Source organism: Neodiprion virginianus, chromosome 3 (assembly GCF_021901495.1).
Source record: "Neodiprion virginianus isolate iyNeoVirg1 chromosome 3, iyNeoVirg1.1, whole genome shotgun sequence".
NCBI classification, from domain to species: Eukaryota; Metazoa; Arthropoda; class Insecta; order Hymenoptera; family Diprionidae; genus Neodiprion; species Neodiprion virginianus.
The window spans coordinates 15,171,358-15,243,446 of NC_060879.1; the positions used below are offsets into that span (position 1 = coordinate 15,171,358).

Here is a 72,089-nt window from a genome sequence, read left to right on the forward strand (position 1 = left end):
CCAGGCTCTGCCTTTGCTTGCTCTTATGAGCTTGCGAAGTGCCCGTCGCTCCTCCCTGAGCTTGTCCTCCTGATCTTCGGGGACCTGTTCCCCCATACGTGCCCTTCTCTTACGTTCCCTTTGCAGGGACCTTCTTATTTTCATACATCTTTGTCTGCCTGCCGCGATCTCCTCGTTCCACCAATAGACGGTCTTCCTTCCGCCGCCGTGACGCCGCCTTGGCATGACCCTGTCACATAATCCTTGTATGGACCTTGTAAGCTCCTCCGCCATGTCCTCGGGGTCTCCCTTGCGTGGCGTTTTCACTTCTTTCGCACACCGCTTCAGCTTGGCCTCATTGAGTTTCTTGAGGATCCATTTACGGCTGCCATCCTCCTGTATTGCTGGCCTTTGCCCTGTCGCTTCATCCCTGCCCTGAAGTCGGAAGCCTATTGCCCTGTGATCACTAAGGGTTTCAACCTCTAGGACCGTCCAACCTGATATCCGGCTTGCCACGTCCGGAGTTGCTATAGTGACGTCTAACACCGCGGACCATCCCCTTCGCTCGAAGGTATGCTCTCCGTTCAAGTTCAGACACACCATGTCCAGCGCATCTATTAGCTCTTCAATCCTCCTGCCTCGCCGGTCGGTCCTGTCAGTCCATACCCTTGATTTGGAGTTCAGGTCTCCAGCCAGGATGACCCCACGTCTCTTTCTATTTGTCGGACCCTCGTGGAGTATGGCTCGCAGTGTGTCTTCTATTTCGGCCACCTGTCTCCCGTAATCCCTCCATTTTTCATTTGGTGCGAGGTAACAGCTTACAATTACTATTCTGTCTACTTCGACCACCACATATGCCCTGCCCGCCACCAGCTTTTTTGCGGACAGGTTTTTATTTATAATAACGACGCTGGCTTTCCCGTCATTACTACTGTACCACCTGCCCAAGCCTCTGCCTGTTTTAGCAGGTTCGCTAATTATGACTAGGTCTGTCCGCTGGTCTGTGGTAGTCTGTGCCAGTAGATCGGCCGCAGCCCTCGAATTGTTGAGATTGATTTGTAGGCAGTTAAGACTCACCGCCATTTTCTGTTCCGGGTTGTTGTTGTTGCAGCCCGGTGCCGGTTGGGGACACCTCGTTCCTGGTACTATTCGACACTGGGGTGGTCCCCTGCTCTACCAGGCTGTTAAACTCCGCGACCTCTTGGCACGTCCCCCGCGGGGAAATTCCCTGTGGGATCCTATTGCGCTCTGACCCTTTTGCCAGGTTTCCGCGCTGTCCCTGCCCTCCAGGGCCACGGCCCACCTCCTCCCTGTGCCCGTATCTATTGCAGTTACGGCATCGTACCCCTTGCGGGCCTACGATGATTCTGGCCATGGTCCAGCCTATTCTCATGTTGGCTCTCCCATTCAAGGCCTGTAAGGTGTGCCGACTGATTTTCACGATGGCGGCTTTCTCCTTCCACGGGTAGGTGATAATCCTTACAACTTCTATTTGGTCGCTGTCGTCCTTTTCCGTGGGTATCTCATTGATGAATGCGGTTCGGATGTCTTCCGCCTGCACTAGTGCGTCCAGCCCGCGAATCTTAATTATCGCCCTGTCGCCCAGTATCTTGACGTCGGCCCCCTCCCCTAGCTTTGTGGCCACCAAGTCCGCCATTTTCTTGGCCGTTGGCATCTCCTCGCATACCATCAGGAGGGACCCGTCCCTACTCCTCCTAATGCTCCGCAGGCCCCCGCCTTCCGGTGGTGGAACGTCCCTTTTGATTCTCTCCAGGGTTCTTTCGTACCCCTCCCCCTCGACCCTGACCATTACCGCGAATCCCCTTCGCTGTCCCTTCTTATTTCCTTCTTGCTCGGGGATTTGCCCTACCGCTTGTGTTTTGGTTCTCCTTCTTCCTCCGTTGGCCGTCGCAGCAGCGGTGGGCACGGGTGTGGCATGCGACGGCGGGGTTCTCGTCTGTACATCAGCCTTGGCCGCCTCTGCGTAGCTCAAGGCTCCTTGTCTAGGGTGGCCGATGGTCTTGGCCCTATAAGCAGGTGTGGCCCTTTCGTCCTGTATCGTCGTTTGGACCCCGCACGATCTGAAGGTGCGCGTTCCCCGCCGGATTCTTTCTTCCGCGCTTATATGTTTCACTGTCCTCTCTCCTGTTGTGGTCGCTGTCGGGGGAGTGGCAGCCTTTGACCCCTTGCTCTCAGCGGGTTGCCGTTCGCACTCTTTCTCTAGGTGCCCTGGTTGTTTGCACCTGAAGCACACCTTGTCTGCCACCTTACACGACCCTGCCGTGTGCCCGACCGTCCCGCACCTGAAGCACCTCTTATCTTCTTTATATTCTCTCGTGCTGGCTCTTGTCCAGCCGATTCTCACATGCCGCAGCCTGATCAGGGCGTCAATTGTTTTCACCGGGGCTCTGATACACGCCGTGAGGGTGCCCCGTAGTGTCTTCTTAAGGAAGACTACTTCTGTTTGGCCTTCTGTTGCTATATCCACCGCCTGAGTGATCTCTGCCTCCGTCGTGTTCGCCTCAATGTTCTGGATTATGGCCCTTCTCATACGCTCGCCCATAATTTCGGCGGCGATCCCTTCGTTATGGAGCCTGAGCACAAGTTGTGCAGCATCCGACTGGCCAACGACCGTTACCAGCGCGTCCTCGTTCCTCCTTGCCTGTCTCACGCCATTGACCTTAATGTCGTCGGTCCGAATAGTCCGCTTCAGGTTTCGGATCAGATCAAGGTAGATCCTACCCTCAGCCTGTATGCGCACTGTCTTTCTTTCCTTCCCTTCATTTGCTCTTCGAAATCCCTCCTCCTCTGCTTCGGACTCCGTCGGAGCGGACGTTGCCGTGTGGGTGGCGGTTTCCCTGATGGCCGTTATTGTCGGCTGTCTGGGTGTATCCACTATGCGGTGACCCTCTTCTTCCCGTGGTTTGGGTTCGGGTGGTGGTGGTGGTGGGGGCTGGGGCTGTGAGCCCCTCCCGTTCTCCGCTGCATCACAAGTCTTTTTGTGTCTGCGACCGCCCGAGCTCTCCTGTGCCTCTTCTCGGCTGCCGTCGCTTTCTGTGTCCTTCTTACGTTTAGGCCGCCTGTCCTTTGGAGCTGTCCAGGATATTCTCATTTCATGTATTTCCTCCCCCGTCAGATCTAGTGGGGCATTCTCGCTCCATCTGTTGATCACCCACTGGCCTTGATCCCTCAGTTTTTCCATCTCACTTATTATGGTACCGCTGAACCGCCTGGATTCGGAGACCCTGAACATCACGGCCCCGATTTTACTAGGCCAGCTCATAATGAGGGACTGCACTCTATCTATTTCTTCTTCAGACTCCTGGCAATTGATTGCGTCCATGAGCTCCGATTTGATTCGTGTGAGCTGATTGTCAGCCTCAGTCCGCGCCTCCCTCTTCAAGTTGAGGCTTCGCCCATAGGCTTTGCCTATCTTCGCTCCGATGTCAAGCAGCTGTTCGATAACCGCATTGGCCCTCTTGATCACATTTCCTAGGTGTTCCATGGAGGCTTCCTCCTCATCCTCCTGTTGTCTCAGGGGTGTTCTGAGATCCGGACTCAGGATGGTCTCATTTTCTAGTGTGTAGTAAATGTCCGGGCTTCCTAGCCCGGGCGTTCCGCTCGTCCTCCTGTTGTGTGTGTAAGTGTGTATATGATTGCAGTCGTATGATGACGACGGGGTGTGGCCTGCTCTGTCACCAACGTTCCCCGCCGGCACTAGGGCTCCGATCCCTTGCGCCGTAACTGTTTTTCTCCTATGACTCTCCATCTTGGGTTTTTTGTCAGGGTCCCTCCCTCAGGTCGCCGTTAGTCACCCTCCACTCCCTGTGAACCTTACCGGCAAGGTAGGACCTGCTGGGGCCCGGAGGCCCCGCCGGCATCGCTCCAGCAGTTCATCGCGGAAAGCATCAAGCCCCCCACACCACGTCAAGGTGGCGACCCTGTGGGGGGAACCTAATGTAACCTATCCTAATCCAAGACTGCCCAACCTAACCTAAATTGATAAAATACTGTTACAAAGGGTGAAATCACCCGTTTTGCCCCCTCTTTAATGATCTAGTAGTCAGCATAGATAAAAGACGTTTATAAACCTCTTATGTCTTCAAAAAGAATAAGGTTGCTGCGCCAACCGACATTATTGTAAAAACAGTCTTGTTTCAGACTTTAAACGAGAAACACATATCTTGCATTAAAAGCATTTTTCACGATATTTTATTCACGCTCTTAATTTCTTTTGATTTGATAATAAGTAAACTCGCGGATCCATATTTTATTAACGTAACGTCAAAGTACGTTACATTTGGTGTCAGAAGCGGGATCTTGAGTTCTTATTAATCGAGTCGATTCAGTGCGTGAAATAAACTATGAGTAGCAGTCGTTTGACACGCTCTCGTCGTCGGGAAAGTGGCGGAGAAGAACATTCCATCACCGAAAATCCGCGGGTTCCCGAGACAATTTGTGCACCTTCAGTGGACTCTTTACCTGTCCCTACGATGGTCTCAGTCTCACAAATCGACCTACTAAGGATTATGAGCCAACAACAAGAAGCCGCCGAAAGATATCAACGGCAGCTTCTGGATACGGCTAGTCAACAACAACAACAACTTGTCCAGTTGCTTCAAGAGCAACGAGAACAGCGAGAAAGGAAGCTTGCCTCTCAGTTGGAGCAGCGGAGGCTAGATAGAGAAGCTCAAGAGCGTTCCGAGACTAGTCTTCATGAACTACTCCGGACAACTGTGGCAGCTCTTCAGGCTGTTCATCAGGTGGATGGCTCAGGAGAACCGGCTGTCACCCCTCGAGGTTCCAGAGTTGTTACTCCGCTTCCCTCTCCTGTTCCCTCTCCTGTACCCGTTCCTACCGTTCAGGAGGTCCAACATCCAGGACGATCCCAGGATGTTCCTGAATCAAGGTCTGTGCCTTTTATTAGGGGGGTAGATGAATCTCCAATTAGTAGAACAAGAGTAAATAATGAGGTTGGCTTTTCCGAGCCTCTGTCTCAGGTTCAGCCTCGATATTCTCATTTAAATCAATTAAATAATTCGAGATTTCCTGGGGTTGCTTCTTAGATTAACGAGAAACCTCTTTATCCTTTAAAACCGCCAATTTTTGACGGAAAAATTCCATGGGCAGATTATGAACGTCAGTTTAATACGATTGCTAAACATAACCAGTGGGACTCCGCCATGAGGGCCCACAGTCTTGCCTCTTGTCTTCGAACGCCGGCTTTGAATGTTTTAACGGCATTGTCTGAGGAAGAAATTTCCGATTATGAGAAACTTAGTTCTGCACTCAAATTGAGATATGGAAATGACCACTTGACGAAACTGTACACGGCTCAATTACAGACAAGAAGACAAGGACGAGACGAAGACCTCGCGTCTCTTAGTCAAGATATTGAACGGCTTTCTCGTATAGCTTTGCCAGATCACGAGCCGTCTCGTAATTTATTAGCAACACAAGCTTTCTTAAATGCAATCAATGATCCGGAAATCAAAATGGCCTTTGGAACATCGGGCCTCACTTCTCTGAGGGAGGCAACGGCCAAAGCCCTTGAGGTGGAGGCAATGAGGAAACAATATTTTGGGCTGAACAAGCTTCGTCGGATTGAGGTGTCCGAAAACACCTCAGAAAGACGAAGTTTTGAACACTCGGAGGAATCAAAACCTCAAGATTATAGAAATAAAAATAACAATACTAATTTTAAACTAAGAAATCGAGGTTCTTTTCAAAACCAGCAAAACAAGCGTGTAAATAAGAACGCGGTCATGACGAGTCAAACCGGCTTGACCTGTATATTTTGTAAAAAAACAGGCCACGACGCCAATCATTGTTTTCTAATTAAAAAAATTAGTGGAAAACCGATGCAAGGCTCGAATCCAAACTCTTATAATTGGCGTAAGAAAAATATAGGAATAAGGGAAGCAAATCCTCAATCGAGTTCTTCAACAGGAACTCACCCAAAAAACTAATTTCAGATGATTTGTCAGGGCGAAAATCATCGCAGATTGTTGGAAGTGAAAGCCCTCTTAGAGAACAGTTTTTAATTAGAAGTCTACGACAGTCTGGTCTTTACGCGCGTGGTACTGTTAATGGCGTCGATTGTCTATGGGTAATAGACACGGGCGCGGAAGTAACCGTATTTCGATCGGATCTCTTTAAATCCGATGACCAGATTGTTCCCTCTTTTTCTCTGCGAACAGCCACTGGAGAGACGACCCCGGTTTTGAGACAGGCTACTGTCCAAATTAACCTTTTTGGGTGTATCGACTCTCCACATAAGGTTTTTATAGCAGATATAGAGGATGAAGGTATTTTGGGAATAGACTTTCTTACAGCTCATAACTGTGTTATCTCGACTAAGAGAAATTCACTAGCTTCAAACAATCGCGAAATAACTCTTTGTACAAATGGAAATGGAATTTACTGGACTCCTCCTAGAATTCGGGAAATAGAACTTTCAAAGGATGATTTGCAACAACGTTTCCCTTCACATTTACAGAGCCTTGTTGAGAAATCTTCGATTTCGTTAAATTCAGCTCAGGTAGAATCGTTTAAATCTCTTTTGCTAGAATTTATAGATTCTTTCGCCAAAGATAGTGGTGATAAGGGCCGATGTACTTCTGTCAAGCACAAGATCGACGTCGGAGAGAGTTCGCCAATAAAACAAGCTCCACGAAGACTTGCTCTCAACGCCCGAGAAGAGGTGAAGAAGCTTGTGGAAGACATGCTAAAGAACGATGTGATTGAACCATCGTCTAGTCCCTGGGCCTCACCAATCGTCCTTGTTAACAAAAAGGACGGATCCAAACGATTTTGTATCGATTACAGGAAGTTGAACGATATAACGAAGAAAGATTCTTATCCTCTACCCAGAATCGACGAGACACTCGACCTGATAGCTGGTGCAACTTAGTTCAGCACCATAGATCTTCAGAGCGGATACTGGCAGGTCGAAATGGATCCTCTAGATAAAGAAAAAACAGCTTTTGTTACGGGTTTAGGAGGATTATGGCAGTTCAAGGTTATGCCGTTTGGTTTGAGTAATGCCCCGGCTACCTTTGAACGAATGATGGAAGCTGTTCTCCATGGGCTCACTGGCAAAATATGCCTCGTTTATTTAGACGATATAATCGTTTTTGGCAAGAACTTTGAAGAAGAAGTTCGAAATCTCAGACAAGTTTTCGCTAGGCTGAAGCAAGCAGGTCTGAAAATGAGCCCGAAAAAATGCCATCTGTTCCAGAAAGAAGTGAGCTTCCTCGGACATATCGTTTCAGCACAAGGTGTGAAGACCGACCCATCCAAAATAGAGAAGGTTTCTCCTTGGCCGACACCTAAGAATAAAGAACAAATTCAAAGCTTTTTAGGCCTTTGTACGTATTACAGAAGATTTGTAAAAGGTTTCGCTAGTATAGCTAAACCTCTCCATCATTTGACCGGAATCAAGATTCCTTTTGACTGGACCCCGGAATGCGAAGAGGCTTTCAAGAAATTAAAAGAAAATCTTATTTCTTCGCCGATTTCAGCTTATCCTGAGGTCGAAATTCCTTTTATTTTAGATACGGATGCCTCTCTTTCAGGAATAGGCGGGGTTCTGTCACAAATTCAGGGAGGTCAGGAGAGAGTGATAAGCTATTTCAGCAGAGTTTTGAGTAAAACCGAGAGGAATTATTGTGTCACTCGTAGAGAGCTTTTAGCTGTCGTTAAGACCGTCGTACATTTTCACCATTATCTGTACGGTAGGAAATTTTTGATACGTATAGATCATGCTTCTCTCAGGTGGCTACTTTCGTTTAAATCTCCCGAAGGTCAGGTAGCTAGATGGTAAGAAAGGCTCGGTCAGTACGATTTTGATATTCGTCATCGAGCAGGAATTCATTATGGAAACGCCGACGCTCTCTCTCGTAGACTCTGCGAGGAAATGCCAGAGTGTAAACAGTGTGCACGATTAGAGAAAAATCGTGACCCCTCTCTTATAATACGAAAGATTTATTTCGAAAATAACCAGGAGGAATGGAGAAAATCACAACAAGAGGACGACACTTTGAATCAAGTGAAGTCTTGGAAAGAAGCAGAAACTCGCCCGGATTGGCAGGATATATCCTTAGCCGAGCCAGATTTGAAAATTTATTGGGCTCAATGGGACTCTATTCTTTTAATTGATGGAATTTTATACCGAAAATGGGAATCTGCAGACTTGAAAGAAATCAGGTGGCAACTTTTGGTTCCCAGGTCACGAGTTCCAGAGATTCTTGCTCTTTATCATGATTCTCCTGCAGGCGGACACTTCGCGTCAAATAAAACTCTGGGCAGAATTCGCAACTTCCACTTTTGGCCCCGTTGCCGGATGGACGTTGAAGATTGGTGTCGAAGATGTCGAATCTGCACGGCAAAGAAAGGACCTCGAGCGAAGGGACAAAGCTCTCTTCAAATTTACAACGTGGGAGCTCCATTTGAAAGAATAGCGATGGACATTCTCGGACCTCTTCCGATAACCCATTCTGGAAATAAATATGCTTTGGTTATCGCTGATTATTTTACTAAGTGGCCTGAAGTGGTTCCTCTCGCTGATCAAGAAGCCTCTACTGTAGCACAGGCATTCGTTAAAGAGTTTATTTGTAGACACGGAGTTCCTCTAGAACTTCATACTGATCAAGGCCGAAATTTTGAGTCAACCTTAATGAAAGAGGTTACTCAGATTTTAGGGGTTAGAAAAACTCGTACAACTCCTTTGGATCCGCAATCTGACGGCATGATAGAGCGTCTGAATCGGACTTTGCTACAATATTTGTCGTCCTTCGTAGAACAGAATCAGAGAGACTGGGACTCCTGGATCCCTTTCTTCCTCTTATCTTACAGATCTGCGATTCATGAGACGACGAAGCAGACGCCAGCCCTCATGCTTACTGGAAGAAATCTTCGACTTCCATCAGATTTAGAGAAAGGCCCTGTTCCTGTGCAAAGACAGCATCAGACAGATTATGCCTTTTTATTACAACAACGTTTAGAAGAAATTCATCACTTTGCTAGGAATAGAATTTCTATGGCTTCAGATAAATTAAAAACTCGTTATGATATTCGAGCCAGAGATTTGTAATTTAATCCTGGAGATTCTGTTTGGCTCTTTCAACCTCGAAGACAGAAAGGACGATGTCCAAAGCTACAAAGAAATTGGGAAGGCCCTTACTTAGTGGTTAACCGGATAAATGATGTTGTTTATAGAATCCGAAGATCTCCTCATTCGCGTCAGAAAGTGGTTCACTTGGATCGTCTTGCTCCTTTTGAAGAGGATCAACCTAGAACAGTCTCTCCAAGACCAGGAACATCCTTCGAGGTTAGATCTTCAAACGAACACCCTCTTCGACTGTAATCGATTTGGCCTTCTTTACAGTCGGTCATCGATTGGGAGAAGAATTTACCTTATGGAATTCGTTTGAGTAAAACTCGACCGCTTACGATTATTATAGAAGGAAATATCGGATGCGGAAAAACAACTTTCACCAAGAGGATCTTAGCAGATCGCCAGGTCTGTACACTTTTCGATCCTCTTGAGGAATATCGAGATGTAGGTGGAATTAATCTTCTAGATTTGATGTATCAGAACCCAGATCGTTATTGCTATTATTTTCAGCATTTCGCTCAAATGGTTATGTTAGATAGACATCTGCAGACGACTTCATTACCTGTAAAGGTGATGGAAAGATCGATATACAGTAGCAATTGTTTTGTAGAAGCTCGTCGAAGGTTAGGTAATTTTCGCGCCTTCGAATCTCATTTATTGACAAAAAATTTTGATCTTCTCATTCGCTCGTCTGAGCTCAGAGTAGATTTGATTGTTTATTTGCGAGTTTCCCCAGAAACTTCTTTTGCTCGAGTTAGTTCCCGTTCTCGTGAGAAAGAATCGAGTATTTCTTTAGAGCTACTCAGAACTATTCATGAGGTTCATGAAGATTGGCTAGTGAAACAAACCTTTTCTTCTTCTCCGACTCTTTTCCTCGGGGGGGAGTAGTGTCACAAAGGGTGAAATCACCCGTTTTGCCCCCTCTTTAATGATCTAGTAGTCAGCATAGATAAAAGACGTTTATCAACCTCTTATGTCTTTAAAAAGAATAAGGTTGCTGCGCCAACCGACATCATTGTAAAAACAGTCTTGTTTCAGACTTTGAACGAGAAACACATATCTTGCATTAAAAGCATTTTTCACGATATTTTATTCACGCTCTTAATTTCATTTGATTTGATAATAAGTAAACTCGCGGATCCATATTTCATTAACGTAACGTCAAAGTACGTTACAATACTTTCTGAAATGATTTATTCGATCAAGCATGATCGCTAGGTTCGATAGTTCAATGATTCTTGAGCAATTCGCGGTCGGCGCGACGGCCTCGAGGTTTCTACAACCTGACCTACGTCAGGGCTACTCCAACTTCACATAACCTAACTTGACCCAAGACACTACAACCCAACTCAATATAACCTATCCCAACTCGTGACTGTACAACCTAGCTAACCTAATATAACTAAATCTTTTGCAGGTTTCCCGGTAACATGAAAGGACTTCCGTTTTCTCAATAGACGGGGAAGCTCTTGGTAACATTCGCTCATTTTACTTGTTCTGTCGTCTACTGGTTCTCATTTTGTTACACGTACTACTTCTCATGCAATATAGGTAATGTAACCGGGTCTATTCATGTTTGAAAATACGAATTCAGTAGATTCTAGCGGAGCTGTCGAGAGTGCGGTATGCATCACATTTTCCAATTCGCATGGTTGTAGTACGATGATATTATGTGAAGCAGTAATTTGATTTCAGATATGTCTTTCAGGACAGATTGATTCAGAATTAACGTACGTGAAAATACTCATATTCCTGGCCGTTATAAACATTGACACGATTCACAATTCCATCAGTTTTACACAATTCATCAACTCTATTCGATATGCAATTTTTATGAAAATTCCTAGTATCAACTTTTACCCATAAAATTACGCAGCTGCCAGTAAATAAGGAAAATTACATCGCATTAACGAATCGGTTGATAGAACAATAATGTGCTAGAGATTCATTGATGTGTTTTGATTTTGATGGCTAGCAGCATCCTTTCCATTAACTTTCCACAGATTTGGATGATGCAGATAAACATACAACGCGTGAATTCTGCAATAACCAGACTCAGTTGAGTTTGATGACTGGCAACGACGTTTTTCACATGAATACGTTGATTGCTGGTAGAAGCTCAATGAAACTCCGCTACCTGCAAATAAGCATTCCTACTCACACCTATGTAATGCAAATATTTCGAACGAGGATTACAAGCATGCTGAAAATGTTTGGGAAGAATTGCATTTAGAGCCAATGGAGAACTATAGAGATTGATAAATGCAAAACGGTGATCTGACCAGATGTCTCAGAACATATGATTTAGATCCGTTGCACTACTGCACAGTGCCGGGACATGCTTCCGACGCTATGCTCAAATACACGGGAGTAAATTTACAATATTCTGATCGACACGCTCGGGCAATAACAGGTTTGTGGGGAAAGATTTTGATCCTTGTAACGTGGAATCGTATCTCATGTATTTTGACGTAATCAATCCATACGGTTCGTTCGAGTGGTGGCATAATCTCATCGATATATCAACTCACTCGGACGATCCACTGATCGGTTACATTCTGAACCGATGGATATCCGAATATCCTATAAAGCTTCACAAGAATCATGAAGATTTTAATTTTTCTGTCTCGAGCATTTCGCACCTCGGGTTCTGATGAAGGATGGGAACAATGGAAAAATCATGACCGAATTCATCGGGGATTCACGTGAAACTGAGCACATTCACCATCAAAGTGAGCAAACGTGTCAAGGAATCCGAAAGTGCAACGTTGAAAACCGTCACGTTTAACGATTATGAGCACCGCATGGGGAGGCTTACAGAGAGTTGGTCCATACCACAATGCCTAATACGTAGTAAAAAACATGAAGTGAGTCCCATTGTACTGAAAAATTGACGTTGAGTGTGCAAGACTGTAATATGCAACTGGTACCTGGACGAACAGGCGCAATACCTCTAGGGGTTCAACACCACTCCTACAATGAACTGTCCATAGGATAAAACTGAGGGCATAGAACCGCTGTAAGGACAACCCATCATCAAACAGAGATAGTTCTTCAACAACACGATAGATCCGTGTGAAACTATACACATTCACCACCACGGTTGAAGACGAAACGATACATATCAACGTTATCAAAGTGAGCAAACGTGTCAAGGATGCAAAAACTGCAACGATAAATAACATCACTTTCAATGATTATAAGAACCTTTCGAGGGGCTTACCAAGAGTTGATCCACCCCACAGTGTTCAACACGTAGTAAAAAACGCGAGGTTAGCCCCAATATACTGAAAAATTGATCATGAGTTGACATGACGGTAATATGCAGCCGATACTTGGGCAAACAGGCACCAGAACTTGGAGGGTGTGCTGCAACCCCGCAATAAACTAGCCGTAGGCTGGAACTGAGGGCATAGAACCGTTGCAAATATATGCGTTTGAAACCCAGGGCGATACTTCATGAAGCAGAGACGTTTTGCCAGCAATACGATATTGAGCAGATCAAAGTTTTAAAATTCGAATACCATGTAAATTCATGTATTTATCAATCATTTATTTATTTAATAATAACGTGTAGAACAATTATTTGTATTTATTTGTTTACCACAAGTAAAGTTACCAGAAAATGGAAAAAAGTTTCCAGAAAACGAAAAAAAGTTTTCAGAAAATGAAAAAAAGTTCCCAGAAAACGAAAATATATTTCCGAAAATGAAAGAAAGTTCACCAAAAAATAAAATGAGCAATAATCGTGTTAAAAAATCATAGATCATTATGACTATTATTATTATTATTATTTTTATCATCATGATCATTATTTTCCATTCTAGGCAGCCTAGTGCAATTAAAGCTTCATTATTTCCAGTTTGTTATTATTGACAATTCACGTTAAGAGACCACACATATAGTTCTATTATTATTCTCAAATTGTTTTTTTTTTTCCTCATTAGTAATTACGATTTTCAATCATTCTTTCAACTATTGTTCTTATTGTATGCACTGTATTTTTTTTGCATCTTCTTGAGGCCGTCAGATGATTTCAATCCTACGGCCTGTCTAATAAATTACATTACGTTACATTAACATTGTTACGCCCCGACGTACCGCCTTGGCGTACCTTTTTCTAAATTCCATTTCATTTCATTACTTTAATTTCTTCAATGCACAGATATCATTTCATCAAAATCTCATATTCTAATAACGGCGAGTTCCACCCCTCCTGGCAAAAGTCACGTAGAGACCAACGATGATCCCTAGTATAAGGTTCAACTTTATTCTATTTATCTGGTACCGAGAACTGAGATGAGAGACTGCTGAGCTAGTATCAGTAGCGCTCAGCCTGGAAATATCCCTCTTTTTAAATTAAAATTATAATCAATAACTAGGATAAACCACTACCTTCAGAACCATCAAATTAAAATAGATTACTCATTGGAATGTATGAATGAATGTGTGAACATTGCATGCGAATATCTTTTGTTCATATTTTTAATGTGTCACCGACGAGATTGAGAATCGTCGGAACACCGTTGGACAGCGTGAAGTGACGCTGACCATGTGGATTTGGGCACCAGGAGGTCGCCCTCGCACCTCATTGGCTAATTACCGTTGTAACTAATTACAACTGCAGCTCCTTGGACCCTCGGGCCCAAGAAGCCGCGTCTTTCGTCTGTCAAGTCGCGAAGTGCGTGGACGTAAACCCGGATTAGCCCTCTCGAGCAAGAGTAGCGTTTGGAAAATCTTAATTGTGACCGGCCTAAAGTCTCGCGCTAATTCGTTAAATTCGAGCTTCAGTTATCCTGTTAGCTGCAAAAGACTCACTATCTTCTACATTTCCATCTTTGCTGTTCTTTACTAAATCTCGTTATTTCGCGAATAGACATTTTTATGCAGTTCCATTTTCCTTAATTAAACCAAGTTCGGCCCTGATTCAAACCGAATCAGGTAATCTTAAGTAATAATAATAATAATTACACTTTCATTTTCAATAAATTAATCGTTCCAATTAATTGATCATACGTTAAAAATCAGAAAAACGGACACTTTCGATTATAACTCTCGGTAACAAAATATCAATCTAAATTCACAAAGACTAAGTGACCAACGTGCAACATCATTCGATTCATCAACTATTCCAAATTTGAGGTGAGGCCCCTGGTCCAACATTCTACTGACGCAGACCGACACGATCCGACGGCTCTCAATCTCGCCGACCGATTCACCCAAAAGCTAAGTCAATCCGAGTGTAAATCTTCTAAATTAGACGAATTCTTGTTCACCTTGATAATCAAAATTTCTTCAGTAAATTCACAAAAACCAAGCATAGAATTGGTGGCTAGCTTCACTACCCCCAATTAAATTCCATTTATTGTTTCCAAGAATTTACAAATAAGACTAAATGATTAAATATATATATTAAATATATATATATATAGTATTAAACGATTTAAGATAATCTAAAAAGAGAGATACAATACAATACAATATTCACGACCAGCTAGTTATAACCATCGTTCAGAATAGATGTTCCTGGTACCAAATAATAATATCCATTAGAATCAAACAACACACGATTTGTATAAACTTGAATATTTCATAAATTGTTATTTTTGGCTCATATATATTTTTATCACCATCGATTGTTACCAGATATTTCGATAACTAAATTGAACCAGAATATACTACATCTTTTACCAGTTAAATCTTTTTAAACATTTATTTTGAGCGACCTTCTTCCCATTTTCTTTATTATAAAATAGCCTCAACTATTTAAACAAACCTCACAGACCTGTACAGGTCTATAGCAACACGATCCTACAAATTACCGGCGTACCGAAAGGTAGGTCTTTCTCTTAGTTTTAATTATTATTCATTGTCGTTACGTGGGAGCTAGATTATTCAATTAATCACTAACTACCACCGCTCAGTACACCCTCACCCCCACGTAACAACATCTTCATAATCATAATCATAATCATCATCATTATTATTATCATCATTCTTGTTAATGTTCTTGTCATTGTCATCGTCATTGTCATTGTCATTGTTATTTCTATTATTATTGTTAATATTGTTATCATTTTCATCGTTGGTTTGACGTCGTTGTCGTCGTCGTCGTCGTCGTCGTCGTCGTCGTCGTTCGACGACTTCCGCCTGCAGCTTTGGGGGCGACACAGCCACCCGTAGAGCCAACCGAAGCTCCGCGCCACGGCGTCGAACGCGTACTACAATCATGTAGACTCTAAATCCAGGGGGAATTACTACGCGAGCAAGGACAGCTCCTGCGACGACCTTGGAAGAGGCGAGGATCGTGGTCACCCTCGACTGCGGTAGAAAGGGGATGCAGGCGGCCTTATTGTCGATAATGCTGAACCCTGGTAGCAAGAGGCACCTCCACCATCGCCTGCCGTGTCCACAGGCCTTCAAATTATAATAATAATAATGATAATGAGGACGACGACGACGACGACGACAACGACAACAACAGCAACAACAACAATAATAATGATAATGGATACGAAGATGACCTTCTGGCCTCACATACAACGAGCAACTCAGAAGGCGGCTGAAAGGATAGCATCCCTAAGCCGCCTGATGGCAACCACAAACGGACTAAGACTGGGGAAACGGAGACTTTTGATATCGACAGTAAACTCGATCCTCCTCTGCGGTGCGGAGATCTGGGCAGACTCCCTACAGACTGAGAAGTACTGTCACGCAATGACGACGGTACAGAGACGAAGTGCGTTGAGGATCGCTTATTCCTATCGGACGGTCTCAGCACAGGCCGTTCTGGTGGTGGCGGGCGTGATTCCCGTGGACCTCCTCGCGTTCGAGCGCAAAAGGGTCCACGGGAGAGACGCAGACGTGACCCGACGGACTTTTTTTCATTTTCGCAAAATTTTTTTCGGATTCTGGAAACTTTTTTTCATTCCCTTGTTACGTCCTCCAGACTTCATATTCCTTTCCCACGCTCTTAGTTACCTTACGCTCTGTAGTCTACTCTTATCGTTCGCGAGTCAGCAGGTTCTCCTGTAACTCGCGGCTAGCTTGCCTGCTACATCCCGCAAAACCAGGCAGATCCATCCCAGCGCTCAAGCAAGACACCTATCCCTCCAAACCAAGACCATACCTTTTTCCCTTGACCGACTCCGTTGCATTGACCACTAATAAACAACTATATACTTTAAATCATTTACCTTCCCTTAATACCGATCCCTTTCTATTCCATTCACTTCCTGCATTGGGAGTAGTAGCACGCGAGTGCATAGTCGACGTGAATGGACCCTACAATAGACAAATAACACCTTGGCTGGGCGTGGAGTAAGCTCCGATTACCGCTCATCGGAGCCTACGCAATCTACCCCGTAACATTCTGAAAACTTTTTTTCGTTTTCAGGAAACTTTTTTTTCATTTTCAGAAAACTTTTTTTCGTTTTCTGGAAACTTTTCCCGTGCTAAACGAATGACTATAAATAATTGCTCAATATAATAATGATACATGAATAAATAATTGATGAATACATGAATTTACATAGTATTCGAAATTTGAAACTTCGATCTGCTCAATATCGTATTGCTGGCGAAACGTCCTTGCTTCATGAAGGATCGCCCTGGGTCCCAAACGCATATATCTACAACGGTTCTATGCCTACGGCTAGTTCATTACATACCCGCACAGCACTCAATATTGTAGCAACCTGGCAGCAATGTAACATGCAACATTAGTAATATTGCGGGCAACGTTGCGGACATATTGTAGCATTGTTGCAATGTCCTCCTATTTCATTGCAATGCAATATTTCTACAATCTTTCAATATAACATTTCAGTAATATTTCGATGTTATATTGCTGAATTTTTTTCAATAGAATAATGCACACAGTTCAACTTGCACGTTATTTTATATTTATCACTTCACATGATAATACTGTACATATATGTATACTTTTAGAAAACACAACAGTTTTTCACTTGGATATGCTTGAAATATAGATATGAGATTACGGTCTACTTAAGATCGACCTTTACTTAAAAACCAAAAACATAACATTTTACTTAAAAACCAAAAACATAACATTTTACTTAAAAACCAAAAATATAACATTTTACTTAAAAACCAAAAACATAACATTTTTCTTTCACTCTTCATCTTTACATATTATGCTCAAAATTATAGGTACACATTGACAGTGGAAAGATCAAAGGCCTTAAGCCACACTATTTGCGAAATGTGATTTAATGCATTAACAAATGCTCTGTATCGTGCATGGCACACACGACAACGTTCGAAACTATTATTATTATTATTATTATTATTATTATTATCTACGGCAATAAAATTTGAGTTAAGTATTACTTTGATTTTAGTCTGGAATTCTTTTTCTGGTCAACAACTTCAATTCACTATAAAAGAATGGCTAGCTTCACAAGTGACTTGTTTATTACTACTCGTAGAAAAAAAACGCAATCTTCAAAAATTTTCTATTTCCTGAACACTAAATAAGAATAGATAAAAAAAATCACTTGTAAAATGTGACTTTGGTTGTTTCAGGAATAAGTGATTCATATTTGCAAGAATAATTTCAAACAATCTCTTCTGCTAGTGTGACCTTTCCACTGTGACATTCTGATGAGATCACGGTCCACTTAGTGACCTTTAAAACAAACAAAAAACATTGTTATACTTCTTCATCACTGTAATATGTATACGCTTAAACTATTCTCGTTGTATAGTAGACTAAAATAAGAAAGGTACTTAGAAAAATAGAGCTTGAATAATGGCAAGTGAATACATTCTTCATATGAGAGTCAAATAATAATTCAAGCATATATTTCTCAAATCAAGTATAATTCTTTAGATAAATTCTTGATTCAAAAAAATATTTGATGAATTATATTTGAAATAAATGGAGAGAAGAAAGAGAAAGAAGAAAAAAAGAAAAGAAAAGAAAAATAAATGAATTAATTTTATATCTCACATTAAGAATGTATTAATTTGGCACTATTCAAGCTCCATTTTTGCTGGAATCAAGTAATTCTGCTTGAATTTTTTTTCTCTCGGTATAATGGGATTATGGAAGATCAAAAATTAAACGGTATTACTCAGAATTTGTGGCTGTATCTTCTTCAGAACTTACAGCCTCCTCAGTACGGTTTTCTGCAGTAGCAGCTACCTTAGTACGGTTCTCAGCGCTTGCAGTTTCCTTAAGACGGTTTTCACCGTTTGCAGCTTCCTTAGTACGGTTTACAGCTTTTGTTGCAGCAGATTTATTCTGTTTTGTAGTTTTGGCTACATCCCTCATATTTCTCAGTTTCGCTTGAGCAAGCCACTTACTTATTATCTCCGCGAATATTACATCTGATGCTCCTGGCACTCTTACCCGTACTGTTTCTAAAAAATAGTGCGTATAGTCATTTACCACAAAGCAGTATTTTCAGAGTTTGGAAATTTATTAATTATTTTAAATCAATTTAGTGCATACTCATCACAAGCCGGACCAATCGTAACTCTTTGAAAATTTTTTTCCCTTTAAATCCAGCCCAACTGTATTGCTGAGCTAGTGGGTTTGACATCAATTTTCCAAGCATTTTGGACGTACTTGCATTGGCATCCGTCCCACCGAATCTTTTCAACCATTGAATCTGAAATAAATGACATGACATGTATTTCAATCAAAATATCACACTCCGCATCGATCGCTGAAATTGCGTAACACAACGAGCTTTTATTTTACAGCATACACTCAGTTTCTACATTTTATTTCCATCTTGGACAAAAGGTCGTATTAATTTCAAAAATCAGCTGTAAATCATGAAATACAGAGAGAATTGACTAAACTTTTATGGAATTGCACATTTAAGGGAAGACCCTAGTGAAAAAAGTCGATTTTTGTACAGTAAGGTTTTGTATAGTATATAAGGTTCGATCCTTGAAAGCATGTTCCATTTCTTAGACTTTGGTAGTACAGGGCTAGATATAAACTTTCAACACCCTGCGATGAAAACTAAAATGCAAGGAGCCTTTCGCAGACCCTGTACGCAGGAATTTTAAGAGGTGCTCCGAAAGGCTCCTTTTGCGTCTCAATTTTCATCGCTGGGTGTTGAAAGTTTATATCTAGCCTTGTACTACCAAATTCTAAGAAATGGAACACGTTTTCATGAATCCAACCTCTTGTACTATAACTTCGCCCCTTTTATACTTCACTCTACAAAATAATGCTCATTAAAATGCAGCATATTGTAAAACATAATACCATCTTAGCACAGAACGTCGCATTTTTCAGTTTTTCATCGAATCTGGTAAGTTCGGCAACGTCTCGTAACGGCAGACCAAGGTCCTCCTCATCTTCTGAATCGAATTCCGCAAGGTGTAAATTATGGCTACGCTCATCCAACACAACCAGTTTTTCATCTAACTCTTTCACATAGTGTAGCAGTTTGTTGAGTTTCGACAACATTAGTTTCATGAAGCCTACATGTGAACATGAGACATGGTATTGAGATTTTGCACAATAGTATTACAATGCAATCTATATGATAACTATATATAAATACCTTCAGTTGTAAAAACGTCATTTGGATCATCTCGCGTCTTGTGTAGTCCTTTATGCGTCGTTAGTTCAGTAACATCATCTTCTGGAATTTTTGTCTTTGAAGTATGTGACGGGGGCAAAGGTTGTGACGACTTACGTTGGTTTGTACCATGATTTGCTGTATTGAAACGTATGGATAATGGTAATTTTTGTAATGCTATCTCATTGTTTGTTGAATTGTGCTGCGGATTTGGGTCGAAAAATCAATTACAAAATGTACCTGATTTTGTCAAAGAGTCATTAAGCTCTGTGAAACTCCGTTCGAGCTCGTTGAAGGCACGATTCTCTTTCTGTAAAGATAAAGTTCCACGATTGGAGTCATGTCTTCCTTCAGAGCTGCTGATTTCGTAACCCCTCCTCAGCGGAGGTTCGCCTAAACCTGTAATACTTCGTTCAAGTTCGGTTGAAGCGCGATTATCTTTCTGTGAAGATGAAGACCCATGATTGGCGTGGTGTTTTCTTTCAGTGCTGCCAGTTTTGCTCCGACTTTCGTAAAACTGTGGGACTGGGGGAAATGGTTGTAGTTTGCTCTGTCTTTGTTCTTCGCAGATCTCTGAATCTGACGAACTGAAATGCTTTTTAGCCTTTTCTCGCCTTCTTTTCTTTGCTTGAATAGCTTCGGCTTCATCGTTCGACGAAGCGGTTTCCTCCATATTTGAGGTCTCTTCAGCTAAGCACAACTTCTCCATCCCTTTCTCGTAGCTATCTACAGTAGGATATCAATTTCGTAAAATATTAGAGAATATCAATTGTAATTCTACAACGAAAAAACTCAGGTAATGTTAATGCACTACTGACTTTATATTCAATATGAAATTATACCTGCAGTGCTAAATATTCTTTTGACGTTGAAATACTCCCAGTCTTTGCCACCATCGTTGGGTATAATTGAACGAATAACAGCCTTATTCACATCATATTGATTTCGGAAATGACTTGGCCAGCAGCATGAGGTTTTGTCTTTGTTCAACCACAGTGTTGGCACTAAGTGTAGGCCATCCTCAAACTCTACTACGGAGTAATTTGCCATCTTTCTTTTTTTTCTAAAGTATAATATTACAATCTTCCAGCCCTCTGCAAAAGTATTTTAACCATACGCATACAGTATCATACGCCACTACCATACGCAATGCATCAACATATCACAAGGAGAAAAAAAATTGCATGACGTATTGTTTTGATTATTTAGTGAAAATTACTATGATATACTGTGGATTACTGGCACTACAACGTAATTACGTTTATAAGGCATTTTCCATAGTTTGCACTTAAGTTGGTTAACGGGCCAAAAATGTAACGCTGAGTTACTCGCTGATACAATTTTGATGTCAAATCTGCTAGACTCGCAAGGTACTGAATAAAGATTATCTACATACTTTAATTCTTTTCCAACTACGTACATTTCGGTATCACTTCTTTGAATAATATTTTTAACCACTATGCACTTGCCATTTTTTAACATACAACAGTTGTTACGATGACTGTCACAGTTTATATTGAATAGGTGACTCGAAATTACTTTGTATTGCAACTTTACGTTAGAACAGCCAGCTAATGGTCCGTCAGAGTGCAGATTCGTGAAGCACAGCTTTGAAGTAGACAAATGATCCCTTGCTTGATAACCTGACCTAGTTACTTGAATCTCGTGATATCTTTTCGCCAACTGTTCCAAAGGTTTTTCGCTTTTCCTTAGAAGTTTTTTAATTGAGGATAAGAAGTTTTCGAAACGAAATGCACTGAATGCATCTAATGGTCCGTATTTTCTTGCGTCAGAGGTCAGGTGAAGCAAATTATGTATATTGTGAGAAACGTGTTCTTCACCATATAGAGTTGCAAATGAAGCAACAAAATGTTTCAGCAAATTCTCGGCATAATCAAGGTGCTCATTGTTTTGACACAAAATTGGATTCACCAAAATTGTAATAGCAATGTGTAAAGTAATGAAATGTTTGTACACATCCTCCTTGACAATGTCTTTTAATACTACAGGACCAGTATATAAGAGAAAATTCCGAAATTCAGTGGCTTTCCAGCGATGAACATCACGCAAAGCCCGTGGTCTTCTAGCAAAGTCATTCGGTGTTGTATCACGCAGCGACAGCAGCAAGTCTGAAATTCTATTGACCGATTCCGCCGGTATTCTTACCGATACAGGACCGTTTTCCACCCCAAGCAAAATTACTTTTTTAGTGGCACCATGACATACCAGATGCAAATAATCCCGGGGTACTCCGGATACTGGTCCAAAATACGGCACAGTATTTAATACCGTATAACCAGTTTGATAGTCTTCATAAATTCTCATTGCAAAATCTTGATCTGTCCTCAATCGCGTATTTGCCGTTAGATTTGAAAAACACATTCGGTTTCGTTTCCAGGATCCTGCAATTGTACATGTAGTACAACTGTAATATCCTGTATGTGGTTTTACATTTAAAACAAAAGATTTTGCTGGGGTGTCACAAATGAGCGCATGCAATCTAATCTCTAGCCGTTTCTCATTGACACGAAATCCATTATTTATCATGGTAATCAGTTCATTTACAAATGGCCGTAGATATTCGTTAGAATCATTTGGTTTATTATACCCATAATAAGCCCCTACAATATAAACTTTTTTACTTATATCGTTCGAGCACAGTATCGGCCACAACTCAGCCTTCGATGATTTAAATAATGGCAATCCATCTATATTCACTAATAAATTAATATTCTGCACATCTTCGTTGCTATCAAGTACCATTTGTTGAATGACAATGCATAAACCAAAGTGACAATAACTTCCATTAGCCAAGGGTTGCACATTCGTTGTTCTAGGAGTTCTTAGTAACGTTCTTATATCTTTCGGAAAACTGTAATTTGTGTATTTTCGTAAAAGACTCAACATTAAATTACATGTATTTTGAGGGACATTTTGTTCAATGGCCCAAAACGCCACATCCTTTTTAAATTTCTTGCATAAGTCATTGTCACTTTCAGAATCATCGAAGGAATCAATTTCAGACTGGCTGTGTACTTCTTCATTAAATGATGCATCGTCATTTGATGAAGTGTGGCTATCACTGTTTGATAATGTGTCAGTACTATCATCATTATCAAAATCGTGAATAACATATCTCCCCTCACCCTCGTTAAAAGTACTGTCTAACTCGTTTTCAGTATTCGATGTTACCGAAGACTCTTCAACTGGGCTTTCTACTACCTGCGCAATTATATCCACATTCTCTAAATCTGCCTCTGTTACCTTTCGAATAATTCGTCTAACATGTCTTACTGTGTAGCTTCTTTTCATTCTGAGAATTTTTGACACGTATTCAACACGAAACTCTTATGAAAGTTTCGAAAGTACCTGTAGCATTGAGCTGAAAGTAGATACTTTTGAAAGAAGGTTGAGGGGCAAGTCTGGAAAGAGTGAAAATAAATATTGTTAAAATACAGATGTGGAGGGAACAAAACAAAATGATTAAGCACAGCAGACTTCTTTAAAATTGTAAATATTCAGCATCATTGTTGCTGTTCTTTTTTCTTTGAATTTCCTATCTAATTATGCATATAGCAATTATAGGCAGTACTAAATGAATTTGTTTCAAGTTTGTTTAGGACATGTAATTGCAGTAGAGTTCAAAGATTTTCTTCGATACCTCCGCAACGAGAGACAGTTACCATTAATTATTCAACTATAAGTTTAAAAACTGGGGAGTCGCGGTGGCTCGTGGGCAAGAGCCCAGACTGGCATACGGCAGAGCCTGGGTTCGCGCCCCTCCCGGTACCACTGAGATTTTTCAAAGTAAAAATACTCATGTACCTCATCCGCGCCTCCCGGTGGTTCGGAACCCACCTAAAATTGTAGGGCCACAGTTGAGATGACGAAAAGGAAAAAAAAGGGGAAGGAAAAAAATGGGGCAGACGCCGGGAGGCTTGCTGACATAATAACCTAACCTAACCTAAGTTTAAAAACTGTATGTAAATACAACTCATCGACGAGCAATTAATTTTCGGTAATGAATTATTTATTTCTTTACTTATTCTCGTTTTTCATTTTGTTTTTATTGGATTCTGTCGCTTCCCTTTTTTATAGCTCCTTTAATTTACGAGCGGTTTGAAAACGTTCTAATCTAGTGTTATTTAAGGAACATGTTCTGGTACTGACCTTTGATTACTACGAACAGCTTTTGTAGAGTAATAATACCTGCAAACATAAAAATTACGCTATATCTTACGTTGAATTTCACTACAGAGGAGGGAAATATATACACATTATTCGACATAACCTCGCCATCGGTATGTACATACCGCGCAAGACGACGCATTCATAAAATTGAAACAATTAACACTGATTTAATGTATATCAAAGACCACAAATTGGGAACAAAGTGAATGCGTATGAATTCAGACGTTTCAGAGGGATAAAAGCGTATTTATACATAAATATAGAAATATTCAAATACTTACCAAACTCTCGACCACGCGGTCTTCATCCCAACGCTCGGCCATGCAACTTTATGGCTGCAAATTATTTAGGTCAAGATGGATGCGCGCGGGCGTAACGTCGGGGCGGGCACGAATTGGCGCGAAAACACAACTACGCCACGCGTGAGGTTTTAAGAGCAGACACAAAGTGCGAATGGCGGTAATTTCGAAACCAATTAATTGCCGGCAAGAAAATGAGCATTTGTAATATCTCTTTAATCAATAGTTTGTTATGATACGTACCAAAATAATAGTGAATAAGAAAATAGAGTATATTTTTTTTTGGGGCGTCAATTTTGTGGATAGGTATAAATAAATTACTTGAATGACTTTCTTACGACTATATTTTGAATGGATTTTTGTTAGACATACTGAACATTTTGAGATCCGCCACAAAATTGATTTGCCCCGTCTCACACCACCCTATGCAGCCCCCCTACTTTCGAATACTGCGGTCACCTAGGCTATGCATAATTGAACATTAACTTTCGGAAAGCACATATGTATATATCAGTTTGATGTTGCTGCAATCTTGCTGCAATTATGACGGGCAAGTTGTGTGAATTGCAATATTGCAGCAATCCATCTGCAATGTTTCATATGGAAGCTGTCACTTGTAATATTGCTACAATGTGTCTGCAACGTGGCAACCGCAACTGCAATATTTCAATATTGCTGCAATGTTGGTGCAATATTGTGTGCCGTGCGGGTAGTTGCAGCACACCCTACAAGTTCTGGTGCGTGTTTGCCCAGGTATCGGTTGCAAATTACCGTCTTGTCAACTCATGATCAATTTTTCAGTACATTAGGGCTAACCTTGCGTTCTTCAATACGTATTCAACACTGTGAGGTAAATCAACTCTTAGTGAGCCCCTTAGACGGTTCCTATAATCATTGAACGTGACGTTATCTATCGTTGCAGTTTTCGTATCCTTGACACGGTTGCTCACTTTGATAATGTTGATATGTATCGTGTCGTCTTCAACCGTGGTGGTGAATGTGTAGAGTTTCGCACGGATCTATCTTATCGTTGAAGAACTATCTCTGTTTGATGATGGGTTGTCCTTACAGCAGTTCTATGCCCTCAGTTCTATCCTATGGTCAGTTTATTGTGGGGGTGGTGGTAATCCCCTCAAGGTATTGCGTCTGTTTGTCCAGGTACCAGTTGCGTATTACAGTCTTGCTTACTCAACGTCAATTCTTTAGTACAATGGATCTCACTTCATGTTTTTTACTGCGTATTAGGCATTGTGGTATGGACCAACTCTCTGTAAGCCTCCCTATGCGGTGCTCATAATCGTTAAACGTGACGGTTTTCAACGTTGCACTTTCGGATTCCTTGACACGTATGCGCACTTTGATGGTAAAGGTGCTCAATTTTACTGGAATATCCGATGAATTCGGTAATAATTTTTTTCTTTATCAGAACCCGAGGTGTGAAATGCTCGAGACAAAAGAGTGAAGCTCTATAGGATATTCGGATATCCATCGGTTCAGGATGTGACTAATCAATGAATCGTCCGGGTAAGTTGATACATCGATAGGATTATGCCACCAGTCGAACGAACCGTATAGATTGTTCACGTCAAAATACATGAGATACGATTTCACGTTACTAGGATCAAAATCTTATTTCATGAACCTGTTATTGACCAAAGCGTGTCGATCAGAACATTGTAAATTTACTCCCGTGTATTTGAGCATAGCGTCGAAAGCAAGTCCCGGCACTGTGTAGTAGTGCAACGGATCTGAATCAAATGTTTCGAGGCATCTGGTCAGATCACCGTTTTTCATGTATCAATCTCTATAGTTCTCCATTGGCTATAAATAAAATTCTTCCCAATCATTTTTAGCATGCTTGGAATCGTCGTTTGGAATATTTGCATTACATACGTGTAAGTGGAAATGCTTCTTTGCAGGTGGCTGAGTTTCATCGAGCTTCTCCCAGCAATGAACGTTTTCATGGGAAAAACGTCGTTGCCAGTCATCAAACTGAACTGAGTTTGGTTATCGCAAAATTCACGCGTTGTATGTTTATCTGCATCATTCTAATATGTGAAAAGTTTATGGAAAGGATGCTGCTAGCCATAAAAATCAAAACGAATCAATGAATCTCGAGCACATTATTGTTCCATCAACCCATTCGTTAATGAGAAGATTCTTTCTTATTTATTGGCAGCAGCGTAATTTTATGGGGAAAAGTCGATGCTAGGGATTTTAATGAAAATTGCGTATCAAATAGGGTTGATGAATTGTGTAAAACAGATGGAATTGTGAATCGTGTTAATGTTTATAACGGCCAGGAATATGAATATTTGTACATACGTTAATTGTGAATAAATACGTCCTGAAAGACATCTAAAATCAAATTATTGCTTCACATAATGTCATCGTACTACAACATTGCGGATTGGAAAATGTTGTGATGCATACCGCACTCTCGACAGCTCCGTTAGAATCTTCTAAATTCGTATTTTCGAATATGAATAAGCCCCGTTACATTACTTATATTGCATGAGAAGTAGTAAGTGTAACAAAATGAGAACCAGTAGACGACAGAACAGGTAAAAGCAGCAAATGTGACCAAGAGCTTCCCCGTCTATAGAAAAAACGGAAGTCCTTCCATGTTACCGGGAAACCTGCAAAACATTAAGTTATATTAGGTTGGCTAGGTTGTACAGTCTCAAGTTGGGATAGGTTATATTAAGTTGGGTTGTAGTGTCTAGGGTCAAGTTAGGTTATGTTAAGTTGGAGTAGCCTTGACGTAGGTCAGGTTGTAGAAACCACGAGGCCGTCGCGCCGACCGCGAATTGCTTCAGAATCATTGAACTATCGAAGCTAGCGATCAAGCTTGATTAAATGAATCATTTCAGAAAGTATTTCATCAATTAAGATTAGGTTGGGTAGTCTCGGATTAGGATAGGTTATATTAGGTTGGGTTGTAGTGTCTTGGGTCAAGTGAGGTTACGTTGGGTCAAGTCCTACCGTCTTAGGTCAGGTTAGCTTTTACTCTGTTGGGTTAGGTCGGGATGGAGCTACAGAAAGTGTCCGAAAAGCCGAGGCAAAGAAATTGAGATCGCGTCGCTGCGTGCGAAATTGTATCCATTTTTCAAACTTCACTGAGTTGACGAGTTATAAAAGTACATTGTTGGATAAGAAAAAAAAAATGATTCTCGAATTAGAGAAGATTTCTGTAAGTACCAAGTTTCATCATCTTGCTCATTATAAATGTTTTCATCGAAATATGTTTGAGAGTTTTTGAATCGTTCAATTATTTGTGTTCATACGTGCAAAGAAAAAGTATTCAAGTTTCGGGAATTCTTCATTTTGATTTATTGTTAATTGTTTATGATAGTGTTCTGCGGCACACGGTTTCCGCTTTTTTCATTCGAAGTGTTTGTGTAGCATTTTTATCAAAATATGGTTGTTTATCCTTGTTTACAGTATCTGCTGTGGACTTCGGAGTCCCTAGGGTGGGTCTGTATAAAGGATTTTGAGAAACGCCGCCAAGGCGGGGCGGAAATTCGAAGCAAAATTTCATATTTTCCAGGGCTAGCTGACGACCGCCAATGGCAGGGTGACGATTTCATAGACTTTTTCGGCATCAGATGCTTGATAGATGGGTGGTGGGGGGCAACGCTGCCCCTTCAAGGATTGGGATCACCCAGTGTGGTACGCGCCGAAGGCAATATGGGCGGTTTACCACACGAATTACTAAACATCTCCCCCAATGCCTCTTCTTTGAAATGTTTTATAACGCAAACAACGGGTTATATATCGACCCTTGATGTATCATATTTGATTGTGTCCATGAATCAAAACTCATTTCCTCTCCAAATAACTTGTAAGTTAGTTATAGATTATTTTAAGGTTCAGCTGTGAATTTTTTCAAGTAGAGCGTCGTATATCTTGGTTACATAACGTTGGTAAAATTTGGTTCGATGTTGTGTCGTGATCTTCTTGTTTGGGGATTCTTCCGAGAAATTTTCAATGGTATTTTGATTTACTAAAACGTTTGTGCTATTCGGAATACCGTTTTTTGTTAGCATTTCCGCGTTTTGATTTTTATTTTGTGCTCATCTAGTATCGCTTGATTGACTCGGTATTTTTGCCAGATCGTTATCTATGCATGTACGGAGATTTAATTATTGCCGTTGTTGTTGTTGTTATTGTTATTATTATTATTATTATGATTGTTATTATTATTATAATTGATGATGATATGTTACACCTGTATGCATAAGGGAAGAGAATCTGGAGATATTTTGTATAGTTGAATATTTTATTGTAATTCTTGGACGATTCACAGTTTCCGTGTGCAAAATATGGATGCATCGGGTTGCAAGCCGGTGTGTTTACTGATCCAGGATTGTGAGTGGGGAGAGGTTGTGAAATTGATCAATATGGCTGTTCATGTGGCTAAGCAAAAATCAAAAACCCGCACACCCTCAACCACCGTTGGGTCATGTGATGGAGAAAAAAATCGGTCAACGAAAAGCAGCTAGTGGGCAGCGCGCAGTGGTGACTGGGTGGAGGGTTGCAGTAGTGGACCACCGCAGCCATCAAAGAATGAAAAAATCTTATGACATACAAGTCTGAGCCTGCACACCCCAACCCTAATCAGCTTGCGGCATATGATGGGAAAAATCGGTCAACGAAAAGCAGGTAGCGAGCAGTGTTTGGCGTGAGAAAAATCTTGTCTTGTCGACTCTTGACCGTATGCTTTGTGCACATACAGTTTTGGGGTTTATGACTCTTCATAGCGAACAAGTCCGAGCCTGCACACTCCCAATCATATGAGCGTGGAGCATGTGATGGGAAAAAATTGATCATCAAAAAAGCAGGTAGCGATCTCTTGAGAAAATTTTTCCAGCTCATACTGTTGTCGCGTTACATTTTTGCCTGTATGTCACGAGTCGTACACCCCATGAACGATTGGCTGATGGGTTTTTGCTCGGTGGAGGGTGAGCGTGTCTCCTTTCATACAAATCCGAATGGCTGTTTGAAACTTCTCCAGCATATTGAAAAATCTTTGGTGCAGAAACAAGTGTTTGACAAAGTGAGTGGTGAAAAAAGGTGTTCATTCGCAAACCCGAAGACTTCAACGAGTTTCTACATTTGTGCGTATTTTACAGAATATATATAGTGCTACACCAATCCTCTTACGATACTGCGAATGTCGATTGAATTTCCGTAATGATTATCACATTTGATTAGTACGATAACGAAGTTTTACGATTTGTTTCAATTATTCAATACTCAGCATCATTGCCTCCCTTCCTCTTTCTTTCTCTCTTTCTCTCTCCCTCTCTCTCTTTCTCTCTCTTTCTCTCTTTACATCTATTTATTCATTTATTTTATTTATTATATTTATTTCATTTCGCCAAAGTCTTCACCAACATTTTACATGATCGATTAAGGCGATGGGCGGAAAATAACAAGCTTATACCAGAAGAACAAGCTGGATTTTGCACGGGGAAAGGTTGCCCAGACAAAGTGTTCTTGCTGCAAACGATAATACAAATGCAACTACGATTTCCTGACACAACGGCGTACATTCTCTTCATAGATCCCAGAAAAGCTTTCGATAAAGTACCTTATAACATCCTCTGGGCTTAACTAAAAAACCAAGGTATTAGCAATAAACTCATAAGGATACTCATCAACTTCTACAGCAAAAGCAGGATGCACATCAGGAAAGACCACCACCTGTCTGATTCCATTGACATAACTGAAGGAGTACTACAAGGCGACATACTCAGCCCGTTGCTGTTCATTCTATTTATTGCTGATATAATCAAATTCTTCGAGAATCGCGACGTCGAAGGACTAAACCTGAACAATCTTCGTCAGATACTCATGTTATTATATGCTGATGACATTGCCGCTTTATCTCACTCTGCCTCAAGTTCAGAAGCAACACTGAAAGTATTGAAGGAATACTGTGACACAAACGGCCTGGAAGTCAACATCAGCAAAACAAAAATAATGGCCTGTCGTACATCAGGAAGGATCAAGAAAAAGGATAAAGGCTTTCAATTCAAAGGCAAAAGTATTGAGGTGGTCAAGACATACACATATCTGGGTGTTGCGTTATCAAGCAACCTGCAAGGAGATATAGCAGCCACCGAAGCATCCAAAAGAGGCAAACAAGCAATCGGATCAACCTACTTAATTCTTTCTAGGCTCGGAGCAGAAACTTGGCTTAGCAAAAAGAAACTCCATGACAGCATGATCAAAACAACGCTGCTATACTTAGTGCACATCTGGGGTCTCAGGAAAGAAATACTAGACAAACTTGAAGCAACTCACCTGCTTTATTTTAAAAGAATTTTCCATCTTCCTGTCTGTACGCCACATTATCTTCCACGCCTTGAACTCGACATACCACACATTTCTCCAGAAGTACTAAAATACGCATACAACTGGGTAATTAAAATACTAGACATGAGAGAAGACCGACTGTCCAAGCTCGGCTTGACTAGACTTATTCAACTATCTGCCAATTACAAAAGTCCAAACTTGAACTGGACCTTACCAGTTAAGTCGTTGCTTTCTCTCATTGGTGAAGAACAAATGTTTGAGGACATGAACGCAACTCATTGGAAGGTAAATAAGGACAGGATCCTCAACAAGTACCGCTCTTTCCTGAAACTTCAAGACCTTAAACGCTACTCAAAGTCTGAATCATGTCAATCACCCATACCAAGGTCGCTAGAAGACTCACTCCCAATATACCTGACAAGAGGCTCTTTCCACACAATAACACCTAAACTACAGCTAAGAGTCGCCAACATATACTCGTGCAACATATCAACGAAGCTGGGGGTAATTAAATTAAAACCGGCAGAATTATGCCGCTTCTGTCACAACTCAGAAAAGGAAACAATAGCTCACTTTCTGATAAACAGTACATTCTTCAGCTCTCTTCGCTCCGAATACCTGCAAATATCCAAGGAAGATAGCGACCATCTCAACTTAATTATAATTTTAGATGACCATTCCACATCTGGCTTCAAAAATTTATTAAACTATTTAACAGCGTGTTCAGAGTTATTCAATAGTATCACGCCAAACTAGTTCTGTTTAACTCAATACACATTACTTAACGGCCTTAAAATGTATATAAAGTTTTCTATATTTTTTATTTTTTTAATTTTTTTATGCTCAATCTTAAACTTATTTGTAACATTATACGATCTCATAAAAAAAGTGTATCAGAGATATGTATCTTAAAAAAATCACTTTAAATAAATAATAATAATAATAATAATAATAATATTCATTTCATTTATTTTATTTGTTTTATGAATTTTATTTTATTTATATGATTCATTTTATTTATCCCATTTATTTTATTAATTTTATGTTGAATTTTCATTTATTTTATGTATAGAAAGAAGATTTAATATATTATACATAGACTTATATACGGCTATCGTGCGACTACGACGACATATAAGCGAAGACAATCTCTACTCGTACAGTACAGCTCGGCTTCCCGCAGCAGTGTATGCGTGCAGGTAACGGTGGGTATACATCACTTGACCGTTCGCTCTATGAGCGATAACAACAAGAGACAAATATAAATATAGGAGTAGAGATGTGTGAGCAAACATTATAAATTTACCCCTTCTTCGCCTATATTTTCAACACGAGCTCTTAAATTTATAACGTTTGTTTATTTATTTAACGTTCATCAGTTTTCTGAACTTTCCAAATTTTTCTTCGCACAATGCTTTAGTGAACACATCTGCTATATTATCATTGGTGTTAATCTTGACAACTTCGATCAAACCTTTTTTTAGATGCTTGTGAACGAAGTGATGATGTATTTCTCAAAACAAGTTCTTAGTGAATTTTCCGTATTTCGCAATGCTAATCACTCCTGAATTTTCTTCATATACTTTTATCGGGTCACTAGTGTTTATCTTAAATACTTCCATCAATTCACTGATAAGTTTCACTTCACTTACGGATTCGGATAGGGCAACATACTCCGCGTAGTTTGACGCCTTCGTCACACTTTTTTGTTTCCGTGATTTCCACGCTATAACGTTACCATACAATCGTATAACATACCTGGAGGTTGACTTCCTGTCGTCTACATCGCCTCCCCAATCCGCGTCAACAACGCAATCAACAATTCCGAATTCTTCATTCTTTTTATAGCATAATTTCAAATCTTTGGTTTTGGATGAGTATCTTAATATTCTAAGAGCATACTTAAAATGTGTTTTATCGTAACTGTTTTGAAATCTGCTTAAATAATCAACACTATTACTAATGTCCAGTCTAGTGTTTTCGCTAATATATAATAACGCACCTAATAAATTCCTGTATTCAATATCCTTTTCGCAATAATCGGATTTTGTTAATTTTAATTTTGTTTCCATTGGTGTATCAAACAACCTACTATTTTGTATTCTGTATTTCTCTACTAGGGCTTCGATATACTCCGTTTGATTCAATTCCATTCTGTTGTTTTTGTAGTCGTACGCGATTTTTATACCTAAGTACGCTTTAATTTCCTTCAAATCTTTCATTTTAAATCGATCGGATAGTAAATTTTTTACTTTCTTAATTTTTGTTTTGTTTTTACAACACAATAAAGGCAATGGCACACAGGCAAGGATCAATATTATTTTTCTTAAATCCAAGTCTAGTTACATTTTCGTCAAAACAATTAAACCAGTCTCTCGGACTTTCGCTTAAACCGTACATAGACTTTACTAATTCGCATACTCGATCTGTTCCATCCTCATAACCTTGTGGTTGACGAATGTATACTTCGGCGTTCACTTTGCTGTTCAAGAACGCGGTCTCTACGTCCATCTGTTCAATTATTAAACCGTTTTGACAACAAAAGGATAATAAAAATTTTAAAGTTCCACTACTTGCGACGGGTAAATATATGTCGTCAATCACGTTTTTGTGCTGGAAAGCTCTAATTACCAATCTAGCTTTATATTAATCATTTGACTTTACTGTGTACACCCATTTTACATCTAATGCGTTTTTATCTAGGCAATCAATTTCCTTATCCATAGCTTTTATCCAGCTTTCACAATCCTTACTATCGATCGCTTTTTCATATGAACTAGGGGTGTCTATTTTACAGAAGTTAGCGTAAATTTTATTACCATCAGTTTCATGATATCTCACAGGACTCCTTTTATTACGTGAGGATTTTCTAATGGGTACTTCCTGATTTTTATTCTTGTTTTCGTTTGTGTTCTTTTCCAATCGAACCTTCCCCCTTCTGATCAACTTATTTAGCTCATTTTCATCCAGGCTTTTGAAACTGTCATCTGACATATTGTTTTCACAATCATCAATTTTATCAGTAATTTCTACATTTGTTTCAGACTCATCGATTTACAAATCATTTTCTTTTGCCTCATTATTTTTATTCGTGTTTTCAGTGTCTACCGTATCATCGAGACTTATATATTTAACTCCCTTTTCGATAAATTCTACATGCCTAGTAACTATTACTTTGCCGTTTATTAGCACTCTATAGCCAACATTCTCGTATCCTAGCAGAATTCCCTCGTCTGCTTTTGCATCCCACTTTGAGCTTCTTTTCTGTTCTGGCTTTCTGACGAAAACTTTACTTCCGTATGATCTTAAATTTTCGATACTTGGCTTTCGTTTGAAAAATATTTCCTAAGGTGTTTTCTTTTCTACAGTGTTTGCCAACGTGCGGTTTTTAAATAAGTAGCAGCATAGATTATTGCCGGCCAATATTTTTTATCTACCTGCGTTTCTGCTAGTATACAATGCGCCTGATTCATTATTGTTCTATTGTAACATTCGGCGGTACCATTAAGCTCATGTACGTATGCTGGGCATCTATCTAGATTTATTCCTTTATCTTTTGTATATTTATACGGTTGACCTTTTACGTACTCTGAAGCGTTGTCGCATCTTGATGTTTTTACTCTCTTACCGGTGAAATTTTCACTTGCATTTACAAACTCGACAAAACACCCGTGAACCTCATCTCGCGTTTTGATGCAATAGGTTTTCGCTAGTTTGCTATGATCGTCGATGAAAGAGACAAAATATCGTTCACCGTTTAAGCCTGTAGTACTGAAAGGGCCACATATATCAGAATGTATGATTTCTAGTACTTCTTAGTAGTATAGCTATAAAAGTTCTACACGCAGATTCCTGTAACCGACACTTACCGACATTCTCCCCAGACTCAAACCCTTTTCCGCGATGACGTCACAGTCTGCCGTACCAACTTGAGGTCAAAACCATGCAACCTTACCGACAGTTGTATCGGTCGACGGTAAAAGTCGCACTGCTTTACCAACAATTCTTATCGGTCGAAGGTCAAACTTTTCATCGTCCCGCATTCGTTTTCCACGATAGGACTGCTGATGTGTAACATTAACCACTCCAAATTCCTTTCCCACGGTAGGACTGCTGATGTGTAACATGAACCACCCCCACATTCCTTTCCCACGTTATCAACCACGTGACATTCCAAAATTAATAGTTCGGAAAATTGTTTTTTATCCACTCGGATATCGCTGATGTGTAACATCAACCACCTCACATTCCTTTCCCACGTTATCAACCACGCGACATTCCAAAATTAATGGTTCTGAGAATTAATTATCACTTACTCGGATGTCGGTTTGATATCAACCACGTGACATTTTTTTGGCTTGTAACTGACATGTGAACTCAACGATGAATTTTGAACGGGTTCAGTCAAGACCAGAGTGCAAGATCGACCGATAGCCGCGGTACATTCAGAGCCATGGATCTGCGGTGTTGGGTTACTATCGCTCTAAGAATGCTAAAAGGTGCGCGCGCATACACGAACATACGTACAGCTGCCCTATAAAAAGGACGCTCATCACTGCAAACGATCATTAAGTCACATCTTTTCAAGTATACGTGAGGAAGAAGCTCAAGATGGGATCCGCGAAGTGTTTGAGATTGATCGATATTATGGAATCGGCGTACAAAATCTTGGACGAATCGTCATCAACAGCAGAGATTCAGAAATGGATAAAATTTGGAAGTCAAAATAGTCGGCTTCTGAACAAAATTTTGCGAAAGGCTTTATCGATTGGAGAAAAGACGATAATTATCACAACGATCGGAATCTTGAAAGCGCTTAACACAAATCGTACACCCTCGCCATCCGAACAGTATGATGATTTTGTAGCCAATTTTGAAGTATCAAAACGTTCTGTGCTGCATAGATTGCGTTGGGTATTGTATGAACGTCGCATCTAAGAGACACAGCTGAAGTTTTTTGCAAGGTTTGAAGCGACGGACAGTCAAAGTCCAGCATATCAATGATTTGAACTTTTGGGACAATTTTAAGCAACCAATCTCGCTTTTCTTCTCCTTTTACGTACACGGTTTCAGCTTTGCACAGCGTGTCTTCAATGGTCCACTCAATTTCCTCAAACGGTATGGTTCCACAGCTTTAAGGTAAACCGTGAAAATCGCGTTTTAACCAAGAATTTTGGCTTTTGTATTTGACGTCCAGACAATCCCATTCGTAAGGTAGCTTGGAGAAAAACATTGATGGAGATGCTTCCGAGTAGATTGAAATTATAGTCAATCCTTTCAATGTGAAGGTATTTTTGAAAGGTCTACGAAAGCCTTGTATGTCAACAATGAGCTACATCTTTAAACTGTGCGAGATGGTGGGAAAGGGTCAGCTTTTATACTAACTTTTTCACTCCACCACTGAGTGGGTTGTATTCGACAATACGATCGTAAACAATCAAGCAGTACGCCGATGTTTGAGCGGGAAAGTTGGCTTTAGCTTCAAATTCAAGACGGATGTCGGCAGGTCCGTACTTCAAAGATTCGTTTTGTTTTGAACAGTCGATAACGAATAAGGGGACGTCTCGAAGGAATTCACTCTTTGTCAGCAACGGCTCCGGGTTCTTGTCGTAGTAGGTAGCTTGGAAGTTTAAGTACATTTCGTACAGGAGCGCGTACAGATTACGACGCTTGTTGAGGTTCAGGTTACTGTACAGATAAGATTGAGAGTTTAAAAATAGCTTGGCGTCCGTGATATTGCAATGATCGAAATGACATGCGTTCTTGCCGGTCTTGTTCTTTCGACTTGTTTGGAAAGCCTGAATGACGTAACGAGGTTTTTCAAGCTGAGTGGAAGTTTTCACAGTCCGAACGTGTTTTGATGTTGTGGGAAGTAGGGGATATTCGTACAATTCCCAATTGCGGAAGCTCATCGAAATAGGCGGATCTCTCTGGATGAAATTTAGTAGGTCAACTTTTTTCTGATCCGCGAGTTTCAAATACGGTATTAGCTATTCCACTGCATTGATCGTGATGTTCAATTCCTCCTCTTGAGTTTGCATGATAGCGTTGACGTCAGTTTTTGATCTCGTCAAAATTAACTCATGTTTAGCGTTGACAACGATCTTGCGGTAGTCCTCAGCGAAACCCAATATCATGCTGAGCGGTTTTAGTATGTCAAAATTACCCTCGGCATCGGTTAATTTTTCCTTCTCTTCTACATCAAGCCATCCAGCGTTCTCCATCAGCCAAGTCTGACCAGGGTGCAGGGAAGCGTAACCCTTCATAAGACTTGTCAAGCCAACTTTCTTGCTTCTATCAATCTCAACTGCATTAATTTCGTAGCGAATTTCTTCAAACAGATGACAGATCGCGTTGTTTACAAGCTGTGTGTTCACAGTAGCTGTACCATCAGGTTTGAGGAGTCGTCCATGGATATGTACCGAACTTTTGCTGGGTAATATGCATAAATGCTCATGCTGAACGGTGTCTCGAATTTCATCGCTGTTGTTGAAAGTTGACGAGGTGTAAGGTTTGTGAGCGTGAATCTCGTAATGCGCAACGGATTCGTCAAAGACGACTGGTGTTTGAATGTTTAAGATTTCTTTCTCCATGGTACGTAGCAGATGATTAAATAGCAAAATCGGATTTTTAGTTGTCGGAAATTCCTCTTTCAAAAGTGGTCAGTTTCCGACCCAGAGCTATCAGAAACTCCACGTTTCGAGGTGTTCACGGTTCGAAAATCGATCGATGACTGACTTGATCGGGGCATGCCGACTTACTGATATACCTACTCTTTGACAGTCTGTTATATACAATTCCCATAGTTTATTGCTATTCGATATGTAGTCTTACAGTTATAACTTCTCGACGAAAATTAACCAGGTCTCCGTCTTGATCCACTAATCGGAGCTGAAAGTGATCTGTGGTCCTGACGGTGATTGAAAGGTAAATGACGTGCAACGGTACTTCCACGATCTTATATCCCGGTAGGACAGTCGGGAAAAACTCGTGAATAGTGTGTACTTTGTGTCCATTGACGTAGGCGCCCTTTCTAATGCTACACTCGACTCGCAACGCGTTGACCTTGAGTATAGTTACAGGCACGTCTAATTTGTCAGTTTTATCAACCTCCAATACACATAGTGTGAATCCCAAAAGTTGAGCAATGGAATCATTCGGCTCAAAGTTAATCGTGTGGTTGCATGTGATTTCGCTACGTAATGTATTATCGTTGGGTTTGATGGCGAGCCTGATATCTGTATTTCTTAGCACGTTTTGAAGATACTTCTCTATGTCCTCGATCTCGTAGCTGCCGGTAGGTATGGTGATCACTTTATCAGCTACGTAAATTTTATTGTGACCAACATCAACGTTGGAAATCGAATTAAAGGTTAACAATTCTACCAAGCTAAGAGCATTACTTTCATCACGAGCAAGTTTGATCGGTGGGAAATATTGTGCCTCGAGAATCGAAGAGGTTCCCGAAATTGTTGACGTTAACGAATCATCAATGACTGCAAGTGGTAGACTGACTTTGACAAATCACGCACCATGTTTATATAGCGCACCACTTAGAAATTTCAGACACGAGTGTCCGCATTTAAATGTATCATAATCCTGGTACCTTTCATGATTGTATATGACGCTACCAACGCCGAGGTATTTTATGAGGTCTGAGGGTGGTTGAAGGTTGCCGAAACTGTCAAAGTAATCGATATTATTGTCGCGTTTCGTGTATGCAACCCAGTGTGGTCCCGGACCGTCTTTGTCGTCAAGGTTGATTATAGCTGACTCGTTTTTCCGTGGACCGTTTTCGGGCATTTCGTTTTGCATGAAAACACCGCGGAAATGCGGAACCTTGAAGATTTTTGCATATTTCAACAAGTCCCAATCAGTCAACGCTCGACGTGGTAGCATCGCATCTAGTTTTTTGAAAGATGGAGACCAAGACCTGTTTTGTACGGTTTCATATGAAGCCCTTTGCCCAACGCGATAGCTTCCATAGTTTTGTCGCGTCGTTTGCTCTTTCTGAGTTCTCGTCTAGCAGTACTTGCATCGTTCACTACTTTTGCTATACCTGCCGCACCACCGGCTAACGCGCCTGCAGCACTAAGTCCAGCCAGAATAGGAATTAGAAACGGTAGAAAACCACTGACTTTTGGAGGTACTGGTAGGACGCGAGGTGTTCGCACTTTACATTTTCCACCCGCTTTTTAACGGCGTTCTCAGCTCCCTTCAGCGCAGATCTGATAGCTACTTTTGCATCGTTGCTTGGAACCATAGAACGTTTTGCAGCATTTATAATTTTTCTCAAGGTCGCATTTTTTGATTTTCGGATTTCCATTCCGAGTTATGATTTTACTCTCATTGTATTAGCTATTGCCCAAGCGGCTGCCTTCTCACCCAAATTTGCGTCCTTTGCGAGAACCCGTTTCCAAGCTTTCTCAGCCAACATCCTATCAGCCTCGTTACTAACTCCGAGATTTTCACGATTCTGCGAGTAAGCAATGTCGTGGTCCTTGCAAGCTGCGTCGAGAAGATTAATTCCCGGATCACCCCGCGCGAGTCGCTTTGTTAATTTTGTACCGGGCCCACAGTACTGATAACCAGGTACATGCAATTCGACTGTAAGGCTGTTGATGATTTTATTCACCAGACCCTTGCCACGATGTTGCCGCCTGCTGCTTCGTTCACCTCTGTACGCGATCATGTTCGTGCGTTGACTGACGAAAAATGCTTCAAAACGGGGTATTTATAGCAAATCCGATCAGTCATCTCCGAGATGCGGTTTGAGAAAAAAACCTACTAAGCTTCACGTGATGAATTTTGACAAACTTTCGGAGCGAAATGTCAAAGGGCACAAACGGCACGGTGAATTACTCCCGAATAGTCTACGTGCAATAATCTGTGGGCCGTCGAATTGTAGTAAAACTAATGCGTTGCTCACACTTATAACCCATACCAACGGACTCGGATTTCAAAATATCTCCATCTACTCGAAATCTCTCAACCGACCTAAATACCAATTGTTGAAGCAATTGTTGGACCATGTTGAAAATACGGAGTATTTTGCGTTTACCGAGCGTGAGCAAGTGATTACACCGGAAGAAGCACGGCCACACTCAATAATCATATTTGACGATGTAGCGTGCGAGAAGCAGGACAATATTAGAGCTCACTTTTGCATAGGTAGACATGACGACGTTGACTGTTTCTATCTCTGTCAGACGTACGCGCGTATTCCCAAACATCTCGTGCGTGACATCGTGAACTTACTCGTGTTATTCAAACAAGACGATTTGAACCTGAGACACGTATCCAACGACCATGTAAACACCGATATGTCTTACACAGAGTTTAAAAGTGTGTGCTCTGCATGCTGGAATGGTGAGAAGTACGGGTTTCTGGTGATCAACAAAGACAGGGAGCTCAACAAAGGACGACACAGGAGGTGATACGATTGTTTTGTTAGCCTGAAAAAGGAATGAAATCTAACGTTTTCGAGCGAGAGACGCAGTAGCGTTGCAGACTCAGTTGCGTCAACATGCAGAGCTCTGAAATTTCCAAGCAAAAAATGTCCTACATCAGATCGCTCAAGCAAGTGCTGCGATCCGTCAAAAACACAGATTGCTCAAGTCGGGCAAGGAATCTACGACTCAGAAATTGAGTGACGTTTTCAAACCAGTAGTGACTCCGTTGCAAGAACTCGTGAATGTTACAAAAGATACCAAACCTGTCAAACAAGAGGTGGAAGAAAATAAAGAAGAAATGGAGTAGATGGAAAATGAAACGAAAAATGAAACTGTCTCGGAAATGGACGATTCCTTTGCTTCAGCAGGAGATGAAACAATGGTAGAAACACCGGTCGAGAAAATCGAGGATGAGTATTTCGCACTGGTGAGAGATGCGAAGACAAAAGGTGAATTGGACAACGTGTACGGTGTACACAACCTCTCAAACGGACTAATGATTGGTGATTCGTTGATATCTTTTGAGAGTGACTACATTCGTATTGGCGATACGCTTCACCCGAAAGCGAAGGGTTTGCTGGAACTTTTGTTCAAAAAGAAGCCTGGCGGTTCTTCTGTAAGCGCCGGAGATCGGGAAAGTGTCAAGAACATAATCCTCGCAACGAACGCGCGTAAGAAGCATTACTCATCCGATGGGGCTGTTTAAAACGATAACAGTTACAAATTCGAAAGTGTCATTGTTGAATTGATGGATTATTCCCCATCACCTAGCCGAAAGGGTAAAAGTCTACTTTCACAAGCTACGATCACTCGACAAGGTGTTGAAACGGAATACGTTTTCTGGGATGATCCAAACAAGTTAGTGTCGCGTCTTCGTTTACTCCTGGCATCTTAGGCAGCGGAAAACCCGACTCACAATAACGAAATAATCTTCATTATCAGAGAGCTACGCGAAGCAGGAATCATTTATTAAGCGGCTTCCATCGTTTTTGCATTCATTACCGAAATGAGCGTCGACGTGTTTGGACGACATCTGGATAAAAACACGGCCACGAGCACTCGCGGTCCTCCGGAAGTCGGAATTCAAATGACAGCGGACGGGCATTACGAAATACGGAACAAGAGACTGTGCAAAATCGCAGATCCCGCAGAGCCGAACAATGCTGTAGCTTTAAAAACCTTAAGACGAAAATTCAACGTACTGCAAAAACAAATCGACAACTTGGATCAAATGATTAAAGCTTTGGAGATCACGACGGAGGAAGCTTCGGATACCTTTTACACGAACTTTAAAACAGGCAGAGACCTGTCAATTCAAAACGCTGATAACATTTCCAAATTGGACACCAGGCTAAGAGCGTTGGAATATGAACGAGAAAAAGCAAGCACGGGTGACGGAACTGCATAAGCCTGCACGCCGGAATTACCTGCGTCGACGTGTAGACGTGCGCGGCATCAACGAGACCTGGCAGGCGGATCTTGTTGATATGACGTCATACGCTGGACAAAACAAAGGCTACAAGTACATGCTCACAGTCATTGATATTTTTTCAAAGTATGCGTGAACTGTACCGATAAAGAGCAAGTCTGGAGATGATGTTACAAAGGCAATGGAATCTGTGCTTGTTCAAGGACGGGCGCCGAAATATTTACACGTCGACAGAGGAACGGATTTTCACAACTCGAAATTCGAATCGCTTATGACACGTTACAGAATCAAACTTTACTCCACGTACAGTAATTTGAAGGCTTCGATCTGTGAACGTTTCAATCACACGCTGAAAGGTAAAATGAGGAAACGGTTCAGCATGCAAGGAAGCTACAAGTTGCTCGATATCTTCTCTGATTTGGTTTCGGCTTACAACAACGTCAAACACCGAACCATCAGAATGAAACCGTCGGATGTCACCGTTGCGAACTAGAGGCTGTTATTACGTCAGGCGTACGGAGGGCTTCGAGCGTTACCTACCATATCGGCAAAATTCAAATCCGGTGACAAAGTTCGAATCAGCAAATTCAAAAATGACTTCGAGAAAGGTTACACTCCCAATTGGACGACTAAAATATTCACGATTAGTCGAGTGGATAATACTCATCCTGTGACGTACAAGCTCAAAGACTACCGAGATCAACCCATCGCCGGTGGTTTCTACGAACAAGAACTCCTCGAGGTTGAACATCCGGATATCTATCTGGTGAAGATGGTGCTCAGGAAGCGTAGAAGAAAAATATACGTTCAATGGTTAGGTTTTGACAATACATACAACAGTTGGATAAACGAATCGGATATGTAACATTTGAATAAATGAATTTTTTGTAAAAACGTATGTGCCTCTTTATTTTATACCCAACACATAACAAGCGTGCATCTTTATTTTTTAGACAATCGACAGACATATGCATCGTTGAAAAATTTTTTTATTTCGGAGCGTTCTCATTCACTATCCTACATCATGGTAGTGTTATAAATCACAAAGCTAAGGTGCAGGCTTGTAGCCCCACGGAAGCGTGTCGGTTGTGTTTTGAAACACGATCCGCTTGTCGTCATTTCAGCTCAGTGCCACTTTCTGCTGTTCTACAGTGTATACCTCGTGCTTTCGACTTATTATCAAATGCTGATTTGTAGACAAATTTTCACGGTTAAAAACACATTCTAAATAATCGTTGAGAATTATTTTTCTCAACGCTGATCCTTTGACACCTTTGGCACGCTTATTGTCTTTCTCATCTCCCAAGACTCGGAATGCGTACAATTTAGCTCTTGTTACGCCCCGACGTACTGCCTTGGCGTACCTTTTTCAAAATTCCATTTCATTTCATTTCTTTAATTATTTCATTACAATCTCATATTCTAATAAGGTCACGTACAGTCCTCGGCATCCGCTGACATTGTATCTTATTTGCTGACACCAGGAATTGCGCTATAAAATTACTGACCTAGTAACAGCGGCGCTCAGCCCGGGAATATCTCTCTTTTTAAGTCAAAATTATCATCAATAATTAGGATAAACCACTACCTTTGGAACCACCAAATTAAAATAGATTATTTGTTAAGATGTGTGGATGAATGCGTGAGAATTATCTTAAGATACCTTCTGTTAACATCTTGTACGTATAAGTGACGAGATTGAGAATCGTCGGAACACCGTTGATTGGCGCGAACTAACGCTGACCGTGTAGATTTGGACACCGGGAGGTCGCCCCCGCACTTAATTGGCTAATTACTGTTGCAACTTATTGCAACTGCAGATTTTTCCCTATTAATACCCTCTGGCCCAAGCAGCCATGTCTTACGTCTGTCAAGTCGCGAAGTGCGTGGACGTAAACCCGGATTAGCCCTCTCGAGCAATAGTAGCGTTCGGAAAATCTTAGTTGTGACCGGCCTAAAATCTCGCGCTAATTCGTCAAATTCGAGCATTCAGTTATTCTATTAGCTGCAAGAGACTCACTTTCTTCTACGTTTTCATCTTTTCTGTGAATAGACATTTTTATGATATTCCATTTTCGATAATTAAATTGAGTTCGGCCCTGATTCAATCGAATCAGGTAATCTTAAATATAATTCCAAATCTAAAAGACTAAGTGACCGACGTTCAACACCGTTCGATTGATCAACTCTTCCAAACTTGAGGTGAGGCCCCTGGTCCAGCATTCTACCGACGCAGACCGACACGATCCGACGGCTCTCAATCTCGTCGACCGATTCACCTAAAGCTAAGTCAATCCGAGTGTTAATCTTCGAAATTAAACGAATTCTTGTTTCACCTTTATAATCAAAATCTACTTCAGTAATTTTCATTCAAAATCAAGTCTAGAATTGGTGGCTAGCTTCACTACCCCCAATTAAATCGTACTTATTGTTTCCAAGAATTAACGAATAAGACTTAACCATAATATATATAATTGGTTCAAGATAATCTAAAAAGAGAGATACAATACAATAACCACGACCAGCTAGTTAACCATCGTTCAGAGTAGATGTTCCTGGTACCAAATAATAATATCCTTTAGAATATTATAACACACGATTTGTATGAACTTGAACACTTTATAAATTGTTATTTTCGGCTCATATATCATTATCACCATTGATTGTTACCAGACATTTCAATAACCAAGTCGAAACAGAATATACTTCATCTTTTACCAGTTAAATCATATTAAACATTTATTTTGAACGACCTTCTTCCCACTTTCTTTATTATAAAATTGCCTCAACAATTTAAACAAACCTCACAGACCTGTACAGGACTATAGCAACACGATCCTACAAATTACCGGCTTATCGAAAGGTAGGTCTTTTCTTAGTTTTAATAATTATTCATTGTCGTTACGTGGGAGCTTGATTATTCAATTAATCATTAACTACCACCGCTCAGTACACCCTCACCCCCACGTAACACTCTTAATCCTATAAATTCCAGCATTATTTTTCCGTTATTCTCATCTTTCATCAAGCCGAGAACTTTTTTGTTCGCTGGAGGCATTCCATAAACGTTGTTAAGCGGATAATCAGACGTATCGAATTTGTGCAAGTCCTCCTTTATATGTTCGTATATGTCGGGGACGGTAAAATTGTAAATCAAACTGTCGGTATCCGCATACATTAATTTTGCTAGGTTGCCGAATTTCTGCTCAATATAATTATAATGAAAATCGTAGATATATGTTTCAGCCAGATCCATGATAGAGAAACCTGCATACAATGGTTTATTCGACCTGACTTTCGTCTTACTCATTTCGACGATAATTATATCTTTGTCGAAAACGGTGCAGCTGTGAAAATTGGGTTTGGCCATAGTAGCTCTAGCACCGTATTTTCCATCCCATTTCGTGATCAGCCTGACATCTCTACAGGGTGTCCCTAAATGGCCTCCCACGGACTAGCCTGCTTGATACCTCGTTAAAATCCAACCGAGAATTTCTTCTCTGGAAGCTCGTCCGACGCATAGTTTTTGAATTATGAGCGATAGCGCTAGGCCAATCAGAGTGCACTATTTCATCTAGATTTGCTGCCACGGAAATTGCTGTTTTGTTCGTCTTGGTCAATTATTATTATTCGTTTACGAATTAAATATCGGAACCTCCCCTCTCTCACTGCACTCTGCACCCTTACGCTTGAGGATGCGCTTCTGTTTACACACACAAGTGTGCGCTCATGGATGTGCGGCCGGCAGCGTGTGCCACGGCAACAATACCGAGGTCAGCGCCCCAGAAGGGGTACAGCTGCGAGAGAGGGGAGGTGCCGATCAACTCGAAACGAATTCGTGAACGAATAATAATAATTCACCCAGATGAACAAAACTGCAATTTCCGTGGCGGCAAATCTAGATAAAATGGTGCACTCTGATTGGCTTAGCGCTATCGCTTATAATTCAAAAATTATGCGTCGGACGAGCTTCCGGAAAAGAAATTCTCGGTTGGATTTTAACGAGGTATCATGCTGGCTAGTCCGTAGGAGGCAATTTAGGGACACCCTGTATACTTCCGAACATTCTCCATTGTTTTGCCAAAAACTGCGTTGTTCATCAGTTTGTAAGAATTTTTCTTGAATTCGTTGTGAGATTTTTTGCGCAGATCGGTATTCAAATCTATGTATTTTTTGAGCCACGGGGTTTGTCTGAATTTGAGAACTCTGTGAATTTTGAGTAATTTCGAGCCTAATTGTAAACATTGTTCCAAAACGCTATAGTGAACAACGTAGTTTTCCTTGGAAAGTAGCGTGGGCGTTAATTTCGGTGGCCTACTATTCGAGATCGAAGGTATATAGTGCTCCGGACACAGTGGTAAATCCTTATGAATTTCATGCAGTTCCTCAGGATATTCCAAATTCACCTCCGGTATGTAACCAAACTCCGCATCGTCCGAGATGGTAAGAACATCGCATTGTCCGAAGTCTAATAACCATTCGAAGGAACTGTTTGGCAGAGCAAAGCTCATAGCAGCACTGTACAAATTATTAACGTCAAAGTACATCAGATAAGATTCTTCGACCTCAGGATCTATGCCTCCCCCATGTACCTGTTGTTAGCCTTTGCGTATCTGTTCAAGCGCTGTGATACACCACCACGAATACCTTTTCCGATAAACATAACCATATCTATGTCGGTGAGAAGCTCGAGCTCGATGTCGGTACGGCTTAACATTGCATCAGACGACAGACCGGTCGCGGTGTAATAATGTAACGGGTCCAGGTTGTACGTTGTCCAACAGCTATGTCGAAAGTTTTGAAAAACGTCGGCTACTAAAAACACGTCCGTCTGTAAATACAAGTCCGAATACTCTCCCAAAGTTTGAACGTTAAAAGTTTGCCAAACTTCACATGCATGTGCATAGTCGTCGTCTGATCCCGATCATTTAATTTTGAGTAAAATTGTTGTTTGCATGGTAGCCGTCTGTCCTCGAGCTTCTCCCAACTGTCTATGTATTCGTACGGGAACACTCCTTTTCTGGTCAATAACTGAAATTTATCTGAGCTACGATAAAATTTCCGTGTGATTGATTTCTGATCATCGCCGAGATACGTTGCTAATTTCTCAAGACTACTGGGCATGAAACGGTACGAATCTACGAATCTAAACTTTATATCTGTCCCCTCGACATATTTTGTAAAACGAATGTACTTTTCTTTATTTACGGGTAGAAGCTCAATTGTGCCCTCGAACGATGTAGCCAGTGCTTTGATCAGAAAATGTGAATCATAACCCGACAGATTGTGGAATATCACTGGGATAGTGTGCGAATTTTGGTGATTTAGATTGCAACCTCGATGAGCAGCACCACGGTACTTTCCCGTGAAATGGCAGTGATCACGTTGTTTCACGTCTGTGAGTGTGAACGGTTTTTCACAAATGTAACACACTGTTGTTGAATGAAATTCGTTGATTTGATTGAAATTGAGCGGTTCCATCGGTAAAACAGTTTCGAAATGAACTTCTAACGAATGTGCCAATTCCGCTAACTCATTCACGCACCATTGAATGCAAGTCTCTCCACGATTGATTTTGAATTTCGAAAGCAGACCGTCAAACGCACAATGTAGATAGTAAGCTATACCATACGGAAGATGCTTTTGATAAACTGTTCTTAGATCTGCGTAAATGCAGAATGGAACGGTTTCTTTGTGCTTGAAATTTTTGAATTTCAGTATCTTCTCGTCCTCTATAGGTAGAATAACTTTGGTTTTGTTTGAATTCATGCAATCTACATTGTGCTTTGTTAAACATCTTTCAGAATGAGAGTAAGTCAAACATCTATCGCACAACCAAGTACGACCATTACGTTCAGAAATTTGAGAACTCGTTGATTGAGACAAATTTCGAATACAATTTAGATGAAAGATTCTATTTTTTTCATAATTTTCCATATCAACATCGTCATCGTCATCGTCAGTGATTTCAGTTTCTATCGCCAAAAGATAAATTACAGGTTTATCAGACTCATTCTGACTTAGGTGAATCGGTACTATTTCACTTTTTTTTCCGATCACCTTGGTCTATACCATAAACGTTAATTGAAAGACCGTTAAGCTTCTCAACTTTTGAAATGGTGTTTTTGTCTAGAGACATAGGAAACTTTATACCATCATACCGTAGCGCTGAGCTGAAATGCTGGTTACGAGCTGGTCGCGTTAGGATGGTTGTTGTCAGTTGGGAACAGAGCTGCGGTGACCGACCAAAGAAAGCAGTAAGAGTCGTTGTTTCTGATGTTTACCACAGCCTTCTTATTACTGATATGCTTAGGTAACGGGGTGTATGTGACCACACCGCCTCGTAGTGGCACGTATTTGTTGATATTCACAGTAAAATTGATTATTTCAGTCAGCGACCAGCCTGAATTCTTTTCCTGGAAATCTTCCACCTTTTTCAACAAACGCTTCGTCGCATTTTCGATGAACCATTCGTTTATATCCGTTATCTGGAGGATGATTTCATTTCTCGTATTAAAAAATTTGATCTCTTCCACCGTGTGATCATCTTTTCTAACTTCAAATTTACAAGCCAGGATAACGTTGGCTTTCAAGCTCCTGTCTTTCTTTAAAGCGTTTTTTAGTCTCGTCACAGCTAGTACCTTTGCGTCTTCTAGAAATCTCTCTACATCTTTATGCTCCAAATTGACGATGGATCCAGTTCGAATTCTCCCCTCGAAAGCTGATTCCAAATTTTCCCAGTGAACTCGATCGCTTCTTCTTACTTTCCGCGTACCTCTACCCGTTTTCTGGAGACGTTTGAATTTTTCCGCGAGCGCTTTTAAGAGTCCGATCGTTGTGATAATTCTCATCTTTTCTCCAATCGATGAAGCCTGCCGCAAAATTTTGTTCAGAAGCCGAATATTTTGACTTCCAAATTTTATCCATTTCTGAATCTCTGCTGTTGATGACGATTCGTCCAAGATTTTGTACGCCGATTCCATAATATCGATCAATCTCAAACACTTCGCGGATCCCATCTTGAGCTTCTTCCTCACGTATACTTGACAAGTTGTGACTTAATGATCGTTTGCAGTGATGAGCGTCCTTTTTATAGGGCAGCTGTACGTATGTTCGTGTATGCGGGCGCACCTTTTAGCATTCTTAGAGCGATAGTAACCCAACACCGCAGATCCATGGCTCTGAATGTACCGCGGCTATCGGTCGATCTTGCACTCTGGTCTTGACTGAACCCGTTCAAAATTCATCGTTGAGTTCACATGTCAGTTACAAGCCAAAAAAATGTCACGTGGTTGATATCAAACCGACATCCGAGTAAGTGATAATTAATTCTCAGAACCATTAATTTTGGAATGTCGCGTGGTTGATAACGTGGGAAAGGAATGTGAGGTGGTTGATGTGACACATCAGCGATATCCGAGTGGATAAAAAACAATTCTCGGAACTATTAATTTTGGAATGTCACGTGGTTGATAACGTGGGAAAAGAATGTGCGGGCGGTTCATGTTACACATCAGCAGTCCTACCGTGGGAAAGGAATTTGGAGAGGTTAATGTTACACATCAGCAGTCCTATCGTGGGAAAAGAATGCAGGACGGTAAAAAAGTTCTCGCCTCCGCTGCACCCTTTACCGTTGGCAGACGAACACTACATAAAGACTCTGACCTCCAGTCGGTAAGATTGTCGGTAAAACAGCACGATTTTGACCTTCAACCGATAAGAATTGTTGGCAAAGCAGTGCGATTTTTACCATCGACCGATACAACTGTCGGTAAGGTTGCATGGTTCTGAACTCAATTCGGTACGGCAGACTGTGACGTCATCGCGGAAAAGGGTTTGAGTCCGGGGAGAATGTCGGTAAGTGTCGATAACAGGAATCTGCGTGTAGAACCCCCATTGCTATACTACTCTTCTTTTGCTTCAACACGATTGTTCTGGAACGGTAAATCATGCATTTCATTCTTTAAGCATATTTGATATTCCATGAACTCTACTTATATTTCCTCCGGCAAACCCGTAACTAGCTGATGTTTGCATAGAATATCTAAGTAATTAAAATTAACACGTCTTAAAATTCTATGATATTTTTCTCTCGATTTGTCACCTTTAGAAATAATGGTACTATTGTTCGTAATCTTTCCATAACTCATTAAATTATGACTCCTATTTTTTGCGTCATAGACATTTTCAATATCAACTTTATTTAACTTTCCAGGTGCTTTGAAGTAGCTAACCACATTGCCTATTTTGGTAGCTTTGACTGACCTTTTGTCTCCCAAGTAAACATTAATCGGTTCTTTCAAATCAATACAGTTTTCATAATAATCCGCATTATTAATAATATGATCAGTGCAGCCGCTATCTAAAATTCAATGTATTTCGCAACTATTACCTAACCGGTCTACCTTGCTGTGAAGCGCCGCAGTCTTCGTCGTTGCGACCCATGCGTCGACTCCTGATGTGTCTTGTTTGTCGTACGTTGCTGCTGCTGCAGCGGTTGCTCCGCCTCTTTCCCCTCTGCACGCGTGTTCCAAAAACTGCCGCGACCTCTGCTGTTTCCGTTGATACCACCGCGTGGAGCCCCACTGCCTCTGCCGTTTCCGCTTTCTCCTCTACCTCTGCCTCGTGTTGACCCGCGCCATGATCCTCCGCAGTCTCGAGCATAATGGCCTGCTTTTCAGCACCGAAAGCAGCCATCTTGTTGTGGTTTTTGCGCCGCGAAGGCATTTGTGCCTCTCGCGTCAGTTTTGCCTTCATGTTTTTTTTCAGCATTCTCCAATTTAGTCTTCACATACGTTACTGTTTGGTCCTCCTTCGGCAGCGCATCGATTAAATCACCTATATAGCTGTATGAATTGGGCAGCGTATTTAACACGTAATTCAACTTTTCTTGCTCCGTGACTTTTGCACCTGCTGCTATTAACTCGTTGATGCCTTTTTCAAACTCGTTCATGAACGTTGCGGTGTTGCTGTATTTGCTCAATTTCATTTTTCCTATTTTGTACCTGCAGATAATTTGTAGAGCCGTCGATTACTTTGTGTATTTTTTATCCAGTTCTTCTATTATTTCATAGGCCCTTTCGAACCTTTTCACGTACTCCATTTGTCTGTTCGACAACGCACTGTATATATAATTGATCGCCATGACGTCTTTATCGTCCCACTCTTCATTGTCCGTTGCTGGTACCTTTTTCCGAGCTACCACTATATCACATTTTTTCAAGTTCAGATACATTCTTATGATTTGTTTCCAAGTGTCGTAGTCCTAAAAATACTAGTATTTTTACGTCGTTTTTCTCCATTTCTTTTCTTCTTCTTTGTTTTTGTACACTTTCAATAAATTTCAGTACTATAATTACTTTTCTTGTGGTTTTCAGGAATGTTTTTCGTGCGTTAACTATTTCTGGTTCTTCTTCTTCACTTTTAACTTTTATTTTCACACCGTTTTCACCATCGCTCATTCTTTTTCGCAAACTCACGGTTTTTCACCTATTTTCAAGCTTTCCTACGTACTTGAGATTAATTTTCAATAACTCTCTGGCACTACCTCTGCTCCTTCCAAGATCGAAAAAACAGAAACGGCCCGCTGTTGGTGTGGAGAAAATCGCCAGAGCTCGTTCGCGACACAGTGTATTCTCGTTTTCACATCCTTTAAAATCGCACTTATTTTCCACTTTTCAAACCACAGTCTGCTGCCATGTTGAATTTTCATTTATTTTATATATAGAAAAAAGATTTAATATATTATACACTCAGCAAAAAAATTAAAGGAACAGTAGTATTTCTAACTTTTTTGAGTGATTTTTGAAGAGCTGTAACTTGGTGAAAAATAGTCGAATCGTAAAAAACCAAGAAGTATTTCGAAGCTTGGAACGTCTAGTTTGAAATCCTCATCAGTTATTTTTTTCTTAAACATCACGCTAAGTGTGACCCTCAGAAATAGCGCAAGGCGAAATTCCTCACAATTTTTGTCTTTTTCAAAAGCGTGCACGAGCTCAAAAAAATTTTTCGCAGCTTTGTCAATATTGGATTTATCTAGCCTGATTCTTCAGCTTCAAAACGATCGGTTTCAAACCTCTGTACGACCATTTGTCGTTGAGATATTGGCGTTTGAAAAAAAGGAGCTCTTTTCGTTGATCATCAATATCTCGTGAACTAATGATCCCACGGCAAGCTGAACCTGAGTTCCGTGAACGGTAAGAAACGCTCTCGAAGTACGTTCGATAACTTAGTGCAAGATAATTTTTTTTTCTGATCTCATTGTTCATCTGAAAAGGTACAAAAAATCGGTTTTTTCTTAAGTTTGGAAAATCCACGTCAACTTTAGCAATATTGCGAAAATGACCCCTGTTTCCAGGTTTTTTTTTAGTTCAATACATGCCTAAAAACCCCTCAAAATTTAAAATTGATCGGCTGAACCGTAATTGTTGACCGAACCGTCAAAGTTTTATTGAAAATTAAAGGAACATTTTTGTTGTTCCTTAAATGGCAAATAATGATGATTAAAGTGGAAAAATGACTATTCCGTTATTTTTCTTCACAATTTCCCAACGAGTACGCTTTAAATCTTGGAAAAAGAGGGAAATTTGAAATTTTATTTTTCTTCTGTTTTTCAAAATTCTAAATTTTTTTTTCAGATTTCAACAAAAATTGTGTTCTTTTGCTTCCTACTATTCATGAACGATGTTTCAAATACTCGAACTTTTTTTAAATTGTCAAAAAAATCGTTTTCACGCAATTTTTCACCGCCAGCATTAGCATTACCCAAAGCGTACCGCGTGGAGGTTGCATGGTCGGCTTTACGCTTCTTGTCTGTCTGTCTGTACGTCTATACGTCTGTATGTCTTTATGCCTGTCCATCTGTCCGTCTATCCGTCTATCCGCCTGTCCGTCTTTCTGTAAGATCTGTGCGTGCGTAAGTGCGTGTGTGTTAGTGTGCGTTTAAAAACGCGTATGTTCACCACGGCCCTGGATTACAGCGTTCAATCTGTCCTTCATATTGATGCATCTTCTTGCGTGCGTGCGTGCGTGCGTGTGTGTGTGTGTGTGTGTGGGTGGGCCGTGGGTCGAGGGGAGAGCTATCGGGGAGCTAGGGGGGAGCACGCCATTGTATGATCCAGAACTGTCATATATACACTACTAATGAGCAACATGAATTCCTGTTGAACAGCTGTTGCGTGTGAGAGAGAAGGGTTGTATTACATGCAAAGTTATGTATGTAAGCATGAGCACGATAAAATGTATCAAAACAAAATGTGTGCGAATAGTATGAAAAGCATGACACAAAAAGAATTATGGCATAGAAAGCTTGGGCATGTAAATTTCGGTTATCTTCATAAATTAGTAAAATTCAAACTGGCTGATGGCCTGCCAGACCAACTTGAAAATGAGTATATGCAATGCACTAATTGTAAGCCGAGTAAAATGACAAACATAAGCTTTAAAAATGATGGAACAAAGGCGAGGGAAATCTTAGAAATAATACACACAGATTTAAATGGGCCCCATCCAACCACCGGGTATAAAGGGGAAAAATATTTTCTCATCTTCCTAGATGACTATAGCAGATGCACGAAAATTTATTGCATAAAGAGTAACGAGACCGCGGGTTGCTTCAAAGAGTTTATTAATTTAGTCCGAAATCAATTCGATAAATGTCTTAAGAAAATTAGATGTGACAGAGGGAGAGAATATTTAAACAATCGAATTTACAGTTTTGCTAAGAGTAAAGGAATAGCAATAGAAGTAACTCCAGCATACGTTCATGAACTAAACGGTGTAGCTGAGAGGTACAACAGATCCGCGATGGATATGGGTAGGTGTTTAGCTAGGGAAGCGAAAATAGCTAGGAAGTATTGGCCGGAAATTATGAAAACGGTCGTGTACTTAAAAAACAGTCCTTCAGCTAGTACTTTAGAAAGAAAAACACCTTTTGAGATAATTTTTGGAAAAAAACCTAACCTAGATAACATAAAGATGTACGGAAGTAGAGTTTTTGCTAGGATACCAGAAGTTAAAAGAAATGGATAATGGGACAATAAAGCAAAAATAGGTATATTGGTTGGATATAATCACGATCGCTATAGAATCTTGATTGAAGGAAAAGTAATTGATGTAACACATGTAGTTATTGTGAAAAATGAGGATGATTTAATTTGCTTCGAAAATGAGAATAACGATAGGACAGAGAATGAAAATTATAATGGTGTAAGCTTAGAAAACGATACAAGTGATACATTACTGCCTAGGCCAATAATTGAAATTGAAAATGAAAAGAATAAGGTTAAAAACAAACAGAATGAGATTGAAAATATTGTAAGTAACGATGAAGAGGATGAAAATATGGATAGAGTGAATGAGGAAATTTTGAGTACAAAGAGCGAATCACAAAGGAAAAAAGGTCCTGTAAATCGAAACGGAAATCCGGTTGCACATTGTATATATATGTGAACCATGTAAATGTAACTGTACCCGAAAGTGTTGAGGAAGCGCTCAAATGCGAAGAAGGCGTGTACTGGAAAAGGGCGATGAATGATGAAATAAGAAAATTAAATGAATACAAAACGTGGAAGCTTGTTGAAAGACAAAAAGATAAAGAAATAATTGATACAAAATGGATCTTTACTAAAAAAATGAATGGGAGGTTTAAGACTAGGTTAGTAGCTCGCGGATTCAAACAAAAGAATACAATTGATGATGTTTATGCTCCGGTCGCGAGCTATCAAGCAATTAAATTTTTATTAGCTTATTGCGTACAAAATAAGTTACATATTGATGTAATAGACGTGGATTCTGCTTTCCTTTATGGTAATGTGATATCAGAAGTGTACATCGAACAACCGAAAGGTTTTAACGATGGTACAAGTAAAGTATTAAAACTAGAAAAATCAATGTACGGTCTCAGTGAAAGTCCACGAGATTGGTACAAATGCTGGAGTAACTATATAGTGTTATGGGCTGGGTTGGCTGATGACCAAACCACTCCACAAATATAATGCTTAGTTCAGACTAATTTTCCCGGATATAAATTATTGAAATTTTGACACCGTTTTCCCTCTTAATTGAACTGGGTTTGATATAAAAATGGTCACTCACCTTTTGTTGTTGGCTGTTGATTGGGGCTCTGTGGGGCGGCTCTGCGTGCTCGGCGAGGACTGGATACGGTATTAACTAATATATAAGTTTTGAAACACAACAATTCGTTTATTCAATTTGGGTTTATGAAGATGGTTTCAGTTATATATAATGATAGAAAAAAGTTTATATGTATTGAAGTAAAAGAACACGGAATTTACTCAGCGCTCGATGTGATTGGATTATCTAATTGTAAGACTGAGAAAATGATTTCCAGTTAAAGACTGAATGACGACTCTTTGACGACTCTACTCTGACTCTTCTCTTACGACTGTAGAAAATGAATTGACAACTCTCCTTAAAGATTTTCGTGCTGTTGTCTAAACTACTTCTTGATTGGTTTCCAGTATCCTTACGGGATGCTGGACCAATCACGAGGTACTGATAAAATTTTGAGTCTTTTCATTTGCCAAGACTACCCCTGCCCTTCGGGTACGGTGTAGAAACAGAATTTATCATGAACTATCCCGCCTTTTCCACACGTGCGGGTAGGAATTTCCGTGCTGTGTTTGTATATAATTAAGATATCCTTATTTTATGTTCAGGCCAATACTGCCCAAACAGACACTTGAGATAGACCCATACGGATCTATCTGTTGCACGTGTTCAGGTCATTTGGTTCCTCTTAGGGAGTTTGTAAATACGAGTCTGTTTGGGTAAGGATTGTCCCGAAAATATTATATAAACAGTAAGGTTATTGATAGTTTCGGTTGTTCATTTCCCGAAGTAGTAAAAAAGTAAAAAGAGAGCCGTATGCATGCAATGCATACGGAGACTCAAAATAAAAAATAGAAAATATAAATGTATTTAATGAGAAATTGAAAGGTAATCAAAAATAACTAGTGGGTAGGGGCAGAGGACATAGAGGATGGGACAATAGAAGGTTTGGGTTTTAAGAAAAACAATGTAGAGTTATGTTTACATGTACATGGTACAGGTGAAAACAAAGTATACTTAATGAACTATGTCGATGATATAATTATTTGTTGCAAGAGCAAAGAAAAGATAAAAAGTACTAAAAAAGTAATTGGCAATAAGTTTAAGATTAAAGATATCGGTGAAATCAAAGAATATTTGGGTATAGAAGTAAATTATAATGTAACAAAAAATGAAATGAAACTAGGCCAAACGAGATATTATAGTCAAATCAGCTGAACAATATAACGTTTTGAACAGTAACTCTCATGACACTCCTATGGAGGTAAACTTACAGATTGATAAATCAGATGTTTGTAAAGAAAATATGCTGTATAGAAATCTCTTAGGAGCATTGCTATACATAAGCTCAGGTACAAGGCCAGACATTAGTTTTAGCGTTAACTATCTGAGCCGTTTCCAAAATTGTTATACTGAAACGCACTACAAGTATGCTAAAAGAATCTTGAAATATTTATATGATAGAAAAGACTTAAAGTTGAGTACTGTAAAAATAATGAAAGCGAAATTATCGTGAAGTTACGTTGATGCCGACTAGGCAGGTGACAAAATAGATAGGAAATCTACATCAGGTTACGCCATAAGACTGTATGGTAATTTGATCTTTTGGAAGTCTAGAAAACAAAAATGTATAACTAAGGCGTCGACATTCGCGGAATACGTAGCGCTATCAGAATTAACCTCGGAAATCAAGTATATGAATGAATTACTAAAAGTATTTGATATGAAATTAGAAAAGCCAATAAAATCTACGAGGATAATTCTGGCGCAATTAATATGGCTAATTATGGTAACTTTACGAAAAACTCGAAGCACATAGAGATACATCACCACTATGTGCATGAATGCGTAAAAGAAAATTTAATTGAAGTTGTAAAAATTAACTCTGATGATAATGTAGCTGACATTTTTACAAAATTGTTAGGCAAAGAAAAGTTTATAAAATTCAGAGAAAAAATGAATCTCAAATAAGTATGTAGTAATGTGGTATGAAGGTAAGGAAGCGTGTTGAGAATTTACCTTCATTCCACATCCATAGAGAACGCGCTTATACATATAAGTAGGTATGTATGAGTACATGTGTGTGAGTCGTGCGCTGCGGCCATGCTGTGTATAGGTCGTGTGTAACGAGTGCGCATGTCTCTCTATCAGTCGTCTGTGTTCTCGTGTAGAGAGCGGTTACCTGTTAAACCACGCTCTCTAACAAGAACACAAGAGGCATGTAAGGCATGCTTTTCATTAAATAAAGTTTATTAAACAATAAAACAAATGTTCACCCACTTACTACCCTTTACATCAACAGTATAAACTTTCGGTAATACCCCGTCAAACCAAGGAAGGATCGAATTGTCTTAACGTTGACTGAAACGGGTAATTGTTGAATCGCTCTGGTCTTCTCCGGGTCTGGTTTGCTTCCTTCGTCAGTGATGACATATCCGAGGCATCTCACTTCAGTTTTCATGAAGGCGCACTTCTCTGGTTGGAGTTTCAGGTTATATTGTCTCAAACGCTGAAATACGGTTCTTACATTTCGATGGTGTTCTTCCTCCGTTTCACCAAAAATTATTATGTCATCAATGTAGACGCAACAGATCTTCTGATTCAATCCTCACAGCGCATCGTTCATCATGCGTTGGAAGGTCGCAGGAGCGTTCTGTAATCCGAAAGGCATTCGTCGGTATTCGAAATGCCCGTCGGGGGTTGAGAAGGCAGTATATTTCTTGGAGTCAGCAGTCATGTTGATCTGGTGGAAACCTGAGGCCATGTCGACAGTAGTAAAGAACTTGGCCTTTCCCATGCGGTCGAGTAAATCCTCGATTATCGGTATCGGATAAGAATCCTGAACGGTGAGTTCATTAATCTTCCTGAAATCGATCACAATTCTACACTTGGGTTTTCCGTCGGGGCCCGGCTTTTGGAGTTTACTCCTTAAGAAACGATTTGAGTTATAAGGCCCAGTACGGAAATTATATGATAAGTAAAATCAAGTGTAACACAAAAACTTGAGGCGTTATAGAAAGAGACAAACGTATACAAAAGAATGAGATGGAATACATTACACAGCGTATCCCATACTCGGGGTCTCCTCCTTGCGCGGTGCTTCGTAGTCTCACTGTATAGTTCACTACCTCTGGTCTGAGAGTTGAATGTGTGCGTACGTTTGTACGTGTGTGTTGTGTGCCTGCGTATGAATTTATAAGACGTGATGTTATCACGTCAAAATATTTCAAAATATGGAAGAAATTGATTTAGATGATAATAAAGAAGAATCCGAAAAACACATGGATGCGGTTAATTGGTAAGCTTATCGTTTACATTTATAAATAATATATATTTCAAATACGAACAAGTAGATATTTCATTTAGTGTTTTTATTATTTTTGATTATTTGATTTGATATATTTTATATTTATATATTATTTTCGTTAATTACATTAACCCTTAGTGGCACACATTTTTTCTTACTTACTATCGACTTGAATTTTGTACTCGAGAGTTTTCAGGGTCGCTGATTACGAATCCGCACTCAAAAGTTTGAAATTCAATATGGCGGACCAAAACGCAAATAGTCGTTTGACACGAGCGAAAGTTGGTACCCGGGGGTTTTCAGAGTCGCTGATTACGAATCCGCACTCAAAAGTTAGAAATTCAAGATGGGGGATCCAATATGGCGGACCAAAACGCAAAAAGTCGTTTTACAAGAGCGAAAGTTCGTACTCAGAGGTTTTTGAGGTCGATAATTATGAATCCGCACTCAAAAGTTCAAAATTCAATATGGCGGATCCAATATGGCGGACTAAAACGCAGAAGTCGTTTGACAAGAGCGAAAGTTGGTTCGCGGGGGTTTTCGGGGTCGCTGATTACGAATCCGCACTCAAAAGTTAGAAATTCGAAATAGCGGATCCAATATGGCAGACCAAAACGCAAAAAGTCGTTTGACGGGAACGAAAGTTGGTAGTCAGGGGTTTTTGTGGTCACTTATTACTAATGTGCACTCAAAATTTGGAAATTTTTGAAGTAATACAAATAATCCGAATAATTACAGTTTGTTTCTCTTATCATTTTGGAAGATGCGTTCATTTATCCTCTTTTTTTATTCGATGTATATCATAATTATCGTTCGTAAGGAGAAAACTCCAGTCGTGCGTCGGAGCTGACACACACACTTTTTTTGGGTACAACCCAAACTGGCGAGTTGTATGGTGACTCGGATTTCGTTATTATTCCTCGTTTCAACATTTTCTCCACTTCCTCTTTTACAACCTGCTGGTGCAGCTGTGGAGCACGGAAACTTTTCACATTTACAATGCGCTGAGGATCTGACAACTCGATGCGATGTTCAGTCATTGAAGTTCCATTGACCATGTCTTCCTCCTGTAAGGCAAAGATATCGCTGAAATCCTGAAGAATACTTCAAATTTTTTCCTGGTACTCCTCCGGTAGGTGTTTCAAATCGACAGTATGTTGGAGCACCTGCTCTCTTTCATCACGTGGTTATTGTCATACACCCGGGGTTGACATACTCTTTACTCGGTGGACTTGGACGTTCTCCAGTCCGAGCTCGATATCTTCGTTTTCACCGGTGGTGATGATTCCATAAGCAGTACCATGATTGCTCGTGTGTACAATCTACACCGGGATATTTTCCACAGGCATTTCGTCTTTATAGACCATGCATAACATGAGATCGAGATTCTTTTCGTCGGTATCGATGGCAATTTCGTTCACTGAATTTAATTAAAATCAAATTTTTCGGTCGCTGCTAAGGTGGTGTATCTTATTCTTCAGTGTAAGCGTCGAGGAATTCAACTAGAAATCTCTCCTCCTCATAAACGGGTTTCCCATGATTCCATCTTTATCGTCAGGCAGATAATCGTCTGGTATAATGACAAATTCGTCCTTTAGTCCCATATGAGTTAGTACAGCAATTTCATTCGCGGAATTTAGTGCTTTGCCAGTCTTCAAGGAAATTTTGCGTTCGATAATTGGACAATTTTGTTTATCCGATGGATAAATAACCTTCCGTCTTATGAGGTTTATTGATGCACCTGTACCGACCATAAGGGCTACTCCTTGCTTTGTTTCTCCAAATTTTATTACAGCACACTGTAGTAGCCTCTGTGAAACTGAACATACGCGGGCTCCTGTTGGCACTTGTCCTCTGGTTGGTCCACTTGTCACTGTATTTCCTCTTCCTCTGATTGGAGTTCCTCTGACGTTCAATTTACCTGGTCGTTGGGCGGTTTGTCTTTGAGGCTTGAGTTTTGAAAATTTACGTCTCGCTTATTGCCGTTAGTATTAGAGCGTTGGTCGTTCTGTGGTCGGCGCGGAGCGTAACAGTTCCGGCTGTAGTGTCTTTTGGTTCCGTAGTTATGACATACTGCTTGTTGTTCATGGGCGGTCCTATGTTCGTTACAGGTGTGGTATCAACATCTCTGGAGTCCTTTATCTTCATTTTGTTCCGCTTCATCGTGGTGGTGGACAGACGCTGGTGGTCGAGGAGTTGATCTTGGCGAGTTCGTCGAGGTTCTTTGTTGTACCTGGAATCTTCGCGTATTTGATGCGCTGCCTGGCCCATAAATTTGAGACTTGCTCCAAAACGTAGATTTCGAGGCTGTGTCGTTACTGTTTATTAGCTGTTGTTGATGCATTCGGACATTTAATTCCTCGCCTTCGACTTCTTTCGCGGCCGTCTGGGCTTCTAGTCACTTGAAGTACTAACGGTTTTTGACTTGATGGAATATTCTCGGATTGAGTGCGTACAGGTAGTACTAGCACACTCTATTTTCGAGGTCTTGAAGATTAGGATCGATGTTCGCTCGTAGTTGTTGATTCGAGAGGGCAGCTACAAGATCTGGGTAGATCTGATTGAATTTGAGATTGTAGGCCTCCACAGTGTCGCCCTCTTGGCCTGTTCTGCCAAGCTCCATTTCCAATGTAGTGGCACTTTTCTCGACAATGACGGCTGATCTTACGACTTCGAGTAAAGTTGGGATTGTACGAGGTCTCCTCTGGTTGATGGTCTTCTGAAGAGCTCCTCCCGTCTTCAAGCTGATTACCATGCTCAAAAACGGGAGACGTTGGGTTGGCATAACTACCATATCAGCGGCTTTTACTTGCATGATCCAAGCGTGTACATTTTCGCCGGCTTTTCCTTCCAGTCTGCAACCAATCATCTTGATGGCTTGAAACGCGGGGAGGAAATCTTGGATCACGTAGGGCTCGTCCGCTGGGCGATTTGGTTCTCCGGGGTATCTTCCGGCAGCATCGGGGCGTAGGCTGACATCGTTCAAGTAAGCTTCCGTTCGTGTATACGGGCCTGGGTCTCTTGGGTTCCGACGGGGAAGCACGTCTCGGGGTAGCGCAGTTGCCGGTATTTGAATTCTCGTTTGGTTTCTTCGAGCGAGTTCCTCAATGTTTCTCATTATCTGCCGCTGTTAGTGTAAAGCTTCGGGATCATTCAGGTCATTCAGATCATTCACGACGATGTGTTAAAGCAGCAGACATTTCCAAGGCTCTTCAAAGTTCGTCCTCTTCTTGCTGTTCTAGACGACGACGCGGGACGTTGCCACGGGTATTGCTACCAGTACCTCGTGGGATTTCATAATACGACTGACCAATAGGCCACTGTGGACTAGGCCTTGGTGTAAGGCGTACGTTCGGCATCCGTGACAGACGTCGGCTTTCTTCGAGAAAGCGTTGCAGTGTCGAATCCGTATCCGACAAGATATCATGGTTTACATTGGCTCGCGCGGTGGAGAATCAGTCGTTTTCTAATAAGCGATTTTGGTGAGGGATCGGTATAGGCATCGTATTTATACCTTGATGATCCAAGTCTGAATTGGCTGGGGAGCCCACCTCATTGATGCGCAGTGTCGGTGGCAGCGACAGTGCATACAATCGCGTAATTTGAGCACTGCTGCCAATACGGAGGCCAAGCGCGCAATGCGGGCTATGCTGCACGATGAATTTCGCACTCATTATATAATCCCCAGCATGTTTCTACGAGAGGATATAAAACTGTTACATTTTATGGCAAATGTTCCAGCTCTATCACAACACAACAGCAAGTTAACGCGTCGACCGTTGGACGTAGAATAATTCTAGTTGGGTCTGTCCAGCTCTCTACACACTTTTGCACTACACACACTTTCAGTCGCTCAACTTGTACATACCCACACATGTGTGAACATATATAAAATTTTCTATAAAAGAAAATAAGTTAAACGTTTGGTATAAATCAGAGGAAATATCAACAACGAAATAATGATTTTAATTTCATAAGTTGAAGAATAATATGGAAATTCTATCATTGAATTTATCAAATGATTCGAACATAATATTAACTTCACATATTCCTTTGATCAGACACCAACGCAGAAAATGATATAGATTTATATCAAAGGAAACGGCTAACGCATGTAAGAATTTCAGAACATTCTACCATAACATGCGTTGACCGATCCCACGGGCATTTAGGCTTTGATACCACGTAATAAACTAAGATAATCTGAGACTCGCGACGCACTTCGGCGCTCGAAAAGAATATCATGTAACAATAATATGATAATCAAAAACTGCGACGCATTCCAGCGACGTATTTTGGGGACCAAGAGGAATGTCGCGCAACAGAAATATGATTCGAGCACCGAAGGGCCGCTTGAGATAAGGCGTAATGCCGCACCGGCACCCTAGATAAGTGCGCGCGCCAGCGTGAGAATCAAGGCCAACTGACGCAATATTCGAGCCAACCGCCGCAAGCCAGCGTCATGAAGAGCGAAACGCGCATGCGCACCCCCCACGACACAGTGGCAGACGCTGACTCACGGCGCGCACCCAGATCATTTCTTCTCCAGTTCTCAACCTGACCGGTCGTATTCACAATTCGCTCTCAACTAAGAGCATTAAAATAACTTATAAAATTCGAGGCTTGGTTCCATCGCGTATAATACACACATATAATAATTCTAATTACGTTATTTTATAATAACAACTCTGTAAAGTCTTTATAATCAACATTATTCGCAAATTATACATTTTTTCTAAAGCTCTAACAATATACGGGATCCAACAATAATCCAAAAATATAAAATTTCTTCGTGTGACTTCATTTAAATTCAAGTTCACAATTCATGCACTCCGTCCTCGCGAACATACTCTTCACCGCCGGAGCCGGAACCGAATAACAAGCCGTTCACAACACAGGGCGTATCCAGAGAGGTTATCCGACGGAACATAGACATTTTCGAAGGGTGGCTTCTGAAACAATTCGACGTTCGGCGTCAGCTGATTCCAATCCCAGTTTTCAGGGAGGTGCCCACAGAGCCAGGCCGCAATCACGCACCAGAATCTAAAATCATTATATTGGATTGAAGGGTTAGTCCATTACACAATATAACCCTCCTTCCGTCCGCTTCACTGGATAGCTTGTCCATCCTTCCTTTCGCGTTCGCCCGATGTGGGGGCCCGGATCTCCTACCAGAAAGCAGGGCTCCAAGGAACGTTGTTGACCAACCGATTTCCACCATCTGAAAAAAGAATACCCTCAGTTGGTTATTTTTGTACACTGAAATAAATCGGGGACGTCACACAAACTCTCGGTAGTATCGCTGACGACTTGCAGCTCATCATCAGCCGAAATATGAAAGTTTCACCATAATCCGAACTAAACTCATGACAGTTTCGGAGTAGGTGGCTCGTTGTTGATGAAATTGCTTCAAAACTTTAAGAACTCTGATGAATAAGAATTCTCGACCTCGTATGTAATATATTATAGTATTGGTGATCGGTCAATTAAGAAAACGTAATTTTAGTTAACGTTTCGACCCGGATATGGGCCCTCCTCAGAACGATTTATTTAAAAACTGTCAAAAAAAACAAACAAAAGGAAAATAGGACTTAATAAAATAACAATGGTACTAATAGTAATCGGACACAAATATTGCAGATGTAACATTCTCAGAGACAATAAACATAGTTGATAGTAAGAACCTTATGAATAATTGTGATAAGGATGTTTTTTGGTGTTATTTACCTTTTGAGTTAAGTAAGTGTAATAAGATGTAGTCGATTTCACGATTACAATTGGCGGAAACAGTGTTCCTTTTTAGTGACGGTAGACAATGTCACTCTTTCAGTTGTTTTTTTGCAGGAGTTAAAGGTTGGTAGTCATTTATTTGAAAAAAAGATTAAAGAACTATGTTTTTTCACAGTCAATATGTCATAGTGTTAAAAGGTTATTGAAGAAGGTCAATTAGCAATGAAATTAATTCACAGGTGTCAATTAGGTGGAGGTAAGCTCTTTATAATTAAATTCTACATGTCTAACGAAATATTGTTGGTTGAACCAATTGGGTCAACAGGTGAATAACGACTGATGGGGGAAAACACAATAATCCAGAGTGAAGGTGAACATATTATAAACATTATACAGAAAAAACAATAAATATTTGGTACGAAAGGTTATGTAGAATGAACTGTAAATGGAGACTAAATAATAATTTTTTTTAAAAAAATAAAAAAAATTAGTTTAGGTTAGACAATATTTGTTGTGTGGGCAGAGATTAGAGGTTTGTAAATATTGCTTAAATGTTCAACGTCTTGTCTGAGATTTACCGTATCGGTATGACCTACAATGTTGCACATTTCTAAAAGCAATCTTCTGTAATAATTTTGTTCTTCACAAAGGATGTTTGTGTTGTCAAAATTGAAAGTGTGTTGTTTATCAATCCTATGTTTCGTTAGAGCTGTGTGCCGTTCATCTGTCTCATGTATATTACGTTGGTGTTCCCTAATTCTGGTGTTGAGATGTCGACCCGTTTGACCTATGTAGACTTGATTACAGTCCTTACAAGGTATTTTATACACTACATTTGAACGTTTGCCTATGGGGATCTTATCCTTACCGGTATCAAAAACAAGTTTTAGGTCTTTTGAATTTTTACCAACAAACTTTACATTATATTTATCGAATAAACGATTGAGTGACTCGAATAGGCCGGCTACATATGGAATGGGGATATATGTAGTAGCCGGTCTATTGTTATCTTCGACAGGAGCAGAGTCAATATTATGGTCAAGTATGTTGTTGATGTAGGAGCGTCTCTTATTAATTTGTTTTTGTAATAGGCCATGAGGGTAATCATTAGATCTTAGTACATTGTATATGAGCGCCAAGTTTTTTTCCTGGAACTCTGTACTAGCAAGTTTTATAGCTCTATCAACAAGGCTAATGATGGTGCCTATTTTGAAGGACAAAGGATGGTGAGAGTTGAAATTCAAGTATCTTTGTGACCATGTTTTTTTGTGAAACCAATCTGTCTTTATATTATTATTGCTGTGTATCAACAAAACGTCTAAGAAACTGATGGCATTGTTCTCTTCTGTTTCGATAGTGAATTGTATTCTAGGATGATACCCGTTAAAAATATTAAGAATGTGATGTATTTTTTCATTTGGAACGGCCGTAAGAATATCATCCACGTATCGAAAGTAGAACGGCAAATTAAAACCTAGATCGTTTATGCAATAGGTTTCAAGGTCTTCCATGACGAGGTCTGACAAGATTGGGGAAAGGGGAGATCCCATAGGTAAACCAAATTGTTGTGCATAGGTCTCGTTATTAAATTTAAAAATTGCGGAGTCAAAACATATTTTTAAGGCTTTTTCTAGTTCAATCCTAGGGATTGGGATCTTATTTTCTAGAGTAGCCCAACGGTTGTTTATTGCACGTAGTGCGAGAACTGTAGGAACATTCGTAAACAAAGAAATTACATCTAAAGATATTAACGTGTAATTGTCCGGGATAATCAATGTCTTAATTTTATCGACTAATAAAAAACTATCTTTAACTCTCGAGATGGGAGGTTTAATATTAGTGGTGAGCCATGAATTGATAGTTTTGGCTAAGGTATATGTCGGGCTATTAACAAAAGAGACAATTAACCTTAAAGGGACATCCTCTTTGTGAATTTTCGGAAGCCCATATGCACGTGGAGGGACACTATTGTACGTAGAAATGTTTCGATGTAGATTTTTTGTTATGAGTTTAGAGGTAAACCAATTAAAGCTGAGCTTATTCACCCTGTTTTGTAGGGAATTACACAAATCATATCTAGAAACTCTATACGTAGTGGTGTCAGAAAGCTGTTGTCTCATTTTTTCATTATACATGTCTTTGTACATAGCAACGGACGTATTACCTTTGTCAGCTTTTAAAAACATTATTTCCGGGTTATTTTTTTTGAAATTCATGGTCTCACGGATTTTTTGATCGGTGACATAATTATTTAAGTTGTTTTTGGGGTACTTAGGGAAACAAAGTACACGGTTGGTAAAATCGGATCTGGCTTGATTTCTTGACTCATTTGGAAAACTCATAATTTTTTCTTCAAAATTAGAAATAAGGTTGAAGACAGGAAGATCACGTTTGTTATATGTGCGACCGAAATTTTGACCTAATTGTACTATTTCCGTGACATTTTCTGGAATAGGGGTATCAGTTAGATTAATTAGCCAATTTTGTTTGGTAGTTTGTCCAATTGAATAAGATTTTTTTTGTTTGTTCAAAGATTTTTTTTGAGCCAGTAAGTTTGTGAAATTTTTGATATTCTTGTTCTTTATGGTGATAAATTTGTTGTTGAGCATCCGATTTTGTGATTCAAAAAATTTGTTTCCCAAAGTACTACCAAGTTTTAAATTAATTATTTCAGAGAGGTAAATCAAAGTTCTTTCGGAATTGATGATGTGTGTGTGTAGATCATTGATTTCTAGTTTCAAAAGAGAAATTTGGAACTCAGTTGCGAGTTGTATAGCTTTTGTTCTTGATTTCGGCAAATTAAAAAAAATGTTATCTAAGGTATTATTAGAGAATTTTAGGTGCTTGGGTGTTATTCTTTCATTCTTACAGCGCAGTAGGAAGATACGATGGTTCTTCATCCTATTCAATTTATCAGCTGTCCTGATCCAGCGCCGTAAGTGACCAGCTGTAGTTTTTCCATGTATACGTTCGATGTTTAGAATAAAACCCATTTTTGTTCTCTGAAGTAATCCAATTTGTAGATATGATGAATAAGAATTCTCGACCTCGTATGTAATATATTATAGTATTGGTGATCGGTCAATTAAGAAAACGTAATTTTAGTTAACGTTTCGACCCGGATATGGGCCCTCCTCAGAACGATTTATTTAAAAACTGTCAAAAAAAAACAAACAAAAGGAAAATAGGACTTAATAAAATAACAATGGTACTAATAGTAATCGGACACAAATATTGCAGATGTAACATTCTCAGAGACAATAAACATAGTTGATAGTAAGAACCTTATGAATAATTGTGATAAGGATGTTTTTTGGTGTTATTTACCTTTTGAGTTAAGTAAGTGTAATAAGATGTAGTCGATTTCACGATTACAATTGGCGGAAACAGTGTTCCTTTTTAGTGACGGTAGACAATGTCACTCTTCCAGTTGTTTTTTTGTAGGAGTTAAAGGTTGGTAGTCATTTATTTGAAAAAAAGATTGAAGAACTATGTTTTTTCACAGTCAATATGTCATAGTGTTAAAAGGTTATTGAAGAAGGTCAATTAGCAATGAAATTAATTCACAGGTGTCAATTAGGTGGAGGTAAGCTCTTTATAATTAAATTCTACATGTCTAACGAAATATTGTTGGTTGAACCAATTGGGTCAACAGGTGAATAACGACTGATGGGGGAAAACACAATAATCCAGAGTGAAGGTGAACATATTATAAACATTATACAGAAAAAACAATAAATATTTGGTACGAAAGGTTATGTAGAATGAACTGTAAATGGAGACTAAATAATAATTTTTTTTAAAAAAATAAAAAAAATTAGTTTAGGTTAGACAATATTTGTTGTGTGGGCAGAGATTAGAGGTTTGTAAATATTGCTTAAATGTTCAACGTCTTGTCTGAGATTTACCGTATCGGTATGACCTACAATGTTGCACATTTCTAAAAGCAATCTTCTGTAATAATTTTGTTCTTCACAAAGGATGTTTGTGTTGTCAAAATTGAAAGTGTGTTGTTTATCAATCCTATGTTTCGTTAGAGCTGTGTGCCGTTCATCTGTCTCATGTATATTACGTTGGTGTTCCCTAATTCTGGTGTTGAGATGTCGACCCGTTTGACCTATGTAGACTTGATTACAGTCCTTACAAGGTATTTTATACACTACATTTGAACGTTTGCCTATGGGGATCTTATCCTTACCGGTATCAAAAACAAGTTTTAGGTCTTTTGAATTTTTACCAACAAACTTTACATTATATTTATCGAATAAACGATTGAGTGACTCGAATAGGCCGGCTACATATGGAATGGGGATATATGTAGTAGCCGGTCTATTGTTATCTTCGACAGGAGCAGAGTCAATATTATGGTCAAGTATGTTGTTGATGTAGGAGCGTCTCTTATTAATTTGTTTTTGTAATAGGCCATGAGGGTAATCATTAGATCTTAGTACATTGTATATGAGCGCCAAGTTTTTTTCCTGGAACTCTGTACTAGCAAGTTTTATAGCTCTATCAACAAGGCTAATGATGGTGCCTATTTTGAAGGACAAAGGATGGTGAGAGTTGAAATTCAAGTATCTTTGTGACCATGTTTTTTTGTGAAACCAATCTGTCTTTATATTATTATTGCTGTGTATCAACAAAACGTCTAAGAAACTGATGGCATTGTTCTCTTCTGTTTCGATAGTGAATTGTATTCTAGGATGATACCCGTTAAAAATATTAAGAATGTGATGTATTTTTTCATTTGGAACGGCCGTAAGAATATCATCCACGTATCGAAAGTAGAACGGCAAATTAAAACCTAGATCGTTTATGCAATAGGTTTCAAGGTCTTCCATGACGAGGTCTGACAAGATTGGGGAAAGGGGAGATCCCATAGGTAAACCAAATTGTTGTGCATAGGTCTCGTTATTAAATTTAAAAATTGCGGAGTCAAAACATATTTTTAAGGCTTTTTCTAGTTCAATCCTAGGGATTGGGATCTTATTTTCTAGAGTAGCCCAACGGTTGTTTATTGCACGTAGTGCGAGAACTGTAGGAACATTCGTAAACAAAGAAATTACATCTAAAGATATTAACGTGTAATTGTCCGGGATAATCAATGTCTTAATTTTATCGACTAATAAAAAACTATCTTTAACTCTCGAGATGGGAGGTTTAATATTAGTGGTGAGCCATGAATTGATAGTTTTGGCTAAGGTATATGTCGGGCTATTAACAAAAGAGACAATTAACCTTAAAGGGACATCCTCTTTGTGAATTTTCGGAAGCCCATATGCACGTGGAGGGACACTATTGTACGTAGAAATGTTTCGATGTAGATTTTTTGTTATGAGTTTAGAGGTAAACCAATTAAAGCTGAGCTTATTCACCCTGTTTTGTAGGGAATTACACAAATCATATCTAGAAACTCTATACGTAGTGGTGTCAGAAAGCTGTTGTCTCATTTTTTCATTATACATGTCTTTGTACATAGCAACGGACGTATTACCTTTGTCAGCTTTTAAAAACATTATTTCCGGGTTATTTTTTTTGAAATTCATGGTCTCACGGATTTTTTGATCGGTGACATAATTATTTAAGTTGTTTTTGGGGTACTTAGGGAAACAAAGTACACGGTTGGTAAAATCGGATCTGGCTTGATTTCTTGACTCATTTGGAAAACTCATAATTTTTTCTTCAAAATTAGAAATAAGGTTGAAGACAGGAAGATCACGTTTGTTATATGTGCGACCGAAATTTTGACCTAATTGTACTATTTCCGTGACATTTTCTGGAATAGGGGTATCAGTTAGATTAATTAGCCAATTTTGTTTGGTAGTTTGTCCAATTGAATAAGATTTTTTTTGTTTGTTCAAAGATTTTTTTTGAGCCAGTAAGTTTGTGAATTTTTTGATATTCTTGTTCTTTATGGTGATAAATTTGTTGTTGAGCATCCGATTTTGTGATTCAAAAAATTTGTTTCCCAAAGTACTACCAAGTTTTAAATTAATTATTTCAGAGAGGTAAATCAAAGTTCTTTCGGAATTGATGATGTGTGTGTGTAGATCATTGATTTCTAGTTTCAAAAGAGAAATTTGGAACTCAGTTGCGAGTTGTATAGCTTTTGTTCTTGATTTCGGCAAATTAAAAAAAATGTTATCTAAGGTATTATTAGAGAATTTTAGGTGCTTGGGTGTTATTCTTTCATTCTTACAGCGCAGTAGGAAGATACGATGGTTCTTCATCCTATTCAATTTATCAGCTGTCCTGATCCAGCGCCGTAAGTGACCAGTTGTAGTTTTTTTCATCAGGATCAGGACAGCTGATAAATTGAATAGGATGAAGAACCATCGTATCTTCCTACTGCGCTGTAAGAATGAAAGAATAACACCCAAGCACCTAAAATTCTCTAATAATACATTAGATAACATTTTTTTTAATTTGCCGAAATCAAGAACAAAAGCTATACAACTCGCAACTGAGTTCCAAATTTCTCTTTTGAAACTAGAAATCAATGATCTACACACACACATCATCAATTCCGAAAGAACTTTGATTTACCTCTCCGAAATAATTAATTTAAAACTTGGTAGTACTTCGGGAAACAAATTTTTTGAATCACAAAATCGGATGCTCAACAACAAATTTATCACCATAAAGAACAAGAATATCAAAAAATTCACAAACTTACTGGCTCAAAAAAAATCTTTGAACAAACAAAAAAAATCTTATTCAATTGGACAAACTACCAAACAAAATTGGCTAATTAATCTAACTGATACCCCTATTCCAGAAAATGTCACGGAAATAGTACAATTAGGTCAAAATTTCGGTCGCACATATAACAAACGTGATCTTCCTGTCTTCAACCTTATTTCTAATTTTGAAGAAAAAATTATGAGTTTTCCAAATGAGTCAAGAAATCAAGCCAGATCCGATTTTACCAACCGTGTACTTTGTTTCCCTAACTACCCCAAAAACAACTTAAATAATTATGTCACCGATCAAAAAATCCGTGAGACCATGAATTTTAAAAAAAATAACCCGGAAATAATGTTTTTAAAAGCTGACAAAGGTAATACGTCCGTTGCTATGTACAAAGACATGTATAATGAAAAAATGAGACAACAGCTTTCTGACACCACTACGTATAGAGTTTCTAGATATGATTTGTGTAATTCCCTACAAAACAGGGTGAATAAGCTCAGCTTTAATTGGTTTACCTCTAAACTCATAACAAAAAATCTACATCGAAACATTTCTACGTACAATAGTGTCCCTCCACGCGCATATGGGCTTCCAAAAATTCACAAAGAGGATGTCCCTTTAAGGTTAATTGTCTCTTTTGTTAATAGCCCGACATATACCTTAGCCAAAACTATCAATTCATGGCTCACCACTAATATTAAACCTCCCATCTCGAGAGTTAAAGATAGTTTTTTATTAGTCGATAAAATTAAGACATTGATTATCCCGGACAATTACACGTTAATATCTTTAGATGTAATTTCTTTGTTTACGAATGTTCCTACAGTTCTCGCACTACGTGCAATAAACAACCGTTGGGCTACTCTAGAAAATAAGATCCCAATCCCTAGGATTGAACTAGAAAAAGCCTTAAAAATATGTTTTGACTCCGCAATTTTTAAATTTAATAACGAGACCTATGCACAACAATTTGGTTTACCTATGGGATCTCCCCTTTCCCCAATCTTGTCAGACCTCGTCATGGAAGACCTTGAAACCTCTTGCATAAACGATCTAGGTTTTAATTTGCCGTTCTACTTTCGATACGTGGATGATATTCTTACGGCCGTTCCAAATGAAAAAATACATCACATTCTTAATATTTTCAACGGGTATCATCCTAGAATACAATTCACTATCGAAACAGAAGAGAACAATGCCATCAGTTTCTTAGACGTTTTGTTGATACACAGAAATAATAATATAAAGACAGATTGGTTTCACAAAAAAACATGGTCACAAAGATACTTGAATTTCAACTCTCACCATCCTTTGTCCTTCAAAATAGGCACCATCATTAGCCTTGTTGATAGAGCTATAAAACTTGCTAGTACAGAGTTCCAGGAAAAAAACTTGGCGCTCATATACAATGTACTAAGATCTAATGATTACCCTCATGGCCTATTACAAAAACAAATTAATAAGAGACGCTCCTACATCAACAACATACTTGACCATAATATTGACTCTGCTCCTGTCGAAGATAACAATAGACCGGCTACTACATATATCCCCATTCCATATATAGCCGGCCTATTCGAGTCACTCAATCGTTTATTCGATAAATATAATGTAAAGTTTGTTGGTAAAAATTCAAAAGACCTAAAACTTGTTTTTGATACCGGTAAGGATAAGATCCCCATAGGCAAACGTTCAAATGTAGTGTATAAAATACCTTGTAAGGACTGTAATCAAGTCTACATAGGTCAAACGGGTCGACATCTCAACACCAGAATTAGGGAACACCAACGTAATATACATGAGACAGATGAACGGCACACAGCTCTAACGAAACATAGGATTGATAAACAACACACTTTCAATTTTGACAACACAAACATCCTTTGTGAAGAACAAAATTATTACAGAAGATTGCTTTTAGAAAT

At 39.9% G+C, this 72,089-nt stretch overlaps 2 protein-coding genes across 2 annotated transcripts; one reads left to right on the top strand and one right to left on the bottom strand.

The window, feature by feature from the left end:
- Nucleotides 1-17,678: 17,678 nt before the first annotated feature.
- Nucleotides 17,679-24,156, bottom strand: LOC124299573 (uncharacterized). The gene is made up of 9 exons (XM_046752836.1): nt 24,141-24,156; nt 23,839-23,877; nt 20,511-20,762; nt 19,909-20,394; nt 19,651-19,806; nt 19,350-19,567; nt 18,579-18,738; nt 18,234-18,487; nt 17,679-17,750 (listed from the first exon to the last, which is right to left on the bottom strand). Exons 3-9 carry the CDS (start codon nt 20,716-20,718, stop codon nt 17,679-17,681), a joined length of 1,554 nt encoding a protein of 517 aa, XP_046608792.1. The 5' UTR covers nt 20,719-20,762; nt 23,839-23,877; nt 24,141-24,156.
- Nucleotides 24,157-29,843: 5,687 nt separating this feature from the next.
- On the top strand, nt 29,844-31,238 carry LOC124299581 (uncharacterized). Its single transcript, XM_046752849.1, has one exon. The coding sequence runs from the start codon at nt 29,844-29,846 to the stop codon at nt 31,236-31,238; it is 1,395 nt and encodes a 464-aa protein (XP_046608805.1).
- The last annotated feature ends 40,851 nt before the right edge of the window (nt 31,239-72,089 follow it).

Bases quoted from the DNA above. Each gene is read 5' to 3' on its own strand.
- LOC124299573 (XM_046752836.1), bottom strand. From the start codon at position 20,718: ATGGCAAATTACTCCGTAGTAGAGTTTGAGGATGGCCTACACTTAGTG. The intron at 19,568-19,650 runs GTATTTATATAT...GTTCACATGTAG, and splicing joins TGACGTTTTTACAACTGAAG to GCTTCATGAAACTAATGTTG. The intron at 18,488-18,578 runs GTATGCACTAAA...ACTATTTTTTAG, and splicing joins ATTGGTCCGGCTTGTGATGA to AAACAGTACGGGTAAGAGTG.
- LOC124299581 (XM_046752849.1), top strand. From the start codon at position 29,844: ATGCACATCAGGAAAGACCACCACCTGTCTGATTCCATTGACATAACT.